We start from the raw sequence: 71,364 nt of genomic DNA, 5'->3' as shown, positions 1-71,364 counted from the left end.
CGTGTGGCACATGGACCCAGCCCGTCGTGTTTGGAGGCATGTTCAGAGCTCATCATCAGGGTGTATCCATCAGGCTGGGAAACCAAGGGACTCCCTTTAATAGGAGTGTGTTGTTATAGTGGACGCTCGCATGCTAAGCCCCATGGTGCAGCTATGAATGGCACCGGGATTTCACACAAAGACATGATGTCATGATGCAGGGTGCGGAGTCTATTGAGTACATGCATCGAGGCGTGAGGCCAGATTAGACCTCCAACTGGACCTTAATCAGGATACTAACACGCTAACCAACATATCGTATGGCGATCGGCGCATGTGATCCTACTTGGAGGTACTTTGACAGACAGGAAGTAGCTGGAATCTTTAGTATTGACTTTATGATGCAGTTTAAGACATCTGCTTTCGACTAACAATATGCATTTTATTATTTAATCATTGGCTAAGGTTTGGTTTGACTTGGCCTCCTCGTTGCCTCTCGCACAATCAACATCTCCTACCACTCCCTGAGGAAAAACACTTTCAGGTGGAACTCCTAAATGGGTTTTGCCTTTTTTTCTTGATTCAGAAACAATTCTGAAAGAATGGAAAGTGCAGTTTTTTCATCAGATATCTGTCATCGCTTTAAGGTCCAGAAAACAATCTACAAGACATGCTGTGCCAAAATGATGTCAGGCAAAAAGATAGAAAAAAAAACTTAGATTGAACAGGTGAGAGACGGTCTAAATCTTGGACAACTGGACCGCTCTTTGCAGGGAAAAAGTACAGTAAAAACTGTTTTAAACCATGAAGTTGTGTAGATGTTCCTCCAGGCTAAAGCTGTTGGAGAAAACAGGACATGACATGTTTGTATCAGGAGTGATCATGATTATTTCTGGAAGATACATCATGTTCTGCACACAGCACCAGTCCATGTCAGTAACTAGACTTCCCTCAGTCTTGACCTCAAATTCATTAAAATTAATTACTCTAAAGTAAATAATAATGATAACATCATTAAAGTTTGTTCTGAATCTTCTGTACAGCCTTAAATATTTCTAATACTGGTCTTTTCTTACCTCAAGTTCTGAATTAACTCTTTTACTTGGAATAAGGATAAAAAAAATGCACCATTAGAAACAAGTTTTATTATGGTCTCAATGGTTTCCATTCATCAACGACATTTTGAGGATCAAATACAAAAAGGAGGCATTCAGCGCCGTTTTAAAGAGACGTATCAGCGATGCCCTTCACAGATACACCATGACCTGAGGCGGGGTGCTTGTGTCTCATGACACGGCACAAATCCAAGACCTGAATGGCACGAGGCTTACCCTCAAAGACACACACTTGTTCCTAAATACTTGTGTATTCAGTGTGCAAACATACGCCAACATTTATTTGTGTCAGTTCTATGCTGTCTGTGAACTTTGACCTCGTTGTTTTGCTTCTTTGTGATTTTTTTCAGGAGTCATCTGCTTGAAGGTCCTTTGTTGTTGTCTTTTTTTAAGTAAAGGTTTTAGACGAAATACCAATAATTACCTTTGCAGTGACAGTTTTTTGCATAAAATGCACTTTTTTTTCCGACTTTGAGCACGAGTCACTTTTGCACCAAACCAACTTACTCAGCAAACTAACTGGTTCATTTGCGAGTGCTTTAGAATTTTAACATCTGCTTTTACTGTTTGCATGTTTTGTTTAAACTTTACAAACACTCACACACTTGCCCTTCAACATGTGTCACATCTGGTCCCAGGCCACAGCATTGTGTTTTCTGAAGGCTGAGTGCTGGTCACCATTGTGTTTGGGAGGTCAGTTTTGTTGAATTTGGACCGGGCCGCTGTCCTTCATGTGCCTAAATGCTCAGATAGACGATAACCTCCCGAGGCAGGGTGATTTAGAACCTGGCAGTGCAAAACCGATCCTGTTAAACACATTTTACTGCAGGAAAACAGGGACACAAAACACACATTCATTTATTACATCTGAAACAGTAAAATGCATCATTTAAAAACATTTGCAAATGGTGCCAAACTGTTTTAAAATGTGCTCCTCAGTAAAGATTTTCTACCGGTAATTGTGTGCCTTTTTGGTGAAGAGGTACAACAGATTAAATGTTGGTTATATTATATAAGAGGGCTGTGTGTTTAAATGGTGAGAGGGCTTGGACTTCCTACCTGGATTTGTTCCGAAGGTTTCCTTTTCCATGTCCGGCTACAGAAGCAGCACACACCACCCCCTGTGTCTGAGAGAGGATCTGTCTGTGTCGCACAGACAGGACTCCTTCTGTTTGACTACTTTATTTACCCACACTACATAAACATTTTTATGATCAGTTTTCTATGGAGCACACACACACACACACACACACACACCATTGCGCAAACATTACAGAGCTTCTTCTTCTATCCGTGAAGTTGTACATACTCTGATTTTTGTGTCTGCATAAAATAATTAATATCTTAGTTAGTTGAATTGCATCAGAAAATATATGAACAAACAAATTAAATGCAGATTTTAAAAGTTTCATCCACTACTTGGAAAATTTTATTTAATCAAAACCTTTCTAGGGTGCATCTCTATTTATATTTATAACAGTACCCAATAAAGTCACAATAAATAAAATGAAACAAAAAGCCAAACAACAGCAGAAAAAAACATATTCACAATTATAGAGATAGGCCAATTATGTGTATAAAAATAATGATTATTAAAGTAGACAAAGGATCTAAGAAAACACAAAAAATGTCAGTTTGTTAATATATTCCTAAAAACTTACTAAGTTATTTTGAATAATAATCTTGTATTAATACAAGAAAAAATGTATATGTATAATATGGTCAAAGTATCAAAGATTATATTTAACTTCTGAATATAATGCGAATTAGGGTTAGGCTTAGGTAATTTCAATTCAAACTGAAACAAGGTATAAATAAAAAGCTGGAGAAATGCCCATTAGTTTGTGTGGAGCAAGAAGGGTTTAAAGGGACAATGTGTAATTTTATTGTTAATCTCTGGAAATATCCATCAAAATATTGTTGAAAATGGATGAACTGATGCCCAGTTGTAGAAAAATAGTGGCGGCTTTGTAACAGATAACCATAACAATCTGGTCTAAATTACATGGAAGCGGGTGTAAGTCTCTGGGCGACGCCATATTAGATGCCATGTTTCTGTCTATGGGAGCCCTTGAGGACAAAACACATTTACTAATTTGTAACAAATGGTTACAAAACTTTCACCATTAATAACTGATGTTGTTTTACACATTTACCTCTTCACTCATTGCCAGTGATGAAAGGGAGTCTAATGTGTTTGTCATTTTGTTGAAGTTTGCACTTCACGGGCCTTTTTGACCCTAATGAGCATCCGTTGGTAAAGTCTTACTCCAACACAAAAATACTGCTTGCTTGCAACAATTTAAGTATTTACTGCCCCCTATCGCCAGGAAAAATACACACTGTCACTTTAAAAGTGCAGCCAGCCACAAGGGGGCGCTGGTTTTGTTCCTGCTTTCTCAGGCAGGAAGGGATATATTTCTAGGGACCAACAACAAGCACAGAACAAATTTTGGTTTTTTCATAAGTTAGCTCTATTTGTGAAATAGGTTTCTATTTTTGTCAATGATGAGAACTTCCCTAGAGTCAAATATTCTCTAACACTAATCACATTTTATGATTCGTGTAAATTACTGACGCTTGCCTCAGCAAACCGGCTGCCCCCGGAGCTTCTGTCCAAATGAGAAAGCGGGAGACGGGGTGAGAGACGAGGCCTGAATTGTTCTCACCAGTGAAGAAGGAAGTGGAAGGGCCGCTTCCTTTCTCTGCAACGCCATGCATCATGGGAGCAGGAGATTCGATGCACACACAATGGAGAACGGGTGGGAGGAGGGTGGACAGGAGGCAGTAACAGAGGAAGGATGTAAGTACCATGTGGCTGAATTTAAGGACTCGGAAGAGAGTCGTTGTGGTTTGGGATGAGTGTTCTGGAGTTCACATGACACTGGAGACTCCTAGAAATGTGTGTTTTTGAAGGCTTTTCCTGGGGCAGAACTTTCCCACAACCCGACTCATTCAAATAAACAACTTTTTACAGTAAATCTGCATTCATGTGGTCACGACGTATAACACAATAAAATTATGTTTAAACATATATCTATTAAATTAATTAAAAATATGATTTATTTTATTAGGTCCCAAGAGTCCTAGAATAATTTCATTTTAATTGGGGAGACTACTTATGATACCAGAATAAGACATTTTATTTAATTAGACAATAATAATTAGGGGCAGCATTGGTTTTGGGCATTGCTGAAGGCAGGAAGAGCTGCCTGAAAGGCTGGAGGTGCTTGTCAAAGGAGGTAACACCCTCTGCCTTTATCAGAGGAACACGAGGGCAGACACAGAATGATTTCATGCCTCCTGACCCGCAAAGTCAACCAGCCGCTCGACACAATGTTATCTACAGATACGGTTAGGGCACACGTTCAACCGCCAACCCGCCAAACACCCAGAGCCATTTCTCACATATCTTCACAGGGTTTTTAATGCTGCTTCCTTAAGCCTCTTTAACAATAACCAGGGCATATAGGAAGTCATAAAATACTGTAAAGCGTTGGACAAACAGCACCAATGCCAGAATCAGCCCTCAAGTTTCTTAAATTAAAGCAAAACTACTTCAAATGAATCAACTAAAAACAGATTTTTATTCTGATTGAGGTGTTGAGGGTATACAACCCCACCATGTCTAAAAGAGATGTATGTTCTGGGTGAGGACAGACATCTCTTTGCCTGCGTTTGTTGGTCTGCTCAGTCTCCACCACTGGGATGCTGTGCAGCTCCACTCTGGTACTGCTGGGTGGAAACTGTGACATTAAGAATCCATGTTTCTCTTAGCTCTCTCTATATCTTGATAGCCTTGTCCTGGGCAGGGCGGGGAGGAACTGGTCACGTCTGCAACATGACTTTTGTTTGCTTTTGTTCAACATTTAACAATCCAATGAAAACTCCTGGAATCAAAGCAGTGATAAATGATTCCAAGCCTTACCAAATGTAGACATTTGGAGTCATGAGACGCCTTTTCAGCATGAGTCACTAAAACATATAAACGGTGTAAAATCAGCTTAATATGGTGCAGTTTAGCATTTCATCTAGTTCTGACTATAATGATATTAGTTGTGTTTTTTATTATTTAAAATGAATGAAAAGTTGAAAAAAGCCTTGCATGAACAGGCGATCTCACACGCGTTCATTTTTTTGCTGTTGCTTTGTTTGGTGAAACATTGAATAAAGAAATGTTACATGTTTCACCAACTTTAGATGTAAGTAAGTAAATTTTATTTATATAGCACTTATTCAATTCAATTCAAGTTTATTTATATAGCGCCAAATCACGACAAGAGTCGTCTCAAGGCACTTCACATAATAAACATTCCAATTCACAGTTCACTAAGCCAATCAGAAATAAATGTTTCCTATATAAGGAACCCAGCAAATTGCATCAAGTCACTGACGAGTGTCAGTGACTATACAGCAATCCTCATACTAAGCAAGCATGCAGCGACAGTGGAGAGGAAAACTCCCTTTTAACAGGAAGAAACCTCCAGAGAATCCTGGCTCAGTATAAGCAGCCATCCTCCACGACTCACTGGGGATCGAGAAGACAGAGCAGACACACACACACACACACACACACACAATAATGTGTCTATAGTTCTATTGTGATGTCTTAGTAAATATTCTGTTTGGTGAGATCAACTTTATTGTATTTATCCTAGTGGATCTCTAATTAAATGGGTAAACTAGCAGTAACACGTCCAAACGTCAAGGAAAGCAAAAAGTTATTATCAGGAGAAGGAGAATGCCTAAGTGGTTAGCAGCAGTGTGCTAGACGATGGCCCCCTCCATGAGGCCACCACAGCTCAGCAGAATCACAAAGTGCTTCACATACATCAAAACGAAATAAAACAAAGTCATAAAATCATAAACAGATTAAAATCATAAAATCTAAATGCTCTCAAAACAGAATCAGATTAACATCAGAAAAAATAAAGTCATAAAATTATAAAATGTAAGATATATTTAAACAACAATAAAAATATTGGATTTCCTGACAGTGCCTCTTTCATCACTTTGAGGTTTTCTTGTGTTTTATTTTTTACAGAAATGTAAGTAGAGAAAAAAGACATCCAGTCTTAGAAATAACAGAACTTCTACATTATTTTTGTTGGCTTTAGGGATATGATCTGAATTTTTATCCCCACAAAATGAAAATGTATTAATTTTGCTTAAAGGTTGAATATGGAACAGTTTAATATAAAGATATTACCTATACGGCACATTTGGAGGTGTGGAAAATGAAGGTATGGTATTTCCTGTAAAGGTTATACTTTAATTAAAAAATAATCAAATATTTGTTTTGATGGGCATGACACTGGCATGTTCACATCTACCAGCCAATAAAGGGCACCGTTGCGGGTTGCCAGTCTGCTCGACACAGCGAGGCTTAAACTGTGGGAGACGGTGCACTCGACCAGCTGTTTCTGAGCCCAGAAGATGTTGTAACAGTAAATGCTGTTGTAAAATAAACATATTAGTAAAAATTAGTCCTTACCCTGTACGGTTCATCACTGAACATGGTGCTGATGTTCGTGTTCCATTCAACCCTTAATGTTAACTAATGGAAATGAACTGAAAAATTTTTGAACTGAGCAAAGAACCCTGTGGGACTCCATGAATTACGTTGTTTTATAAGAATGACTCACTGCCTACTTGATTAATAAAAATGTGTTTTTCTTTCTTTGCAAACTTCAGAAGAAAACATTTTGATAGCAGTTAGAGATTGTTTGGCAACACAGAATGTCAAAGTCTGTGTCACCATTCCCGAACAAATCCAATCCAATGTATTTATAAAGGACCAATAAAAGACAATGTGTACCAAAGTGCTGTACAATAAAAACAAACATAAAACGAAAGAAAGAATACAGTTTGCAGCAATCCTGTAAAAGTCGCAGTAAAAAATACCAAACAACTCAATGGAAGGTTAAATAAAAAAGGTGAGTCTTCAGGCAAGTTTTAAACACAGTAAGATAGTCTGTCTGTTTTACTTCTATAGGCAGAGCGTTCCAAAACCTGGGACCAATCACCTAAAAGGATTTGTCTCTTCTGCTCTTGCGTTTTGTCAGGGGAACCACGAGTAAGCCACGATCAGCTGACCGAAAAGACCGCACAGGCACATGAGAAGTCAAGTCAGACAACTGTTGTGGGGCAAAAACCATTTTGGCATTTAAAACATGTAACAACATTTTCAAATGTATTATGTATGTTACGTCCTCTATTGGTGGATATGGAGAAGGACGGGGAGTAACACAGAGGCATGTGCTTCAGTTGTGGAAATTGTAAACACAGATTTATTACAAGGATTTTAAAATGACAAAAAGCTCCAAATCTAAAAGTACTTAAACACATTGTTAAAATGGCCAAGGGTTCACGTTTAAAACAGACATCAAATGCTCCCAAACATTCACAAAACAAAGTCCACTGACTTAAACACAAGTTTGGGAGCCAAGAGGTAACCAGCACTCTGGTCCCTCGTCTGTTAAAAACCTCTAAAAGCTCTTAAGCTTCACTAAGCTTAAAGAACTAAAACCCATTTATAAGCCATTAAAACACAAACAAATGGAGCACATGAGAGAACTGGCACAGATCCAGTCTCTCCCTTCCTCCTGGCAGCTCTCCCTTTTATGCTGCTCAGGAGGTGATCAGCCCAAGTGAGTGCAGCTGTGCAGGTAGGAGGTGGAGGAAGCACTGATTGTCCTCTGCAGTGTCAGATTTCTGAGGCAAACGGCAACAGCCGTAACACTGTACCTGACCGGAAGCCAATGAAGGCCCGAAAGAACAGGCAAATATGTTCATACTTTTGGGTACCAGTTAAAAGTCGTGCCGTGGCATTCTGAACCAGTTGCAGACATGAAATCAAAGATGCCCACATACAGGGTGTTACAGTAGTCCAGCCTAGTCATCACAAATGCATTGATAAGAATTTCTAAATACTGTCACGATAACAGGGTTTTAATCATTGCTAGCTGTCCCAAGTGAAAAAAGCTAGCATACAAAGAGTACAGCTAATAATTTCTGCCACCTGCCATGTGTTCCCTTCTGTAAAGTTGTCCACAGATCACCAGCAACAAGTTAAAAATAGCTCTACTGCTCTATAAAAAGCAGGAATTGTTACCTCACTCCCACATCATGTTTCACTTGCCTGGAATTATGTCAAATCAAAGTCAGTAAAATGATCTCCTGGTCAAGTTCTTCTTGCATGCAGGAATGGCTCTTTGACTGTTTCAAGTAAATTAATTTAGTGTTTTCCAGCAGTGAGGGTTTCTCCATTTGCTACTCATACCAGCGTTGTAAGTTACTCATAAACATGCATTTTTATTTCAAATTCATTTTTTGCAATGCTGGGAACCTTTAGGGGAGGATATTAGATGAGGTGAAAAAGACACAAATCAGTAGTTCCCTTTCTAAAATTCATTCCAATATGCAGTACAATGTCTGTGCAATTAAAACTTGGTTGCACTTTTTGCATGTCTATGAAAAAATTAATTAATCAATTAATTTATATATATATATATATATATATATATATATATATATATATATGCCTGAAGGGACTGGAATTAGAGAATATCCTTTATTTATCATAACAACCTTTGAATGATTCAAGAGATTTAAGACTCAAGAATTAATATCCTGAAAAAGGCTAAATTTACTCTGAAGATCGATGCATCTATGTCATATTTGGGGCAGCGGTAGATCAGGAGGTTGAGCAGGCTGTCCAGTAATCGAAAGGTTGTAGGTTCAATTCCAGCTCCAGAGAGAGAATTCTGCTGTTGTGTCCTTGGGAAAGACAGTCAACCCACCTCGCCTGCTGGTGGTAGTCTTTGGGACCTGTGGCACCTGTGCATGGCAGCCTCACCTCCGTCAGTGCGCCCCAGGGCAGCTGTGGTTACATTGTAGCTAATCACCACCAGTGTGTGAATGTGTGTGTGTAAATGGATGAATAATCCGCTGTAGTGTAAAGCACTTTGGAGTCCTCTGACTCTGAAAGGTGCAATACAAGTGCGGGTCATTTATCGTTATCGTTTATCATTTCATAAAAATACCATCGCTGAGCCACAGCTCACTGCAGAAGACTCTGGATAAATGTTTCCTGGTGTGATGAGTCTGAATTTCTGCATTCAACATTCAGATGGTTAGGTCAGAATTTGGTGTCACCTATATGAAAGCACGAATCCATCCTGCAATGTATCCACACGCAATCCTGCTGCTGTAGTCGGAGAGGGATGTTCTTGCCCCACTTTGGACCCCTTGGTATCACCCAAGCATGGCAAAAATCCCACAGCCTACCTGAGTATTGCTGCTTTCCATGTTCATCCCTTAAGTACACACATTGGACACATCTTCTAATGGCTACATCCAGCAGGATAATGCACCATGTCACAAAGATCCTCTCAAACTGGTCTTAAACATGACCATGAGGTCAATGGACTCCCAAAGACCTCCACAGTCACCAGATCTTGGTCCAGTCCAGAACCTTTGAGATGTGGTGGAACAGTAGAGTCCTGACATCATGGACGTTACCATGTCAATATGGACCAGAACTTCAGAATAATATTTCCAACCCATTGTTGAACTTCTATCTTGAAGAATTGAAGCAGTTCTGGTGCTGATGCTGAGGCACATGGTCTGGTTTAGAAGATGACCCCAGAGCTTGTTACAAGATCCTTCTCATCCTGTTTGCTTTTCTATATTTATCTGTAAAAGCATGAGTCTGCTTCCTGGTCAAAAATGCAGTTTTGCAGGAGAATGAATCCACTCAGATTGATGCTTTTACAGTGACATTGTGAAGACAAACAAACAAGTCAGCCAACAAGATAAATAAAGATAGATCCCATTAATTAAGCCAAACTGACTCATCAAATCCAAACACACTTCAGATTATTAGGTTTAATAACGGAAAAATATAAGTTAGTGGATGAACAATGTCCAACTTCTGAGCCAAAGCCATGAACTCTGTCCGTTGTGCCCCTTCCTCCACGATTATGTCCATCTGAACACACACTGGCCTTCAGCAAGGAGGAATTAAACATAAAACATCAGATTAATGTATCATCACCGTGAGAGCAGACGGTGGAACTAAAGCAGAGGAACCGGATCAGGACAGAAGAAGACGCTCTGTTCCAGTTTGTTTGTGACTCTTTGTTAGGATCCCAGACACAAACAAACGAACAAAGCAGGTACAGTCTCATCTCAAACCTTATGACTGCTTTTCTGTTTCATTTCAGAATCTGAAAACACAAATACACGGCTGATCTTAAAAGCTGAGCTTCGATGTGCTCTACAGCTCAGAGATCTGTCCTCGGATGAACATCCAGGCACCAGACGCGTAAACCTTAAGGAGCGCTCGATAAACAGGAGCACTCTGGAAATTTACTCCGAGCGGAATTGCCATTGATCTCAGAAAACAATTCCACTTCCCTTCCTTCTGCAGGAGAATGCTTCCCAGCAAAAAATAGAGCAGCTGGGATGTGAGATGAAAAGGGGGAGTTGGGGGAGGAAGAGGAGGAGATGGAGGAGGAGGAAGAGAGAGAAGGGAGGTCCATGGGGGGAAACACACTCTTGTGATGCTATTCTCCTCTTGTGGACAAATAACTCAGCTGGGACACTCAGATGGCATCCATCAGCTCCTGGAGGTTCCCAAATCGGAGATAGTCTCACTGGAACACCACGCTCTTCCCATCTGGATCCGACTTCCTGATCAGAGTCACCTCCCAGACGAGGAGATAACAGGTACGCTTGATTCTGATGTTTGTATGGAGGTTGAGGAGTTGGGGGCCTGTTAGATGTTAACACCTCCGTCCTCCCCAGCAGGTTTGGGAAGACTCACACTTTCATTCATCTGCTTTTGTTTTTTCTCTTTTATCACTGATAAACTGCTGCAATGGAAACAGGAACAAGTGGACCTCCAAGTGACAAATACGAGGTCTTACCGCAGCAATAAAACTCTGATTTAACATTTTTAAATGACGTGTTCCCTCCACACGGTACTGAAAGTATTTAACTCTTCACAGGAATATCAGGAGCACATTTCTAACCCTAACCCCTAAATAAAATCACTTTAATGACTTTCAGATAATCTGAAGCAAGATTATTTGCTTACTGCATGAACACTGTAACCATAACTGTTGTTTATTTAAAAATGGTTTGTGTTTAAACTGTTTTTCTCTCTTAAAGTAAAATAATTTCAGATTTAATTATTTAAACCACTGGATTATAAGCTTTAATGCTTCAAATCCACAAAATAGCAATTTTCATGACATGCAACCCCAGATTTTTCTGATTAGAGAAACAAAAAGCTTAAAAAATAAATGATTGAGAGACTAAAGAAAACCCATTTCATTTGAAATTCACTTATATCCATTTGTGACCATTTTGTTTAGATTTTTGTAACAATTGTGCTAAAAATGGTAAATGGCCTGTATTTGATATAGCACCTTAGTCCTGGAACCCCCCAAGGTGCTCTACAACTGAATCAGTCATTCACCCATTCACACGCTGACGGGGATGAGCTAAGATGTAGCCTCTGCTGCCCTGGGGTGCACTGATGGAGACAAGGCTATCGAGCACTGGTGCCACTGGTCCCTCTGACCGCCACCAGCAGGCAAGGGGGGTTAAGTGTCTTGCCCAAGGACACAACGACAGCAAAAAATTGAGCGGGGCTCGAACCTGCAATCTTGTCACATGGAATACAGCTTCAGGGGTCTCATTTATCCTGAGATGGACTGGCTCTCTGTCCAGGGTGTACCCCGCCTACTTGCCCGTTGACTGCTGGAGATAGGCACCAGTCACACACGCTAACCAGTCAGCCAAACAGAGATCTCCCCTGTACAAGTAGCCAGGGCGCATGATCAATCTGGTCACAGTGACAGGACACACACACTGTCACAGACGCATGACATTCTGTCTCAATCTGTCCTCCTGCTGATATTCTGCATTCCGTGTTCTGCGCTTCAGGCTGTGTGTGTGAGTGTGCGCGCGTGTGTGTGAGTGTGCGTGCATGTGTGTGTATTTGCACGTGTGTGTGCGGGTGAGGGGTCTTGTTCTGTGTGAAAACGAAGCAGTACAAGTGATAATGCTGCAGGATTTCATAACTGTATCCTTCTCAGCAGCAGCACTGCTGGTGCTCTCCATGTCCAAAATGTGCGTAAGCCACGTCCTCAGTCAACTTCAAGTTGCGCACATTTTTCCGCTACGTTTTCTTTCATAAATCCCAGTTTGCGTGGAAAGTTGCTTACACAGTTTTCCGACCCCGTTTTGTCGTAAGCAAGCTTGATAAATGAGGTCCCAGGTGTTTTTATTTTTCTACTTCAGGAAATCCTCTCATGAACCCCAATGTAGACCTTGGTGACCCACTGTTGGGACCCGACCCCAGCCTTGGAAACCACGGATTGAAACGGAATCTTTTTGAAGGGTTTAATTTACTAAAACAGTGTTTATAAAACTGTATTTATCTTAAAGTTCATTTTGTTCAGTCTTTTATTAAATACAACAAAACATTTTAAGAGGAAGTCAGTTTTTACTTTAAACTCAGGTGCACCATCTAATGAAAACACTTTTTACAAGCCTGCATTCAAGAAATTACAAAATTTAAAGCCTAAAGTATAGATAAATTGTAAAATTTACATTTATGAAACTGCAACATATTTTGAACTGTATTAAATTGTTTGTTTATAGCTTTTTTTCTGGACGTTTCTGGTGGAGTTTACATTCATAAATGAGTTCAGACTCTGATGCTCTGGCGTTGTTACAGCAACCACCATCAACACTGTAAAAAAAAGTCACCATGTCAACGCAATAAAATAATAAGCCAAACAAAACTAGGAGATTTATGTCCATTACCAGGGAGTATCGTTCATCTCTGGCTATCAGGAGTCTCTTTAATTAAAAGCTTGAAAGCAGATTTGTTTTAAATACCAAACATCTTCTGGTTCATCCCTGCAGAAAGAGCTGGCTGTGATTTTGTCTGGCATTCCCCTTCATGAAACACCTTGCAGCTGCCTGCTCTAAACGTTCCAGTGTATTGCCATTTGCAGCTAAACAATAACAAAGGCTGATGACAGGACCGTGGGTCTGTGCACGGCGGCGGGCAGACGAACAGCCATGTAAGGTAGCAGGCAGCACGGCGGCTTCTGCTGGGGTGACTGATGCATGGCGGCCCAGATCCACGCTGATCCGTGGGGTCGCAACAGGTGACTCACATTAGTGGGAGGCGTTCTTCTCTTCATCCTAATTTCCAGGTCACACAGTCCCAGAATTGCTGGCGTGTCATACCAACGCAGCTAAACTTAAACAGGCTCGTTGTTAATTATAATCCCTTTGTGCGGGATATTTACATCATCCAGGAAGCAACCAGCTGCTGCACTTGGAAGACTGGGTGAACTTTTACACGTGAGCTGTCGTCAACAAGCTTTTTCTTTCACAAATAGATGATGCAGCTCTTCTCTCTTTGATTCATATTGTTAAAAATATAAATATAATGCACATTTAAATTAAAATTCCTGGTCAGTTATTTTTTGGGAGGGTCCATTGGTGCCCTTGGCCCCTTCTTGGTGGCACCGCTGCATTGTTAGGCGCCGTGTGGATCCTTTTTCCTCTGTTGATGATAGTCAAAACATGTCCTGAAAATGGGAAGCCGGCCAAGGGAATGTATACCAATCCATCTGATTGCCTGTGTGTTTATGTAGCGGAGCGTGTTCCGGTCTGCAGAACAAATCCGGAGTCAAAAACCAACTGAGTGGTGCTCAGATCTTTAAATCAGACCACACCCTGTTGTCATGTGAAGAAGATATTTTCTGTAAGATCAAAAAAACAGCAACAACAGAGACGCATGTTTATGTGACATTTGGGCTTTCCCACAACTTCCAGATTCCTGAATCTGAGTTGCTGAAAACCAGAGGAGCGTCCGACAGACTGGAGGACTCACTGTGTTCCAGTTGTTTGTTGAGTCACATGAGAAACCATAAGGAATGGTGATTCAGTAGAGAAGCTGTTTGTTCTCTCATCACTCTGTGGTAAGCTACTGTAACATTTAATCAAACCAAAATGACTCTTCCTTATAACTTCTGTCAAGTGAGAGATATTAATAAGACTTTAAAGGGCTGTTGCAACATTTTAACATTTAGTAGCTGAAGGTGTTGAATATTAACAAATGAGGCTAAAAATGTCACATTTGTTCATTACTTTTAAAACCAGCTTATTTATTCCATTTCACGTCCAACAAACGTGATGGTCCACAGGGAAACACGACGGCTCAGCAATAGTCGCCATGAATCACAGAGAATACCTGTTTAGAGCTGACCTCACCGGGAAAAAAAGATGCTTTTAAGAGCAACATAAGTTCAGTGAAACTCGACTGTGACCTCTGGTTCTGACACTCTGCTCCTTTCTATTTTGCGGAAATCGTATAGTTTGAGATTGCTTCCTGTGAGCGGCTAAGGGACAAAGATAAAGACAATGCCTGACAACGGATCCACAGTAAATATAAAAGCTCTTAATCTAAAAAAAAAAGGAAAACTTCACATCAAAGCAGAAAGAGACACATTTCTTTTTCCAGGATCTTCTCTGGGTGTTTCATCTGATCAGAGGATTGTTGTCTTATTGTGTAACTTCCTGCTATTCTGATTGGAGCCTCACTCCCTTCCTTCAGCGCTGAGCTGATTCACTTCCAGTAAACACCATCAGTGTTATCTGTGCTAAACCCTCAGTCGGTACTGTAGGTGGGACCGCGCACCGCTCACCAACCAGCAGCTTTCACGATTGTTCTGAGGAAAACTGCTGCAACCACTTGACGCGCCAGCCTCACACAGAAAGCGATTGATAGATCGTTTTCCATAATGTATACATTTTCTGTGACTTCACCAAGTAAGGAAGTCATTTCAAACGTGTGACGTATTGGAAACTCTCCCAACTATTACACTGAGCCCCTCTTTCTCATAACTCATCCATCATTGCAAAGCTTCAGCGTACAAGTCAGCAGTCACCCCTTTGATGGGTTTTCCTGACCTCTCGATGATGGGGGGGGGGGGGGGGGGTTGTAGCACCCATAAAGCTGTCTGGCGAACGGCCTTATAGAGTCATCCTCAGCTGAGACTCGTCAGCGTGTCACTGCCGTGTTTGGGTCGCGACCAGACTCTCGCTGATGGTTGAATCAAGATATGAACCCGAACACGCGAATCTGATCAACACCTCCCAAGAGGTTGGAATCTCTCATCATCAGAGCTGCTGTTGTGATGTCCTGCTCAAAAAGGACAAACGTTTGTTTTTTTATGAGACAAATTTACTGAATCACTTCACATAACTCCTACGACTCTTCTCTGTATCCGGTCCTCCTGGGAACGTTGCAGTCGTGACACAGGATGCAGTTAGTGAACGAGTCACAGGCAGAGGAAGCTATTTTTACAGGATACATGACTTTATACACACACAGCCACGTTTGCCTTGCTTTACTTGTAGGGGGGACCTGTGATTGAGTTACATTCATGTTAGTGTCTGCTTTATGCCTAACCATTACTGGTCTGCTCCTATCCTAAACTCTAGCTAAAGTTCAATCACACCGTACCCCCAAAAGTATTGAGGTTTTCTCATTGTGAGGACTGGCCAAATGCCCCACAATTTCAAAATGTCCCCAAGATACAAGTGAAACGTGGGGAAATTCTCCCCAAAATGTTGTAAAAACAAAGCACACACCTATACACACATGCAAAATCTACACATGTCAATAACAGGTTGTTTTGTTTTTCCCTTGCTCTCTCTGTCCATCCCAGCGCCCTCATTCCCCTCCCAGTCTCCGTATCCCAGGTGTGTGTTCAGACTTTGAGCAGCGATGGGGGACTGGAGTCTTCTTGGGAATATCCTTGAAGAGGTCCAGGAACACTCCACCTCAGTTGGGAAGGTTTGGCTCACCATCCTCTTCATCTTTCGCATCCTGGTGCTGGGCACGGCGGCGGAGTCCTCCTGGGGCGACGAGCAGAGCGACTTCCAGTGCGACACCAAGCAGCCTGGCTGCACCAACGTCTGCTACGACAGCGCCTTCCCCATCGCCCACATCCGCTACTGGGTGCTGCAGATTGTGTTTGTGTCCACGCCGTCCCTCATCTACATGGGCCACGCCATGCACACGGTGCGCAGGGAGGAGAAAAGGAGGAAGAGGGAGCAGGAGGAGAAGAAGGTGGGCAGGGAAGATGAAGAAGATCTAGAAGAGGAGAAGGAGTACATCCAACAGAAGGAGAGTGGAAAAGATGTGTCATCTGATGGGATTGGACGTGTCCGTCTAAAAGGAGCCCTGCTGCACACTTACATCCTGAGCATCTTGATCCGAACAGTGATGGAGGTGACCTTTATTGTGGTGCAGTACATGATGTACGGGGTGTTCCTCAAGGCGCTGTACCTCTGCAACGTGTGGCCCTGCCCCAACCCCGTAAACTGCTACATGTCCCGGCCCACAGAGAAAAACGTCTTCATCGTCTTTATGCTGGTGGTGGCCGGTGTGTCTCTTCTGCTCTCTGTGTTGGAGCTCTACCATCTGGCCTGGAAGAGCATCAGGAGGTGCGTACGCAAAAAGATGATCCAAAAAAAACATCAAAGAGCAATGACGGCAGCTTTGGAGCCACCCCGGCCCTCCTGCACCCCACCTCCAGACTTCAACCACTGTCTCACGTCCCCGAGCTCCAAAAACCCCATCACCTCCATAACCACTCATCCTTTCAACACCAGGATGGCGCTGCAGCAGAACTCGGTCAACCTGGCCACTGAGCGGCACCACAGCTGCGACAACCTTGAGGACGAGGAGGACTTCCTGACGATGAGATACGAGCAGGCACCTGCAGAGCTGCCCAACAACTGCTCCCCGATCTTGCTGCTGCACTCAGGCTACATGAAGGACAAACGGCGCCTGAGCAAGATCAGTGGGACCAGCAGCCGGGCACGACATGATGACCTGGCAGTCTAGTAGTGGAGGAAGCGCTGGACCTTCAGAATCAAAGTCTGAGGGAATAAACGCACTAAGACAGGATTTATTTTTCTGGTGGCTTTTAAAACACACTAAGGCCTGACACAACCAGCAAAGATGGATTAATGTCCAGACTGGAAAAAAAAGGACTTCAAAAACTTCTGGATTGGTGGATAATACATCCTAGAGCTTGAAATACAAAAAAAAATAACTGCAAAAAGAGATGAATAAGAACAGGGTAACAGGCTTGGTACCTGGCTGTTGCACATTTTATGCATCCAAGAACAAAGAGAAAGGATAAGAGGGGCATGATGGGAGCTTTGGAAGTACTGTTTCTTCTTTTAGAAGCAAATAAATCACATACATTTCAATTACTCGTTTGACTACACAGCAGATTTCAACTCAATTACACCAATTTCCGAACTGCAAATATGATTTTTATGCACAAAAACAAAAGGATATCATGTCTGAAACTGTGAAAACTTCCTTTTATTTGAGGAAACAACATTAAAAGTGCCTTGACAAGTCTTTAATTTAAATAAAGGTTTTTGAAATTGTCTTATTTGTTAACTCTTGATCTGCAGCAGTGATTGCACTACTTAGAGATGTAACTTGAGAATAATAACTTAAATGTTGCAGTCACATATCTGAGGTGTGTGCAGACCTAATGAAAGAATGTAACCTTTGTTGTTGTTTTTGTATTATCAAACCGTTTGGGAGGTTTTGAAGCTTAAAATTAAAATGTCCTGCTGAATGCTGTAGTGAAGAGATTTAGCCACTAGGTGGCAACATTGCACTTGAGTTGTTCCATTTTCCTACTGAGGTTTTTGAGTAAATGATACTCCAGATGTATATGAATGTATGTTATTTCACTGTTTATTTCATGTTATAAGTAGAATAACTTAGCTAATAGATAAATGATTTTTACAAGCACTGTTAGAGGGCTGAGTCAGGGCAAACAGGACTTGTGCTCAGTCGGATGTGCAATGTGTTTGGCTCACATTGATTTTCAAGCATTTACTGTAGTTGCTAACCTAAACATAGCAATAAACCATCTATTATACATTGTATCATGTGTTATTAAGATTTCTGAGCCACTTCTAAACCATGTGGTAAATTCTCAAACTCTGTAATCAACAAAGGGGCACAAGCACCAGCTGTGCACTTCTCGCTGTTGCCACAAAGGACCTGGAGGAACCAGATTGTGGATGATGAGGAATATTTACACAGTGTCTGGCAGAACGCTGAGCACAGATTTCCAGCCGCATCCTTTCCATAATTTAACACTGAAATTGGAATTTTAAAAAGTATTCCAATGTTTCTGCAAATCTTTGTTAAAGGATTTAAAGTAATATGAGGATTATGAGTCTCTCTACATAGATTGTGTAAATTTCTGTGTTCATATTCTATAGCTCATAGTCTCTGAGGTATTTGTTGCAGATTCATATTTTATTTTATTTCATTATTTTGACATGTGTAACACATTTGTATCTCATCTCTCTTTGTGTTAGCTGTATATATATACCGTAAATCCTGCAGGCCCGGAGCTTGTCACCTGCTGACAGCAGGCTGCTGTCTTTTCTGAGGGCTGCATCTTGCTGCTCATTATCACGTGACAGCGACTAGTTGATGACAGGCATAAAAAGTCACTATAGTGAAGTCAACTAGTTCATACAACCCCTGCTACTGCTCCCCAGAGTGTTCTGCAGCATAATAAATCAGCACGCTCTCTTTGAACTTGATATCAAATTTTTGCCTCCTCTTCGTCTCTGCACGGTTAAAGTTACCCTCGCGGTCTATCACTGGCAAATCAAAAGTGAGAAGATGACACAACTGCCCCCCGTACTTGCTTGTTTCCACATTCCACCCGGCCACAATAATAGACCGGCCATTATTCACCTCTGCCGACTCCAACACCGGCCAAAATATGAGACCTGGCCGTTAATTGAATACAGGCCAATATTAGAGGATTTACGGTATGTATATATATATATATATATATATATATATATATATATATATATATATATATATATATATATATATATATATATACACACATACATACATACATACATACATATAAAGGAACAAGACTGGGTTCTAGAATGGCTATTTGGCACCCCCTAGTGGTGATATGTGGTTAGCCATCTGAAAACAGACGGCCAAAAACAAATCAATATATATATATACATTGTGGTTTGATGAAAGGCTTATTTAGAAGCTTCATATCCAAAAGGTGGTTGATAGGTGTTAAAGAGTTCTGAATGTCATGAAGTGTCTGCTGGGGAGTGAGTGGGGAGCTGAGCGAAAAGCTTTGAAGAAGAAGAAGAAAATATCATTTCTATAGCGCCTCTCAAGATAAAAATCATGAGGCGCTTCACAAAAACAAAAAATAAAAATAATAAAAAATGTAAAAATACAAAAAAGCATTTAGAAAATGTTTTAAATTTATTTAAAATGAGCAAAAATAAGCAATTGCGATTTAAAAGAAAAAATGTTAAGAAGGAGAGAGAGTGAATAGGAAAGAGGGAAATCAGTGGATCCTGAGGAAGGTGGAATAGGAGGGGAGAGCAGAATAAAGAGAGAGGGGTTTAAGAAGGTCATACAAATGCCAGCTTGAACAAGTGAGTCTTCAGCTGCTTTTTGAAGGAGACCACTGAGTCCACTGATCTCAGACTCAGGGGGAGAGAGTTCCAGAGTCTGGGGGCCACAGCGGCAAATGATCTGTCACCTTTGGTCTTTAGCCTGGTGCTGCACAACCAGTAGGCTTTGATCACTGGACCTCAGGGACCTGCTGGGGGTGTAGGGACTAAGAAGATCACCAATGTAAGATGGTGCTTGTCCATGTAAGGCCCTATAGACCAGAACCAGGATCTTGAAATGAACCCTGAAGTTGACTGGCAGCCAGTGAAGCTGGAGGAGAAGCGGGGTGATGTGGGTGTGTTTGGAGGACTTGGTCAGAAGCCGAGCACAGGCATTCTGAACCACCTGTAGACGGTTCAGGGAGGTTCTGCTCAGACACGTGAAAAGAGAGTTACAGTAGTCTAAGCGTGAGGAGATGAAGGTGTGGAGAACTGTCTCAAGTTCAGAGCGAGACAGAATGGGACTCAGCTTAGCAATGTTCCTGAGATGGAAGAAGGAAGAGTGAACAAGAGAACTGACATGAGAATCCAGGGTGAGAGCTGGGTCAAAGGTCACGCCAAGATTCCTGACAGAAGGTTTGGTGTGAGAAGCAAGCTGACCAAGAGAGTCTCTGACTTTCGGAACCAGCTTGTCAGGGGCACAGATGAGGATCTCAGTCTTATCTTCATTCAGCTGAAGAAAGCTCCCAGCCATCCAGGTTTTGATAGAGTCTAAGCAGGTGTGTAACAGCTGCAGCTTAGACATCTCATGGGGCTTAAAGGAGATGTACAGTTGGATGTCATCTGCATAAAGATGGTAGGAGATTCCTTTGAAGGAGCTCAGGATGTGCTGAAGAGGAAGCAGATAGAGGAGAAAGAGCAGAGGCCCCAGCACAGAACCTTGTGGGACACCATGGGTAAGAGAGGTGGTGGAGGACCTAAACTTGGAGACGGCTACAGAAAAGGAGCGCTCAGAGAGATAATATGAGAACCACTCCAGAGCAGATCCTGATAGACCTACCCAGTCTCTGAGCCTCTCCAGTAGCAGGTGATGGTCAACAGTGTCAAAGGCTGCAGTCAGGTCCAACAGGACCAGAACAGAACAGTCCCCTGCATTACTGTGAGTCAGAAGGTCATTAGAGACCCTAAGAAGAGCTGTTTCAGTAGAATGAGCTCTACGAAAACCTGACTGGAAGCTATCATAGATGTTTTGTTCATCAAGAGCAGCTGTGAGTTGTTTAGCCACAACCTTTTCCAACATCTTGTAGATCAGGGATTCCCAAAGAGTGGTGCGCGCACCCCCAGGGGTGCGCGAGCTGCCGCTAGGGGGTGCGCGAGGTGAAAAGTGTAATGGCTGCGGAGCTCAGAGAAGTCTGTCATGTGTCACCATTATTGTAGAAACTCATTTGTGGGTGGGCCAAAGAAAAAGTAAGTGGGCACAATAAATGTAATTGAAAACAAGTATATTTTTGCGCGCGCGCGTGTCCTCCACATGTGCCCTAGCTTCATAATAACAATGCGCCGTGCTTCAGCACTCTGGCCTGCGCACGCCGATATGTTTCGTATTTGATCATTTTTAACGGTGTTGGAGAAATCTGAAGGTGGCAAGTCATTCTGGCAGATTGTAATTAACACCCTGTCTCATGCAGGTGTTCTGACGTTGTAAACCTCACACACAGAACATTGTGGATGTAACAAAATAACAAGAAATGATTCCCATTCAAGCTATTGACAGCGCGCTGAAGATCTGAAGTTCAGAGTGCGTCAGTCAGAGGTCAGACGCGTTCCAGCGGAACCACGGCTCACAGGTGCACATGTGAGCACATCTGGGCTGGGCAGAAGTTTAAATAGCGCCAATAACAAGATGCGGTGACGTGAGCGGCTGTGCCGCGCGCGCGTGCGCGCGCACACACACACAGATTCAATAAGCGCGCACGCTGCTTTAACTCCAGTGCGCCGTCAGACTGAAGGCAGAAATGAACGCTGCCTCCACCACGATAAAAACTTTTAAGAGGTTATTTTTCATTCAAGGTCAAATTAAGATATTAGCTTCTGGGATGAGTCGGGTTCGCTACAGCCAGTGACTCCTCATGAACCTGACCACAAGTCCTGTTACTGCAGCATTTGTTATTCCAGTCAGCGTGGCAGCGGATCGCAGATTCAGCCACACCATAAAACAGCAATAAGTCGGTCTGAGGTAAAAGTGAACATCATGGCTATATCTTGTCCCCTATAAACATTTGATTACGCACAAGTAGGTGATCAGCTCAGGTTTACGCAGAGCAGAAGGAAGGAGAGCGCTCTGGCCGCACAGGTTAAACGTTCCTACTTTAAGAAAACCGTTAAATTGCATTGTTTATGTGCTACCTGGGCACTCTAAATATTTATTTAAAATGAAATCAAAGGAAATTGTAATGGTATCGAATGTTTATTAATTACTATTTAAAAAATGAAAGTGATGGGGAATTTTTTTTAACCCTGTCTGTTTAGCTTGACATCTGATATATATATATATATATATATATATATAGAGAGAGAGAGAGAGAGAGAGAGAGAGAGAGAGAGAGAGAGAGAGAGAGAGAGAGAGAGAGAGAGAGAGAGAGAGAGAGAGAGAGCCATGCCCCGATGTGGGGGCGGGGGGGGGGGGGCGTCGACATGGTCGGGACATAGAAGGGGGTGCGCGGCTAAATAAGTTTGGGAACCACTGTTGTAGATGAACGGAAGTTTAGAGATGGGTCTGAAGCTGCTATGGAGAGAGGGGTCGAGACTCCGTTTTTTAAGAAGCGGGTGGATTACAGCATTTTTAAAGTAAGCTGGGACCTGACCAGAAACCAGAGAAGCATTAATTATAGAGAGCACGCTGGGACCGATGGACTGAAAAGCACTTTTAAACAAAGATGTGGGTAAGATGTCGAGGGGGCATGCAGAGGTCTTCATAGAGTTAACTAGTTTGGTTAACTCGGGCAAAGAAACAGGAGCAAAGCTATCTAGGATGATGGGCCTGGTTGGAGTCGGGAGAGGCAGCGATAAGGCTGAAGGAGAGATGCTAGATCTAACCTTATTTACCACAAAGAAAGACAGAAAGTTTTCACAGTCTGCAACAGAGTGGATGGAGGCTGTAGAAGAGGCAGGAGAGACGATGCTGCTGATGGTATTAAACAGCACCTTGGGGTTCCCTTTGCTCTGGGACACTCCGAGCCCCTCCCGAATGACCGAGCTTCTCACCCTATCTCTAAGGGAGAGCCCAGCCACTCTTCGGAGAAAACTCATTTTGGCCGCTTGTGTCCGCGATCATGTTCTTTCGGTCACTACCCAAAGCTCATGACCATAGGTGAGGGTAGGAACGTAGATCAACCAGTAAATTGAGAGCTTCGCCTTCTGACTCAGCTCTCTCTTCACCATGACAGACCGGTACAACGCCTGCATCACTGCAGATGCAACACCAATCCGCCTATCAATCTCACTCTCCAGTTTTCCCTCACTCATGAACAAGACCCCAAGACACTTAAACTCCTCCACTTGGGGAAAGACCTCATCCCTGACCCGGAGAAGGCATTCTACCCTTTTCCGAATCAAGATCATGGTCTCAGATTTAGAGGAGCTGATTCTCATCCCAGCTGCTTCACACTCGGCTGCGAATCGCTCCAGCGAAAGCTGAAGATCACGTTCTGATGAAGCCAACAGGACCACATCATCTGCAAAAAGCAGAGACCTGATCCTCAGGCCACCAAAACGGATGCCCTCCACACCTTGGCTGTGCCTAGAAATTCTGTCCATGAAGGTTATGAACAGAATCGGTGACAAAGGGCAGCCTTGGCGGAGTCCAACTCTCACTGGGAAGGAGCCCGACTTACTGCTGGCAATGCGGACCAAGCTCTGACACCGGTCATACAGGGACCTAACAGCCTGTACCAGAGAGCCTGGTACCCCATACTCCCGGAGTAGCCCCCACAAGGCTCCCCAAGGGACGTGGTCAAACACCTTCTACAAATCCACTAAACACGTGTAGACTGGTTGGGCAAATTCCCACGCACCCTCCAGGATCCCCTTAAGGGTATAGAGCTGGTCCAGTGTTTCACGGCCAGGATGAAAACCACATTGCTCCTCCTGAATCTGAGGTTCAACAATCCGACGGACCCTTCTCTCCAGAACCCTTGAATAGACCTTACCAGGAAGGCTCAGGAGTGTGATCCCCCTGTAGTTGGAACACACCCTGCGGTCCCCATTTTTAAATAAGGGGACCACCACCCCGGTCTGCTAGTCCAGTGGGACTGCCCCCGATGTCCACGCGATATTGCAGGGCCGCGTCAGCCAACACAGCCCCACAACATCCAGAGCCTTAAGGAACTCCGGGCGGATCTCATCCACCCCTGGAGCCTTGCCACAGAGGAGCTTTTTAACCACCTCAGTGACCTCAGCACCAGAGATTTGAGAGGCCAACTCAAAGTCCCCAGACTCTGCTTCCTTACTGGAAGACGTGTTGGTGGGATTGAGGAGGTCTTCGAAGTATTCTGCCCACCGATCCACAACGTCCTGAGTAGAGGTCAGCAGCACACCGTCCCTAATATAGATAGTGTTGGAAGCGCACTGCTTTCCACCCCTGAGGCGCCGGATGGTGGACCAGTATCTCCTCGAAGCCATACGGAAGTCTTGCTCCATGGTCTCACCGAGCTCCTCCCATGCCCGGGTTTTTGCCTTGGCAACCACCCGAGCCGCGTTCCGCTTGGACTGCCGGTACACGTCAGCTGCCACTGGAGTCCCACAGGCCAAAAAGACCTGATAGGACTCTTTCTTCAGCTTGACAGCATCCTTAACCGCCGGTGTCCACCAGCTGGTTCGGGGGTTGCCACCATGACAGGCACCGATGATCCTGCGACCACAGCTCCGGTCAGCCGCCTCAACAATGGAGGCACGGAACAGGGTCCATTCATACTCAATGTCCCCCGCCTCCCCCGGAACATTTTGGAAATTCTGTCGGAGGTGGGAATTGAAGCTCCTTCTGACAGGAGACTCTGTCAGACGTTCCCAGCAGACCCTCGCGATACGTTTGGGCCTGCTTGGTCTGACCGGCATCCTCCCCCACCATCTGAGCCAACTCACCACCAGGTAGTGGTCAGTTGACAGCTCCGCCCCTCTCTTCACCCAAGTGTCCAAGACATGCAGCCGCAGGTCAGACGAAACAACAGCAAAGTCGATCAGCGAGCTGCGGTCTAAGGTATCCTGGTGCCAAGAGCACATATGGAAACCTTTATGTCTAGGAGAGATGAGGAGGGGAGTAATAAAATTAGTGTGTGGGCTAAATAATAAACAGAGTGCTGTGTCACTATAAAACAAGGGATTTATTACAAAAGGAATGGAATATTTACAAAGAATTAAAAAGCAATACTATATACAAAACCAAAGGAGCAATATTTAATAAGGAGAAACTAAAAACGCCAACCCAGAAGGGGATGGGGGTAAACAACCGAGAATATACTATTTACACAAAAGGGGAGATCCAAAGCCTAAGTCAAATGTGGTCCAAAGTCAAATTGCCAAATTGTCAAATCCTAAATCCAAATCCAAATCCAAAAACCGAGAGCACCGAAGACTAATTATGACGAGTTTTACCAAAGAGCGAACGAGGAGAAGAGAATAGAATAAACTGTTTCCTGTCTACTCTACCCTTGGACCTTCTCCTGAATGAGGGTAAGAGGGCAGCTTTTACCAGCTGCTCAGGTGATTTTCAAATTACCCACAGCTGGGCACCGGGAGACAGTCGAGCCAGAAGCCATTGAGGCCATCTTGTGGCCGAAAAGGGGCACTGCACGTAACATGTCTGAACATGGTGTTCATTATGGACAATCCATGACTGGCACAGAAGTCCAATAACAAAACACCACTCAAATTCAGATCAGGGGGGCCGTTCCTCCCAACCACACATCTCCAGATCTCACTGTCGTTGCCCACGTGAGCGTTAAAGTCCCCCAGCAGAACGAGGGAGTCACCGGAAGGAGCACTTTCCAGCACCCCCTCCAAGGTCTCCAAAAAGGGTGGGTAGTCTGAACTGCTGTTTGGTGCATAAGTACAGACCACAGTCAGAAACCATCCCCCCACACATAGGCAGAGGGAGGCTACCCTCTCATTCACTGAGGTAAACCCCAACGTACAGGCACCAAGATGGGGGGCAACTAGTATGCCCACCCCTGCTCGGCGCCTCTCAGTGGGAGCAACTCCAGAGTGGTAGAAAGTCCAACCCCTCTCAAGGAAACTGGTTCCAGAGCCATGCATTGAGGTGAGTCCGACTATATCTAGTCGGAACCTCTCAACCTCACACACCAATTCAGGCTCCAGAGAGGTGACATTCCATGTGCCAAGAGCCAGCTTCTGTAGCCGAGGATCAGATCGCCATGGTCCCCGCCCTCGACTATCACCCGTCACACACTGCACCCGACCCCGTTGGCTCCCCCACGAGTGGCGAGCCCATGGGAAGGGGGACCTATGTGTCCTCTTCGGGCTGTGCCTGGCCGGGCTCCATGGGTGAAAGCCTGCGCCACCAGGCGCTCGCCAATGTGCCCCACCTCCAGACCTGGCTCCAGAGGGGGGCCCCGGTGACCCATGTCCGTGCGAGGGAACACGGTTTCCATTTATATAATTCATCATAAGAGGTCTCTGGGCTGCTCTTTGTCTGATCCCTCACCTAGGACCTGTTTGCCGTGGGTGACCCTACCAGAGGCAGAAAGCCTCAGATAACTTAGCTCCTAGGATCATTGAGACACTCAAACCCCTCCACCACAGTAAGGTGGCAGCCCAGGGAGAGGATTAACACAAGGATTAACATAATACTGTGCTGGTTGTAGGGATGCACCGATACTGGTATCGGGATACGATACTGGTATCGGTATCAGTAAAAGTTAACCGATACCAGGAACCGATACCAATGCAGTTGCTTGAAAATGGCTTCACTGTAACTTGTCATTTCTGTTCACCTAATATTTTAGTTTTGTGATGATTTTTATTCATATATTTTACTTTTTATTTACCTCGCAGTATTTTCCTGTTGAAAGCAAAGAAGAAAATAAAATCTGTATTCCAAATCATTGCATTTTTTGTGTGGTAGAAGTATAGGTATCTGTAATCGGTATCTGCGAGTATTCTGATCCAATTATCGGTATCGTATCGGTTTGGAAAAAAGTGGTATTGTTGCATCCCTTAGCTGGTTGTGGATTGTTGTTTGCCATTGTTAGATTCTTTTTGTACATTTTGTTGTGATATTGTGTTTCCCTAGTTTGGCTTCTGGTATTAGCCTTATTATTTCTTTTATTTACTTCGTTATTTCTTTAGTGTTTTGGTATTTGGTGGCATTTACTTTCAAGAGGTCCACACTCCACTCCAGTAGGTGGCAGTAATGCACCTAAGCATTACTTGCTCATAACCCCCGTAAAACATAAAGAAGAAGAAAGTGAGAGCGGAGAACTAGCAAGTAAAAAAAAACTGCCCAATTCCGCTGTGGGCAGCCTGAACCTCGGACGCAAAAGGTGGCGTCGTGGCCGCTATACTCAACTGTTTTTTCACAGAAGTCCAGCTCTTCCGAACATGTGAGTAGACCATCGACATTAATATAGGAGTAGACATATGCTCTGTCTCAAGCTGACCGGGTGAGCCACTTTATGCAACTTTTAGCCACTTTTGTAGGTTTTGCTGAGTTTTATTGGTTTTGGTGATTTTTTTCTAAATGTGTTTTGCATGTGCACGTTTCTTTGACATTCGCGCAAAAAAAGCGCTTGAATTAGAATAAACTTCCTCCACAACAATCCGTTTATCTTGCACTGCGTCCCGCGGTCCCGCGCGTCCCTGCATGGAAAGCTGCCTGCCACAGGCTTTGAACTCCACTCCAACTACCCCTGGCCCGGCTACTCTTGAACTCGGCTCGCCAACACGCGGTCACGTGGTGCATGCAGGATCTGCGCTGCCTATGAGCGGCTTCTGACAGAACTGAACGCTAAAGCGACTCTTTTCTCATTTCTACAGTGATTTCTTTTTGTGATTATTGACCAGTAATGTGTACTGATTAAGGCACTGACTATGTATTTTATCAAAGCATTTAAGTGTTGGAGCAGCACGAGCAGCATTTATCAGTTTTACATTTTAGAGGGCAGCCAGACTGCAAACATATTGTAGAATACATTGTAGTAAAGATCGTCTTTAGCAAAAATAAGTATAATTGTGTATTTAAAAAAGTGTTTGTAAAATACACTGATCAATGTAAGGATTTTATAATATGAGCTTTCTGTTCTCTGCATCCTAGCATAGACCCTATACTTTATGTCCTAATAGACGTAAAGATGTCAATGGTTCAGATCTCTGCTCCTGCTTACCTTCAAATCTACACCCTCAACAATGCATGAGTCAGTGTTTCCAGGATTTAGTCCTATAATCTTCAGTCTGTTTCTTCTCCCTGCCTGCTGTCAGATGAGCTGATCGAAGTTAATTTAAAACAAGTTTTTAAAGACTTGGAGGTAAACGTGTGGCTTTAGATGCTTTAACTCACTATCCAAAATGAACTGCTTTCTGTAGCAGACGTAATTGTTCTACTTTTCATTAATTTTTCATGTGAACGGAGCACAAGCATCTACAACCAGTGATTGTGCTTCCAGCATAACTAGTGTAGTAACTATGGTTAAAACCTTATTAGATGACAAAATAAGTGTGAGTCAGTTGTGCAAAACCAAACATTTTCATATATTTATTTATTAAAATCCAGAGATAACAATAACAGAAAACTGTGTGATAAGTTTAGTCTACATTAACATTTTCAGTCAGGAATTAACATGTTTTACTCTGAAATACACGAGAACCCATAAAAGAACTTCTGCTCAGTGAGCTCAGCAGGCTCCAGACTTCTTCAGGACACAGGACCCCTCTCTCTGACATCACAACCCACCAAAGAAGACTGCAACACCTTCAGCTGGAACCAGGCATCCGCTGGTTTCTTCATGGAGCTCCGAGATGTGATGGATATTCTAGAGAGAGAAGCAAGTCTTGTAGGAAGCTGCAGTCTTGCTGTGTAAAGTCAAATAAGCAGCAGATTCATCAGACTGAGATTAAGATTTACAGCTAAACATATCTGTGTGCTGTCTAATGAAGGGCATGTTGGAAATAAAGCCAAAAAAAAAAAGATTGATGGATCTTGCACCAAAACAGGCACACTCCCACCAACCCCTGTCAATTGTTCACTTTGTTACAATTGCAGCCGTTTGCTAAAATCAATGAAATTCATTTTTCTCCTCATTAATGTACACACAGCATCCCATATTGACGGAAAAACACAAAATTGTATGCAGAGTTATTAAAGAAAAGCAGTTGCCTTGAAGTCACTCCTTTGTTATTTTAGCTGCGTGCCGCTAGAGACCGGTTTACCGTGATTTTATGTTTATTGTTTGTTTTTTTACTGTTTTCTAGATGTCGCCAAGGAAGCGAGTGGTCTGTCCCTTGTGCTCCTGTCTGTTTGCAGCCTTGTCCAATCACCTGCGTGTAACCCATGGCGTAAGGAATTTGGAAGAGAGGACTATTCTCCTTAAACTGGCGGGGGGGCGTGTCTTTGTGAGCAACGAACCATGCCCAATTGATGCCTGTCCTCTGGAAAGGGCGTGTCTGGACCGACACCTGAAAACGGGCCACCCCGAGCTGCCCTATTTGGTCAGAATGGAGATCCTGTCCAATGTTAAAAGGCGCGTTGCGCTCAGGCAGCTGCGGCTCCTCCGGCGGTCGGAACCGCAACCACCCATGAACTCTACGCTGGATCAGGACGAGGATCCGGGCGAGGACCCCAGCAGCGTTATCTATGATGCCGTGGCCGCCACAGCTGCGCCCGCAGAGGTCAGGCCGGGCTGCTCTAGCTGTGAGCAGCTAGCACGTGAGCTCAGGGCCCTCACCCTGGAGCTCAGCTCGCTGCGCTTCAAATACTGGAAGATGTATCGCCTACACAAACGGCTCGGGTCCAGGGTGGCGCGTCTATCCCGAAGAACAGATGACGACGGAGACGAGGAGAACGAGAGGGAGGAGCGGCAGCAGCAGGACAGGAGCACCTCTCCCACAGTCGTAGGGTTTTAAAATTAATTACCATTTTTCAATATTAAGTGTCATTGAACTGGATGATTAAAAATAATTATATTTTTGTGTGTTTCGGTCTAGTCTCCTTCCACCCAGTCTACTTCGAGGAGTGGGTCAAAACAGGGTGCTGTCAGGGTCGAGTCCTCTTTGACCTCCACCAGCACACACGCTGGTAAGAAAAGAACCAAACTCATTTAGAAGATTTGAGGAAAAAAGAATTTGCAATCAAAAATGTTTTTATCCATTTAGGGACCCCCTCCACCTCCTCCCATTACACCGGACTCCCAGTCGTTACCGATGTTTGTTCCCTGTCAGTGGAAGCCCAGAGGTAGGAAGCTCTACCTTTGTAAGGTTTAATTCTACAGGTTCACTGCAACATAATTAATATAAATCATGTTATTTATGCTGGTCAGGGGGAAACGACCTCAGCCTGTTATTCCCCAGGTTACGTCAAAAAGACCAAGAAAAAATGTCTTCTGTCAGAAAGCCTCAGCTGGAGATCTGAGCTGGAGATGCTCCTCTGTGCCTGAAGAAGATGATGATGATGAGGTAGTTACCTTGGAGAATACAAGTACCCCTAAGCCACAAACGCCTGCTCCAAGCATTAATGAAATCAAGAAAGAGGAGGAGGCGGCGAGCGAGTTGGATACCGCCGCAGGTCCGAGCACACGGGTGGTCAACAGCTCCACCCAAACAGCAGCTTCCAAAGTAAAACTAGAAACAGAGAGTCAAAGCCAACCTGGAGGGAGGGAGAAAGGGTGCAGTAACAATGGTGCCATGTTAGACAACACAGACACCCCCGTCCTCCAGCAGGAGAACGGGGAATCCAGTCAGAGTGGGAATCAAGGAGAGCAGTCTTTGTCCAACGGAGTGACACACATGGAAAATGATGAAATCGCTGAACCTTCATATGCTCCCCTTTTCGCTGACATCTCTGTGGTGCAGAAGCAGCAGGATCAGCTGCTGGAGCTCATGCAGGACACGGCTCAAGAGAGGGACCGTGTAAAAGAGGAGGTGCAAATACTTAACACCCGGCTGCAGGAGCGGGTCAGCGTAAAGAGTGAGTGCTCTCATCAAGCCTGCCAAACAGAAGTCCAGAAGGACTACAGAAGTCTCTTTGAGAAGGCCAAGAAGAAGGTTCACGATTTGGTGAAGGACAAAGAGTTTTTATCAAACGCTGCTGACATCAGTACCGGCGCTAATGCTGCTCCAGGTGAAGAACCAGATGTCCAAGAGATTTCTCTGCAGGTTGGCGGTCTAGTTCGTGAACTGGATCAGAGAGAAAAGAAGATGGATGAACTTCGCTCCAAGGTTAGGGTCCCAGCTTTGATTGGGGCTGAATTTAGTTATTGAACTACTCTTGAGTGCAGATGTCCTAAATTCTGTTACTGCTTTCTAAAGCTGGTCTGCTTTTCTGCCCTCTTGGGTGTTTTTTTTTCTCTGGCTTCACCAACAGCTGGTCAGTCTGGAGGAGGAGAAGTCGGCTTTAGCGGCCCAGTGTGAAGAGTTCAGGTCAAGTCTGCAGCAAGAACGGGAAACCGCACAATCAGAGGAGGCTGGAGGCTCAGCAGGCTCTGGCTCAACGTCAGAGGACCACGAAAGGTTGGACTGCTGGCAGATCACTTATTTCATGTAGGTTTTAAAGTATGTTTTTTTATTTGTTTAGACTTAAACATGCTTCTTTATTTCCTCGTTCCTATAGTTTGATCAGGCTTCGAAAGAACGTTGGGATTCGTCTCGTCTCCTACATCCCAGATCTGGATTTGGAGCAAGTGAATTATGATTGTACCATCATCGATGAGATCCTGGAGCAGTATGTTAACCGTAGTTGGGATTTGGATGCTGCTTTTCCTCCGTTCACCCTTTGCTGAAGGGCCGAAGGAGACTCCAAACAGAATGGACATCTTCATAGTTCCAAAGCTTCCAACCTCTGGACTTGTAAAACTTCCAGCTTGGTTCTATAGCTGAAGAGAACTTCACAGGTGTTCTGTAGTTTCATAAGAACGTCAGGTCCATCTGGTTTGAGTTTTCAGCTTGTACTTCAGTCTTAGTTTGTGTTTTTGTCTGAGTTCATTTAACTGCAGCAAGTGGATATTTTCAACTAATTGTCAAACCAAAACTTTGATGGCTGACGTGTGTGAAATAATCCATCTTGCAGCCCTAAACTTACACATTTTCAGTTCAAACTGTTGAAATGTTAATTTTGTGTGAAGCTCAGGGAGACTGTTTCTGTTGCATCTGGGATGTTTTACTCTAAGCCGTTTGTGCTATTTAAAAAAAAAACATTATTGTTAAATCACATTTAGTTTGTCATAGTTCTCACACTCGGTTATACATTCTTTTACTACTTTTTTGTTTTCTTATGCTTACAATTTTCACATAGCATCACATTATCTGTCTGCTTGAACAGTTCAGGTGGTGAAAGCAGATTTGGTTAAAAGTGGTTAAAAGTGATGGTTCTGCTCACACGTACGAAAAAATTAAATAAAAATAAATGTGTGTATTTTCTCGTACCTATTTTGTCAGCTGTTTTAACTAATGTTGACCTCAGCAACTTTTACATCAACAACTCAACAAAACAAGATGACTTCAGCTGAATATTTTAGATATTTTTTACGTAATTGTTTCTATTAAAAAATAAGCTGTCATATATGAAATGCCTTAAAATAACTTTTCCATACACATTTAATGGAAAATATATGTAGCAAGAAAATCAATGCCTCATGTTTGACTTAAATGTGAGAGTACACTCAAGCTGCTGCATAAATATACATATATGGACCAACTACTTCAATTGGAATTTTCAATGCAAAAGATTATTGCAAAATTCTTCTAAACAAAACATTTAAAAATGTGTTTAAAAAATCATACTATTACGTCACAATAATTCACCTTTTTAAGAATTTCACCATTAGTACATTATCCCCTTTTTTTCTTACATCAATAAAAAGATTTTGGTGGTTACCAATATGTTTATAAAATAATATGAACTATAATGATGTACATTAAGGAAAGCGATCAATTATATCATTTAAAATTATTAGTTTGAGAAAAATTAGGACTTTGCCAAAACAATTGAGCTGCTTTTATTCATCTCCGCCAGGCGGCGCTAATGTGCTTCAATGAACCGCTTCCCCCGCAAGTCTTCGAAGAAAAAGAAAACGCGTGAGGGTTGGTGATGCATTCTGGATATTGAAGTCCTTCATTTGTACGTTTTACCTTACCTGCGCTGTAAAACGTCACGTATGCGCCTACAGTTCCCACAGCTGACACGTCCTCCTGCCGGGGCGAAGAGTTGCTGCATGAAGCGAAGCCGGCCCGGAATTTCTTTCTAGAAGTAGCCCGTCCTTTTATCTTTTGGCTTCTAAAAATAAAGTAAGTAACGGAACGGCTGACCGTTTTCTTTTGATAATGTCAGCCATTTTTATCTTAGAGACGGATTTCCGTGGCTTGTCAGCAGGTTATACCGGGAAAGTTGTAATAATTTATTCAAACGGTTTTAGTAACACACTTTCAGCTAGCTAAGCAGTCATGTTGAAACAGTATCTGTTGGCTAATTCTGGTTACTGAGTGTAAACACAGGTTATCTTACAGCATTCAGGACCCTATGGTGAAAGCAGGCTAAATAAATATTTAATAGAGGAGCGTTACGCCCCCTAGAGAACACTTTCTTCATGTAACTTCTATTTATCGGCAACCTTTATTATAAAACCTTTATAACTTCATAAAAGTTTCACGCAAGCTTTAGTTATAATGGTGACTGCATAGGTAACACTGGATTTGGCTGAACGTTTAAAGTCAGGTAAGCTTCCTCTGGTAGGATTTAAACCACATTTTCATTTCTTTTCTAAGAGATATTATTTAAACTAAAATGGTATTTGTTCAAATGTTGCTAAAATTGTGGTTTTATTGGATTGAAGGAAATTAAACTACTGCTTCTACCTCTTTTTCCTATTTTATAAGATAATTTAATTTATTGTGACGTTTTCTTGATTCTGTCCAGCAGTAATTTTACATGGAGCATGCCTAAAACCTGTCGCTGTAGATGCACAAGTAGGCGGGAAAAGTCAATGAATTGAAAGAATCAAAACACCGTCATTAAATCTATGGGGACTTAGTTTGCATTTAGTTTAATCGTGTTTTTAAGTGGTATTTAACAATATTTTTAATGTAAATCAGGACACATTTCTTTGTTGTTTTTGAATGATTTTGTTAACAGCCCAGCCATGAGCAAGTTCCTGACTAAAGCAGGACTTTTGGGTTCGGCGTCAGTGGCCCTCGGCTCCATGTTGTGGTCACAACAGAAGACCGAATCAGAACCAGTTGCTTCAAATTCCCCATCGTCAGATCCAAACCTCAGTACTGCCTATGAGCTCAAACTGGTCCAGGTCTTGTTCCGGCACGGTGCTCGAACGCCTCTGAAGTCAATACCTGATGTGCTGGAGGTGAAACTTCTGCACTTTCTTACCTTGTGTCTGTATTCAGTCATTTATCTAAAGCTTTGTGTGTGTGTGTGTGTGTGTGTGTGTGTGTGTGTGTGTGTGTGTGTGTGTGTGTGTGTGTGTGTGTGTGTGTGTGTGTGTGTGTGTGTGTGTGTGTGTGTGTGTGTGTGTGTGTGTGTGTGTGTGTGTGTGTGTGTGTGTGTGTGTGTGTGTGTGTGTGTGTGTGTGTGTGTGTGTGTCATCAAAGGCCCAATGGGTTCCATCGCTCCTGGAGCCTCCACCTCACACGCACATGAACTATGTGGTGACAGATCTTCAGGGTGGACCCAGGCCCCCTTCTGTTGTGGAGGACGGCTATCGGAAGAACATCCTGAGTGTGAGTAGTAGGTGTGCTTTGTGTTGCTGAATAGTGATTCAGTCTTTCACTTCTGACCCTGGTGTTCATTCACTGATGTCAAATAAGATAAATGCTCTCAAATGTGTCATGAGTCAAAACGAGTTTTTCTTTGAGATTAGGAATTTCAAATGTTGCAACAGAGTCGACTTCACCTTCTAATTTTGTTATTTGTAGAAACCTAAAAAGTGACGATGACTTATTAAAGTTTGATTTGATAAAATAGTTTCTCAATCGGTTGGTCCTGCACCAACAGAAATCTGTATCCAGATGGTAGCGACCTGAATCTGCCAAGAGGAGCCTGGCCTTTTTCACTGACCAGGCCTTATGCACATCAATCAGATTATTATGGGATGTGCCAGCAGTTTTGCTGCGCACAACCTGTTCTGCTAGAAGTCCGAACCAGCAGTTGAAGCTAAGTCTGACACAATAAAAGGATAAAACATTCTCATAAAAGTGCCTTTGCTGATGAGTCTGAGTGGGTCCAGGTGGGGGTCAAGGTGTGATCCAGAACACCCCCAGGTACAGGTTCTCAGTTTTATTCTCTTATTTAACGCCAAATCACGACAAGAGTCACCTCGAGGCAATTCACATGATAAACATTCCAATACAGGTCAGTTCATTAAGCCATTCAGTAAAAAGTTTTCTATATAAGGAACCGAGCAGATCAAGAGTCTTTACAGCAATCCTCATACTAAGCAAGCATGTAGTGACATTGGAGAGGAAAACTCCCTTTTAACAGGAAGAAACCTCCAGAGAATCCTGGCTCAGTATAAGCATCCATCCACCACGACTCACAGGGGATTGAGAAGACAAAGTGCGCACACACACACCTACACCTCCGCACACACATACACTCCCCCAAACACATACACAACCAAGTAGTGTTTCTATGGCTACATTGTGATTTCTTGGTAAATATTCTATTTAGTAAGAGATTAACTTTATTGTATTTATCCTAGTGAATCTATAATTAAACGTGTAAACTAGTAGTAGCATATTCAATGTCAAAGAAAGTAAAATGTTATCAGGAGAGGGAGAATGATTATATGGTTAGCATCCATGAGGGCACCACAGCTCAGCAGAACATCATTGTAGCTTCTTCTGGGGAGAAAAACACTTAGAGAAAAAAATAAAGTTAACAGCTGAAATAGCAGGAAATAATGCAGTTAAAGAGCAGATTGTAGAAGAAAGTAGTAGAGTGAAAAGTGGTCAGTATGTCCTCCAGCAGTCTAAGCCTATAGCAGCATAACTACAGAGAAAACTCTGGATAACCTAGCCTTTTAGATGGAGGCATGTTGGAGGTAGTGCAAGGGAGAGTCGTCTTTACCGACTGTACACTCCACCTCCCTCTACTCCCCCACTTGTCCAGATCTAGGCTAACATCAGATTTTAACCATAGGCCCTATCAAATAAAAATGTTTTAAGCCTAGTCTTAAAAGTACACAAGGTGTCTGCCTCACAGACTAAAGCTGGGAGTTGGTTCCACAAAAAAGGAGCCTGATAGGTAAAAGATCTGCCTCCTATCTTATTTTAAAATATTTTAGAAACTACCAGTAACCCTGCAGTCTGCAGTTTCACCCTCCTGCGGAGAGGAGCACAAGCTGATTAACTTTGCTGTTTTATTCTAAAATTAATGATCATCTTGTTGGTTTCAGAAACATTAACCTTTAAAAAGTAAAATTCAGTGGAACCTTTGTCCAGGATCACACTGTTCTCTGATCACTGGTAAAATTTTCTGGTAAAAATGAATCTGCTCTGAAGTAAGTGAGGATAGATCATGTGTAGTCATAATAATAACAATGTGTCCTTCACTCATTCATTCACTAACGTTGGCGGAGCCAGACCACGTGTTGGTCTGCAGTTAGAAGAGCGCCACTCTCATCGTTTCATCCAAGGAGTCTTCATCACATGGTGGCCATGAGAATCAGACCACCATCTCTGTGACAAAAGGAACAACACGTTCCCTCTCAGAACTCTGTTCCTGTGAGATGTCCTCTCTGTCACTAATTATCTGCCTCTCCGCAGCCTTCGTCTTCCTGGACCAAACAGGAAGCTGGGAAATTATTAATCTAATGATTAAAAACAGCCTCATTCCTGAAAATAACAGGCGTCATCAAAGGTTTCGCTCAGCACCTCCTGATGCACAGAAAATGGATTTACTTTTTTATTTACACGTTTAACAATCATCCTCTTATCTTGTTTAAATCCAGCTAACTGTTCTCTTTTCTGGAGGTAGAATAACTACTCTGTTTATTTACTACTGTGTGTGAGATGAGCGATGAGTGGAGCCAGACGGGAAACAAGCTGAAGGAATAAATGTTGAATTGCTTCTTGGTTAAAATTTGGTGGAGAAAAAATGGTTGAGAATTTGGTTTGATTTCATCCAAACTGGACAAGAATAGATGAGCAGACGTTTGAAACGATTTAGGATTTAAAATGACATCTGGTATCGTTTGTTTTGACTAGCTGAAAGAAAAACAAAACAGGCAAGGTTACAAGTCCCATGACTTCCTGTTGCATGTGTTAGCCGCCTCCTGTTGGGTAAAAGTAAATAACCTTTTATAATATATCTTCAATAACTCAGTCAGTGTTTTCTCCTCTTGTTTTTAAAGATGTTCTGGGATTATTTTAAGAATAAATCCGTCTACCTCTGCTGTATCTGAGATAGATTGATTTTTTTACACCAGGGTGGCTCGTTCCCCGGTCAGCTGACCACGATGGGCATGCAGCAGCTGTACGAGCTGGGTGAACGGCTGAGGAAGAGATACGTTGAGGAGAAACCCTTCCTGAGCAACACCTACATCCCTACTGAGGTCTAGTAAGTGACTGAAAATTGGGCTTATGAGGAAACGTGTTTCTATTTTAAACTCCCTCCATGACCTGCTTTCACTGCTCCAGTGTGCGCTCCAGTAACATAGTAAGGACCATCGAATCAGCCAAGTGCCTGCTAGCCGGGCTCTTCCAGCAAAAACAAACAGGTGGAATAAATAATCTGCACGAGTGTTATTTAACTTAATCTCCAGCTCCTCCTGATCTGTTCCGGCCTCTTCTCTACTTCCAGCAACCGTGTCCATCCTCACAACAGACGCAGAATCTGAGATTCTCTACCCTAACTTCCATGGATGCAAGCTGCTCAAAATTCTCAGCGGGTATGTCAGCTCTCCTCCACCTGCCACAGAGTCGCGTCACTTCTCAGACCGCCCCGTGCACTCTCAGCCAGAAAATGGAATCTAGAATCATGTGCAGTGCAAAATTACAAGCAGAGTGGAGATGCCTTTGACAGGTTGTCACTGTGTGTCTGTGTCTCGCCGCTGACACGGTGTGTGTTCTTTGCAGCCACCGCTGGGCCGAGTTGTCCACTCTGCCAGGCATTGCTGCAGACCTGCAACGCATCCAGAGTGCACTGGGGATCGCTGCTCACCGGCACGTCGACTTCGTCTTCATTAGGGATGACATGGTTGCCAGAGAGGTGACACTGGGATTCTGTGATCCCTGTGACTTTTTCCAGCTTGCAACCCAAGCATCAGAATAGATACGACTCTTATAAAAATCCAACAGCTGCTGGTTATAGTCAGGATAAAAAAAAGTTTCTGCAGATTTTAACAAGCTAGGATGATGAGATGAAACGTTTGTGAGTTTGGGAAATGTTAGTTTAATGAGCAAATTTTTACTATAAAGCCAAATAAAAACATTTTTGCACTAAAAAGAAGGTTTTACATCCAAATCTAAGATACTTTGATTTCCTGTCTAAACTCACGGGCCAATTTATTGGGTACACTTTTCAAACTTCCCGTTAACACAGATTACTAATCAGCCAATCAAATGGTGGCAACTCAGTGCATTTAGGCATGTAGACATGGTCAAGATGATCCGCTGCAGTTCCAACCGAGCTTCAAAATGGAGAAGAAAGGTGATTCATGTGACTTTGAGTGTGGCATGGTTGTTGGTGCCAGACAGGCTGGTCTGAGTATTTCTGAAATTACTGATCCTCTGGGATTGTTCCATACAACCACCTCTATGGTTTATAGAGAATGGTCCGAAAAAGGGAAAACATCTAGTGAGCGGCAGTTCTGTGGGTGAAATGCCTTGTTGATGCCAGAGGAGAATGGCCAGAGTGGTTCAAGCTGATAGAAAGGCAACAGTAACTCAAATAACACCTCTCACAACACGTGGAACCTTGAGGTAGATGGACTACAGCAGCAGAAGACCACACCAGGTGCCACTCCTTTCAGCTAAGAACAGAAAACAGGCTACAATTAACACAGGGTCACCAAGACTGATCAATAGAAGATTGGAAAAATGTTGCCTGGTCTGATGAGTCTCCATTTCTGATGCAACATTCAGATGATGGGGTCAGAATTTGGCATCAGCAACATGAAAGCATGGATCCATCCTGCCTTGTATTAATGGTTCAGGCTGGTGGTGGTGGTGTGATGGTGTGGGGGAGATTTTATTGGCACACTTTGGGCCCCTTAGTAGTAATTGATCATCACTGCGACGCCACAGCCTACCTGAGTATTGTTGCTGACCATGGCCATCCCTTTATGACCACAGTGTACCCATCTTCTGATGGCTACTTCCAGCAGGATAATGCACCATGTCATAAAGCTAAAATAATCTCAGACTGGTTTCTTGAACATGACAATGAGTTCACTGTACTCAAGTGGCCTCCACATTCACCAGATCTCAATCCAATAGAACACCTTTGGGATGTGGTGGAACGGGAGATTTACATCATGGATCTGCAGCCGACAAATCTGCAGCAGCCGTGTGATGCTATCATGTCAATATGGACCTCAGAGGCATGTTTCCAGTACCTTGTTGATTCTATGTTACGAAGGATTAAGGAAGCTCTGAAGGCAAACGGGGGGTCCAACCCATTACTAGCAATGTGCTCTCAATAAAGTAGTCAGTCATGATAAAAGAAAATATTCCCTTTTCAGTTTCAGAGTTTTACTTAAAAGACAAAATAACAGTGATACAATTTTGACCAAGCTCTCAAAATGAATCATATCTAACCTCAGGTTCCATCATGCCATTATTTATTAAACACAAATGAAAAAGCCGTGTAAAAAAACACGTTTATCTCAAATAATACATTTTTTGAACTAGAAATGCACATTGAAGACACTTCCTTTGTCTTAATTGTAAAACGGTTTAACATTTTTCTGTCTTGATCAACAAATAAAAATGTTAACAAATTTCTTACAACATTTAAATATTTTATGACGAGTGATCAACCTGTTTCTCTAAATCTACAGACACATGGTCTACCCTGTCCTCCGGCGCTGACCTCCTGGAGGAATAAAGTTGAACAGAGAGCTGTGGACGTGATGTGCCACATCTACCAACCCAGCAAAAGGTTTAAACACACCTTGTCAGGTAAAATGATGCCTTTCTGTCAGGATCTAAACTAATTCTTTGCCATGTCTACGACAGGGAGAACTTGCAGCTGTGTGTGGGACCCCTCCTGCATCAACTGTTGGACAACATGGAGAAGAAACTGCAGGGCAGCTCCTCAGCATCAACCAGGTTGGACACCTCGTGAAGGACACTCGTCTCTCTCACGCAAATCTATCAGCTTCTCAGTGATTCACTGATAACTCTTCTCTCTAACAGGAAGTTATTTCTGTACTCCGTGCATGACACCACTCTGATCCCCTGCCTCATGGCTCTGGGGCTTTTTGACATGAGATGGCCACCGTACGCAGCTGACCTGACTCTGGAGTTGCACCAGAATCGACAAACCAGCGAGCCTTTTGTTAAAGTTACATATTTAGGACAAGTAAGGATTGACACACTGCTTAAATGTTCACACACACACACACACACACACACACTTTTCTCTTTCTTATGTAGGTTTCTTCTTGTTCCACAGGACCAACTCATCCCAGGTTGCAGTGGAGTCTACTGCCCCCTGCAGGAGTTCAAACAAGCCCTGTCAGGATACACACTGACCTCTGACCCCTATCGGTCGCTCTGTAACAGCACAGGTTTACCCGAACCCTGAAAACCCGTTGACCTCTCTCACACACACACACACACACACACACACACACACACACACACACACACACACACACACACACACACCTATAAACCACATCATATTTTTTAACTTTTAAAACATTTTTCTGGTCTCGCTCCATCCAGCTAGTATTATTACAGAAACATTAACATGTTATTTTAAATTAATGTAATCTTTAATCACAACACACATAAAAAAGTTTTGCTAGTGTTTACTGTTTACTTCTGTGCACAGGTGTGTTTACCTGCATATTTCTATGCTTTATTAGGGTTAAAGTTATTTTATCTGCATTTTGCCAACAAATAATTATTTTTAAGCAGGCAAAGTAAAGTGGCAACACATTAAGATTTAACTAATCACCCAAAATAAAAACAATGCATGACTTTCACCTGTAAAGAGACATTTACAGTAACGGAACGTATGACTGGTTGCCCCAGATAATGTTTATTTAAATGAAAGGACGCTTCACCAGTTGGAGACGCTTATTTATGAATGTAATGTTTTTTTTTTAAGATTGACCAAATAAGCCTTTTTATAAGCATATATGTATATTTAGGATAAGTTGTGGTTTTAAAGAATGAAGCTTAATATAAAAAAATCCCAGTTTGAACTTTTAAAAAGTTTTCCTGTGAAACTTGTTGCACTTATACACAATTTTTTTAAACATTCTTCCCGAATGTTTTGAGCCTTTTGAGTGAATTTAATGTTAGAGGACTTTATGCCTAATCGGGTGGAAATGTAAATGCTGTTTAAAAATGTATGAAGTTTGAATAGATGAGCTATAAATGCAGATTTTATTCACCATTTAGCCTCTTTTTTTTCCCCCTCCATCACATTTGTTGTGTGAAGCGCTCTGAGTAAACTCTAATTTCCCTCAGGGATTAATAAATTCTTTTGGAATTGAATTGAACTTGCGACTGAAAACAAGTCAATGAGCTCCTTTGACTAGTCGACATGTTGGACTAGGTGTGAACATTCCAGACCAACATGAACAGAAACAAGCGCACACACACGCCATAGACAACATGTATATACCAAAACAATATCTTTTATTTGTAGTCCATCACCACAGCCCTGGTAGGCTATTCTGCACCAAAGCCAATGGAGAAACACATGACAAGCTTATACAATAGAGAAAAGAGGAAGCCAACTGGATGGAAAGCAGTACATGTTTACATTTCAGCGTGTCTCACTCTGGACACACCTGCCGTACTAAACTGGTACCAGATCTACCTAGCTCTAAGTCTACATTACCTGCTCTTGCACTCCAGCCACTCCTGTCCCATTCTGTCGACCGTCAAGGAGGGTGGGGGTGAGGGGGATTATTGCTGTGGGAATGATTATTACCCAGAGTCAACGAGTCAAAACAAAACAGGAACACAACAAGAACACACATAGCACGTCTGGGTATTAGCAATATTTTTCACGCTGGCGAAAGTTGAATCCTAAAGGTTTCGGAACACTATGTCTGAACGTCGTCCACGACTTGAAATGGACTGGAGATGATGGTGCCGTAGAGCTGCCAGGATCTTCACATTGCTCTCAAATGTAAAAATAGAATAAAAAAAAAAGAACAGAAAAGAAGACGCTTTCTGCAGGTGGTCCATGTTTGTGCTTTTTTTAATAATACTATTATCTTAATGAGGTCATAGTTTGGTTTGTTATACACTGGAGTTACAAAGGAAATTAAAATAGACTAAAATTTGAATAGCCCACCAATGGTAAACCGTACAGTATTTTCAGGGGGCGTTCCTCCCCCTATGAAAGTTGGGCAAGAGGACTTGAGAGGTCACTGATAGAATGCCTATACATACAGACACATACACACCACACACAAACATCCAATCTGTCCAGCACACACACACGCGCACACACACTCTCACGTATATACTGTACAGAAACAGTCAAAACAATGGCGCGAGAGACAAAATGGATTTCCACTAAAGTCTTCACAAAGCACAAATTATTCTTCCTCCTTTCTCTGGTTCCATACCACTTTGTGACAAATTTGTTTTTTTTTTTGTTTGTTTGTTTTTTTGAAAAAAAGTAGACATATACTGTAGCATCTCCACGCTGACTTACTTAGGTTGGTTCCTCTTTGTTGTCAAAGTCATCTTTATAGTCAGATATTAAAAAAAACACATCAAGAGTTCTGTGAAATCGATGCACAACAATCCCATACATTCTGCAGTTCTCGAGTTGAAACTAAATGTTCGTGTGGCAAAGTACTCCATCTTAGTCTCTGCTGGAAACTTGACTTGGCTGGCAGGTTGGCTCCACTGTTGCATTTTCTGGACACACACTTGTGTTTTGTTTTGATTTATTTAGTCTGTCAGTTGTCTGAATACTTGCTACACTCCATGATCTTTAAACCATCCTCGTGTATTGTCCAAGAACATTCTAGTTACAAGGTTTGTGTTGGGTTAGAACATTCCTGGACCCGGACTGAACCCCATGTCCATGTCACGCGGCCTCATTTGGCCTCCCATCATCATCGTCTGCTGTGGAGGGCCCCCCATGCCCTGAAGTGACATCATCATATTAGGTGAGCCACCAGGGCCTGGGTGAGCCATTTGTCTCACCTGCATCATTCCTCCTGGACCTACAGGGGACATCATCCGGTGCTGTGGGCCCATCATGCCTTGGCTCATGAAACCTGGCGGCCGCATTGGATTGTGACCAGGGTTGCCCATTGGCATGTCTTGAGGGCCCATTCCCCCACCAGGTCCCCCCGACATTCCCCCCATCCCCTGCATAGGCATCCCCATCCTCGGTGGACCATCACTCATCATTCCCTGTATGGGAAATCCAGAGGGGTGAGGCGGTTTTCCCCCAGGGTTGTCTCCTCCACCTCGGGGGAAATACGACAAAGTCTGGCTGGGCTTCTCTGATGGGATTATCCTGGACAGGTCAAACTCAGGAATGCCCGAGGCTCCTGGTCGCATTACCTCATGAAGGTCTGCATCACTGAATCCTCCTTGCATGTTGTTGAACTCTGGTCCACCCGGGGTATTAGGCTTGCACATGCCACCATCACCCCCTCCCCCATGAGGCATGTTCCCCATTCGCCCTCCCATAGGTCCTCCCTCACCCTGGAAGCCCATTGGATGACCAGGAAAACCTTGAGGACCAGGTCCATTGTGCGGAGAAAAAGGTCCTTGCTGAGAAGGGGACTGGGTGAGGGGGTATCCCTGGTTTCGGTGAGGGTAACCCATGCGTCCTTGAGGCATCATTTGGGGGTTTGGCATACCAGGATCTTGGGGATTTGGTTGCATCATCATGCCGTGAGATATCATGCCTGGTCCCATATTAGGAGCATTGGGAGAGGGCATCTGTGGGGGCATGCCATGGGAAAGAGGCTGGGATCCCATCGGATTCATACCCAAAGGGCTGAGCGCAGGCATGGGTCCAGCACTCCCAGGTCCCATCATGCGTGGATTTCCTTGGTGATTCATTGCCATACCTGTAAGCCAAAAAGAGAGAAAGTTCAAGTGAAGGCACCTGTAAAAATGTGAATACATCTCAGGGTCAGTGTCATCAAACCAATAAACAAACAAAAGAACCTTCAGATGTTTTACCATTATTGTTCACTGAAGGCAGGTTGGGGGAGCGAGCTGGAGGCGAGTCATCATCTGAGCTGGCAACAGTCTTTATGGCATCATGGTAAAGGGGGGTTGAGCTGGGCATTGCAAACTTGGACATGCGTGACATCATGATAGACAGCGGGTTCTGGGATAGAGTTGGTTCAGGAGGTATAGTGTACGGACTGCCAGAGGGGACGTTGCCTGGGAGGGACATGGCGCCGGATGGTGCTCCTGATGAGGGAGGGGCTGAGGGAGGGCCATTAACGCCTACAAAAAAATATAACTAGATTACAAAAACATAGCTATAGACAAATTTACACCATTGTTTTTATATGTGGTATTAAAGCACCAGTTTCTACATGCATACTTGGTTCATTTTAAAATTAGGTGCGTCCAAACGGTCCGTGTAGACCACACACTGCCAAGTCAAATGGGAGATTATATCTTCTTTATTAACAGCCAGAAGAGGGAGCCACTGGACCACAATCAACTCATTCAACATACATGTTGAATGAGTGACTCACCACACAACAGCTTTTGTTTCACATTTTAAAGGGTTTTCAAGTTATACAAGATAAACAATTTGTTAAACAAACTAATTCGAATGTCCAAATATCAACACAATTAAACAAAATGAATCACCACATTTTTAATAAATGAGCCCAAAAATTTGTGACGTTTTCATTTTGAAGCTAAAAAGCAGAGGTAAAAACGTAAAAAATCAAAGATATACATACTCTGCTCCATCCCCATCATGTTTGGTGAAGTGAGGCTGAGTGGAGGCTTGCCACCCTGAGGGGGCACTCCAGGACTCTGCATGGGTGGTTTTGGTGAAGAGACCCATGACGGAGAGGGGTTTGGAAGAGATGGAGACCTCATATGAACAGGAGAGGCACCTGCTGATCCCATCATGGAGTGGGGTGATTTCATTGGTGCTGAAGTTGGAGGAGCTGGAGGAGCACTGGGGCCTGTGGGACCAGTCAGCATGCCAGCCAGCTGGGACGGTGTTTGAGGAGATTTAAGGTTTCCAGAAGGAGAGCCCATGATGGGGGACTGCACTTGCCTCAAAGGAGGGGATTTAAGTGGGTTAACACTGGGAGAGTGCCCTCCAGTTTGTACATTCAGATCTGTTGGTTTACGGCTCCTTTGACCTTGTGCAGGACCACCTCCTGAGGAGAGGTGGTTAATACGACCGTTACCTCCTGACGGTGTAGCTCTGTGCTCTGGACCAAATGCTGGATCGGCATGTGGACCTCTCATTCCCCCAGGAAAGGGTCGACCAGACCCCATTGGAAAGTCTGATGGTGCCTGCTCAGGAAAGGTGGGAACCTGCATGGGCCTGCCTTGTGGCCCCATGTTCTCCATTGGAGGTCCTCCACTACCTCTCATTCTCATCATTTCATCTGGACTCATGTTCATTGGTGGATCTCGTAATTTGGAAGGATGCATATGAGGTCCTGGCCCAGGCCCAGGCCCCATACCAAACTCAGGCCCCATTTCCCGTCCTCCCATCCCTTGGAGCCTTGAGGACGGACTCATGGGGCCTTCACCAGGCATTCTGGGGAACATACCCATGCCATTACCAGGTTCCATTCCACCTCTTTGGTGTCCCATCATCCTTTGAACATCCATCATCATTCCTGGGGGAATGCCCTTCTCTCCACTCATTCCTTGGTGGAACATTGCCTCTTGGACTGACTGAGGATTCGGGAAACGCTCACCACGAGGCCCGGGACCAGCAAACATTCCACCAGGCCCTCCAGGGAACCCCCGTGCTTCTCCCATTCGGGGAGGCATGTCATCAGGCCAGCCCATTCCAGGTCGTGGGGGACCCTCCATCTCAGGATTCATCATACCAGAGAAGCCTGGCATCCTCTGCATATGTGGGGGCATGCCCCTGGGACCAGGTCCCATTCCCATTCGCTCTGGATAATGCTCTGGTGGACCTCCTGGTCCTACCCACATCTCTCCAGGGCCCATTTGATAAGGAGGCGGAGGCCCTCGCATCATGCCACGAGGACCATGGGGGTGCATCATCATGTCAGGAGGAAGTGGTCGATGTTGCATTTCTTGTTTTTTTCTTTTCTCCTCATAAAACTCTTGCTGTAACTTCAACCAAGCCACCTGTTCTGGGGTCATCTGATCTCCTTCTCCACAGCTGCCTGGACCCATATGACCCATTTCATCTGGCTGAAATGCTGGCATGTCCCTTGGCCCATGGGGTGGCCCAAAGGGTGGACCTGGAGGACGAGGTCCTCCAGGTCCACCAGCTGGTCCAAGGCTCTGAGATTGTGCCATCATAGCTTGTAAAGGGCCCTGCTCCGATCGCCGAGGTCCACCATCAGGGCCTCCATCATGGGGTCCACTATGAGTTTGAGGGGGCCCTGCTGGTGGGGCATCACGATCATCAGGGAAGAGCATGCGCTGAATATCTCGCAAAGTTTGCAGGGAACGCTGGCGATGTTCTAATTGTTCTTGTGACAGGCCCTCCGTGTTGGCCTCCATGTTCAACAACTCCTGAGCAAGCTGCTGCTGTTGCTGCTGCTGTTGGGGGGTCAGACCGACTCCAACCGAGCCTCCACCTTGTCCTCCTTCAACTGATGATGGAGGGTTGAGGCCTGCTTCAGGCTGGTTGACGGGGGCTGAGTCAACCGAGGCTGTTGGATTGCTGGGGCTGCTGCCTGGAATATTTTTGGATTCTATGCCTCCTGAGGACGGCCCTTCCTGTGTAAGAACACAGGATTGGTTCCCTTGATTTGAAGGCTGCGGTGGTGTTGGCTCTGCCATTCCAGGTAAGGATGGTTTGGATCCAGGCTGGTGGCTTTGATCTTGGCCATGGGACGGAGGCAGCTGCGGAGGCTTGGAGTCATTTTGTAGGATGCCAGATGGATTGTTCTTTAATAGAGAAGAAGCGGGATTAAGTCTAAAATAACAATAGAACGACAGATTCAACTAACTCGCACGCATGTTTACCAAGAGGTGAGCTTTTTCTTTGCTGTTGGAGATGTTTTTCATGTGGAAGGTAATGATGTTTTCTGTGTGGCCAGTTAGAACTGCATCAGCTGCCCTGAAGCCAAGAGGACAGAGAGTCAGAGATCAGTCACCAGACTTCTGTGTGTTTAGATGAGTTAGGAAAACACATTTTGGAATGATGAGAATTTACTCCATCTGATTCCATGTAGAGGAACAGCCCAAGTTCTAAAAACCTTTATAATTATCACTACTACTACTTACTTGTTTGCCATTTCTGTGGTGAAGACATAAACAAGTTTTGAGCCCTGTTTCTGGCCACTGGCAGGTTCTGTTGTGGAGCTTTGGCCCCCCAGCGTACTGTGGGAGGGTGTGGAGGATCGACTGAGTCCAGCATTGGAGGTAGAATGTGCGACAGAGTCCTGGGGCTTTACATCACCAGAGTTACAATCTAAAAGAAATTAGGAGGCAGCAGAAAATGAAATTCTTCTCTGACCATCGGAGTTTAGGTGATCGGTAAAAGGCTTGGATGCACATTTACACACTTACTGAAAAAACTTCTGTCATCTTCATCACTCTCACCCCCCGAGCACCAGTCAGCGCCACTGTATGGCTGCCTCCTCTCTGCCACACACATCCTTTTCACCCTACTACTATCTGCACACACACACACACACACACACACACACACACACACACACACACACACACACACACACACACACACACACACACACACACAGATCAATGGGGTTGATGTGAGAAACTGATGCACTTTGCACAACCTAAACATTTGAAGTCTCCTCCTCTGAGTGGATTTTTTAATTTCTACAACTTCACTTCAGAAAAAAATGTTTGATTCTGTGTAAATAAAAACAGACCGCCTTGTTTTGCAAATCATTAAAAAGAAACATTTACTTGCACCAAATGTAGGTGCCTACTTCTGTGGACAAACGCCACATGGAGGGAAGTTGTTCCTACCTTTGTCTTCACTAGTTGGGGTGCCGCTCTCTGGCTGTTCAAACGACTCCACCGAGGTGCTTCTCTCCCTTTTGCCTTTCACCTTGGAGCTTGAGCTGGACGTCAGGCCCTGGCCATTCTTCAGCCCCATTCCCCCTGCAACATTTTGAGCCGCTTTGGCACCCATATTTTTGGGGTCACAGGGAGAGGGCTGTGATTGGCTCCCTGTGCTCCCTGGTTTACCCTGATTGGGCATTTTAGAGTCCATCTGGGCGGCAGTAGAGGGGGACATGACAGGAGGTGATCGTACCATGGCCTCCGTCTTGGGTTTAGGGCTGAAATACAAAGTTTGCATTTATTAAACATAATTCAAATCAAAACATTCTGCCACATGGCAAATCTGTCACCCTGAATGAATTCATAGGATGTTTAAAGGAAGTGAGGAAGATTTGACATTAGCTTATAATCTATAAACTTCAAAAACAAGCCAAGAGAAGTAATCCACCATGTGGAATCACTGAGATCTTAAACAGCTTCAGCTCAATGTCCAAACACCACAAAAAGGTGGTGGAAAGAAAACCAGAATGAAAACAGGATTGTTTTTTCCCTATTTTAATAACCAAGAAACATACTGTAATAATAAATAACAGTTGGCATAAATGACCACGGACACACAGGCCACGAGTGACGACTGCTGCTTAATAGTTAAGGGAGCAGTTTGGGTTCAGGCGAGCAGGATGCATCCAACTGGCAGCAAACTTCCTCACCACACCCTAATCTCTTTCTCAGTCTCCCCTCTCCCAAAAACAACACATGTAGTGCACTTGTACAAGTAGCACAGTGCAAAAGACGGTGACTCCAAAAGGTAAAGCTCTAGAGTAGTAAACTGTAACTACGTACACAGTCACACAACTAGCAGCAAGAAAAACAGAGCTAGATTTTTGGCAGTCCTGACAGTCGTTTCCAGAGACTCCACATCCATGAGTCAGCAGGCAGAACATCCAAGGCCGGTGTACTCTCTGACCCCAGAACACTGCTCAGTAATAAATTAGCAAGTGATTAAGTGAAAATGCTAATTTCTCCAGATCGGATTACGTGAATTCACCAGATTGTGGCATTTTCTTCCCAATGACAGTACTATGAGCTGTTGCTACACAACTCCACCTGTGCAAATGTATGTCCTCAGGTTCTAATGGGCTTCATTATGCATGATCAGAAATCCATCCCTCTTCCCTTGGTTATTATCAGTTTATCACTACGCCATCTCCCCGCCAACAGCCCAGAACCAAGCAACAGTGAGTGCACTTCTCACACTTTCCAGCTGCTCATCAAATGAAGCCCCATCAACAATATCAAATCTCAGCTATTTAGACAGGTTTTGATTTTCTTACACAGACAAATTCAGCAATGACTACATAACAATACATCAAGTATATCAAGGTTTTTCCTGCAGTTTTATGATGATATTCCTGCTGGAAGTGCCCCAGGCTGCCCCTGAAAGGGCTGCTGCTCACTACTGCAACTATTTGTGCTTAAAAATCACCATAAATGTTGTACAAGTAACTCTGTAATGCAGAGTTGACAGCAATGTAAAGATTTACTTAAAAATGCATTAACCCTCTGGGGTCCAGGGTGTAATTTGCCGTTTTTGACTAATTTTGAGTTTTCCTTTGTATTACAAAAAAAAACATACCGTATTTTCCGGACTATAAGCCGCTATTTTTTCCCACGCTTTGAACCATGCAGCTTATAATGAGGTGCGGCTTTAGTCAACCAGAAAGGATGGATGGTGGAAAGTCTAATGAAGGAATGGTTAAAGGAGTGCTACGGAAAGCGCCAAGGAGGATTTTTTTCACAGTAAAACGGTGCTGCTCGTTTTCCCAGCTTCACCCCGGGATGATGACAGCAACACGGAGAGCGACACTGACATCGCCACAGAAAAGGTACGTGACGAAGCTCTGACGAAGAGGACTTCAGTGATTTCAGTGCGCAGGAGGACGATGAATAAACCAGTCAATAACTTTTCTGTTTTGTTTGATACTGATCAGTTTAGTTACGTTCAGTTAAACTACGTTTTCAATTCAGTAGATATCTGCAGCTTTTAGCCCGGTGCAGCTTATATTGAGGTGCGCTCTATAGTCTGGAAATTACGGTAACTATTGCCTTACATGGGATTAATCTTTTCAGCACTACCTGGACTGTATGAATTTACAGGTCCTTCTCGAAAAATTAGCATATTGTGATAAAGTTCATTATTTTCTGTAATGTACTCATAAACATTAGACTTTCATATGTATTATAGTCATTACACACAACTGAAGTAGTTCAAGCCTTTTATTATTTCTAATATTCATGATTTTGGCATACAGCTCAGGAAAACCCAAAATTCCTATCTCTAAAAATTAGCATATCATGAAAAGGTTCTCTAAACGAGCTATTAACCTAATCATCTGAATCAACTTATTCACTCTAAACACCTGCAAAAGATTCCTGAGGCTTTTAAAAACTCCCAGCCTGGTCCATCAAAACCACAATCATGGGTAAGATTGCCGACCTGACTGCTGTCCAGAAGGCCATCATCGACACCCTCAAGCAAGAGGGTAAGACACAGAAAGACATTTCTGAACGAATAGGCTGTTCCCAGAGTGCTGTCTCAAGGCACCTCAGTGGGAAGTCTGTGGGAAGGAAAAAGTGTGGCAGAAAACGCTGCACAACGAGAAGAGGTGACCGGGCTCTGAGGAAGATTGTGGAGAAGGACCGATTCCAGACCTTGGGGGACCTGCAGAAGCAGTGGACTGAGTCTGGAGTAGAAACATCCAGAGCCACCGTGTACAGACGTGTGCAGGAAATGGGCTACAGGTGCCTCATTCCCCAGGTCAAGCCACTTTTGAACCTGAAACAGCGGCAGAAGCGCCTGACCTGGGCTACAGAGAAGCAGCACTGGACTGTTGCTCAGTGGTCCAAAGTACTTTTTTCGGATGAAAGCAAATTTTGCATGTCATTCAGAAATCAAGGTGCCAGAGTCTGGAGGAAGACTGGGCAGAGGGAAATGCCAAAATGCCTGAAGTCCAGTGTCAAGTACCCACAGTCAGGGATGGTCTGGGGTGCCATGTCAGCTGCTGGTGTTGGTCCGCTGTGTTTTATCAAGGGCAGGGTCAATGCAGATAGCTGTCAGGAGATTTTGGAGCACTTCATGCTTCCATCTGCTAAAATACTTTATGGAGATGAAGATTTCATTTTTCAGCATGACCTGGCACCTGCTCACAGTGCCAAAACCACTGGTAAATGGTTTACTGACCATGGTATTACTGTTCTCAACTGGCCTGCCAACTCTCCTGACCTGAACCCCATAGAGAATCTGTGGGATATTGTGAAGAGAAAGTTGAGAGATGCAAGACCCAACACTCTGTATGAGTTTAAGGCCACTATCAAAGCATCCTGGGCCTCCATAACACCTCAGCAGTGCCACAGGCTAATTGCCTCCATGCCACACCGCGTTGAAGCAGTCATTTCTGCAAAAGGATTCCTGACCAAGTACTGAGTGCATAACAGAACATAATTATTTGAAGGTTGACTTTTTTGTATTAAAAACACTTTTCTTTTATTGGTCGGATGAAATATGCTAATTTTTTTAGATAGAAATTTTGGGCTTTCATGAGCTGTATGCCAAAATCATTAACATTAGAAACAATAAAAGGCTTGAACTGCTTCAGTTGTGTGTAATGGATCTAATATATATGAAAGTCTAATGTTTATCAGCACATTACAGACAATAATGAACTACATCACAATATGCTAATTTTTTTAGACATACCTGTATACCTCTTTTTTATGTTTGGACATAAAGGGATTTGCATATTGGACCTCAAATACATGAAATCTGAGTTGGAAAAATGTTTTTTTTTTTTACTGTGAAACCCACAAACATGTATGATGGATGATTTTTACAATTTAGAATGGCAAACTAGACTGTAAATGTATAAAATATATTTATATGAAAATGAAAGAAAATGTTCATTTGTCTTTGTACAATTATTTACACAGGTCAAAAAGATGCCAAAAACTATATAATTATGCCAAAATAAGTTACAATAGAGCCCAAATCCTGCCACTTTGCCCACGTTGCGATATTCAAAATATTTACTATTCACATAAGAACCGGATTCTTTTGTTTTCCAAGATAACTCAAAGTTTATTTGTGCCACCCCAAGAAGCAGTTCCTGCCCACTAAGCAGAGGAGCACATCAGGCCTGGCTTCTCCATATAAGAAATAAACAACAGAAAAGATCATTTGGACTAAAGAAGGAATAGCTGGACTGTGTCACCAAGGCTAGAACCTGCTTGTTCCTGACAAACTTTTTAGTCCCTCTCCTGTCTTACAAGCATCACAGAGGGGGCGGGGCTTTGCCTCACTTCTGAAGACGGAGAAATAACACCAGTGCGGTACGGCACTGCCCATTCCACTCTTTCTATCTTTGAGCAGCTTCTTCTGTGCCTACCAAGATCTCATCTTCCTTGCTATGACCCAGCTTCTCTTTTTCAGTTAAGACGAAGGACTGATCTGCCACATTATCATCAAAACCCTCAATGTAGCATCAGACTCCAGCCGCGGGTCTCACGCTCCTGTCTTCCTGCTAAGAAACAGCTGAGCTGCTGGACATTCATGATTCATCCTCATTTATACCTAAAATACACTCAACTACATATGAATAATAATATTTTTGTCACAAATTGCTCCAATGTCTAAAGTTTTTCGTCAATGTCCGTCTGTGTGTTTCTTTAGTTTCGTATGACTCTGCTTTTACTTGGCCTATTAACAAAATTTAAAAACTGGAGTGTGGTTTGTAATCTCCGTTTTACAGCTGTCTTGCAGAGTCTTGCTGCTACGGCGTTTCAAATCAGACCTGTTCAACAGACGCAGATCCGCGCCCATAGACCCCAGAGGGTTAACATAAAGTCTCGTCTTGGAGAATAGAACTAGTGAAACAAGTCTAGGACCCACAGATGGCCTGTTGATGAGGTCAAAACCAATCTGTTTTTCCAAACTGAAGCTGTTCATCTATGATAGCTGACACGTTAGCTGTTGATGGCCTTTCCTCAATTCAGAGGGTCTGAACTATTCCTTTAAGCTAAAGAAGCAGCTAAACACAACTGGTTTTCTGCCCCAGAAAGCTAAACAGGTGCTTCTTCATCATCACCGTGATGTACAGAATAACAGAGCTAGCGTGCATGCATGTGTGTGTGTGTGTGTGTGTGTGTGTGTGTGTGTGTGTGTGTGTGTGTGTGTGTGTGTGTGTGTGTGTGTAAGTCCTCTCACCTTTGTGTGTTGGTGGACGGGGAGTTCTTTAGCCTATTGGAGTGCATTGATGGGGCTCCCAGGACAACAGAACAGGGAGGAGTGATGAGCTGGTGAGGGCTGCCCGTGTGTGTGAGCGGAGCTTTAGCACGCACGTTCCTGGAGCCGCCAACAGGATTTCCGATGTTCGACAGGTTCCCTCGACTGTCCTTGGCCTCCTCCCTCTCTTTCTTCCCTCGCTCCTTCTTGCTGAAATGTGTCGCTGCTGTACCTGCCGCCGCTGGCCTCTCCTCTTGCACCTCCAACATCTCTCTATGTCCTTGTCTGTGTGTGTGTGTGTGTGTGTGTGTGTGTGTGTGTGTGTGTGTGTGTGTGTGTGTGTGTGTGTAAGAAAAAGTGTGTTAAAACAAAAACAACAGTCCAGAAGGCTTTCCTTGTTCTTTGTGTATTTATGAAATTCTCCCAAGGGGGCTTTCAACGGCCCTCAGGCACACTGTTGAGAGAAGAGAAGAGAAGAGAAGAGAAGGAACGTAAGAAACTAGAAACTTTAAGTGTAAATGAATCATTTTAGTTCATAAAAGAATGAGCATAAATGTTATTTGGTGACAGGTGGAGTCTTTTTGGCACCAGGATAAATTCCACCAGGCCCGATTTAAATTCATGTCACATTAAAAGGCAAAGTAAAGGTGTTAATTAATACTTGGTTTAATTGGTTTAGCGCTTGGACAAACTTGACCCAATGTTATTATCGCACCACCTTCATATTCCCTTTGTTTTAACGAGTCTGATTGTGTCGGGGTTTTTTCGCCACGTCAAACCTTTGCTGCAACATGATCTGTACTGATGCTTTTTCATACGCCTTTACTTGCACGAGCGACTATTTTAAACAGCCATCAGCAGACAGTGAAGCGATTGCACAACATTTAGTTTAGGAGGAAAAAGAAAATCTTTTGTTAAATAAAAAATAACTATAAAATAGCTACTTTATTCTGATGGAGAGTTAGTTACTGCAACACAAATTCTTTTTCAGGTTTTTTTAATGAAAAGACAATCCTCCAAATTAATTTTAATTAAGTCTGACACACATTTTTTTATGCATTTACACTGTGGTCTCTAGTAGAGATGAATGCCTTGTAAGTCGTACTCTGGGGGGGAAAATGTTAAGACTGTTTCAAGACAGAGAATTCAGCCAGAATTTCCTGATATTTGGACATCTCCTCTCTGATTGGCTAACAGCAATGTGGCTCTACCACTGACTCAGTTTGCTTTGCAACACTGATGTTTTGATGCTAAACCACTAACAGCCTTCCCCGTTGCGATTCAAGATGGGTGAGTCCATTAATGTTAAGTGACAGTGTGACGTAGATCTGTCAGGCTTTTCAGATCCTAGTTTCACCGTCTGTTTTCATCAGAAAAGGTGAAAGGCAGGAGAAAGGTGTAGGAGACTGTTATGTTCAGCCTGCATGAAAAACTCAGAGTGACTGATCATTTTCAAAAATAATAAGTAAAAGATGGGTTTCTCAATGAAGGACCTCTTTAAGTATTTGCCCCACAGAGGTGTACATCATGTAGCAGGTTCCTGCTGTTTATTAAGGCAAATTATCAGTTAATTGAAAAATGCATTAAAACACAACAAGAGATCTAGATAAAAATGGCAAATCTAGACCTAAAGAGCTCATCTAACAGTTTTATTCTTTCAGCAAACACATTTTAGATACCTATTATTAAAGGTTTTAAGAAAATATTGAAATTTATCAAAATGCAAATAAATGTAATGATTTACAAACACAAACTGCATGTCCAAACACCTATCTGGGACAGATTAAGGCAGAATGTAGGAACTATTTTACAAAATCAAAAACAACATTTGACCGAAAGAACGAGATTGCAAATACAAGCGGCCAAAATGAGTTTCCTCCGTAGGGTGGCTGAGCTCAGCCTTAGAGATAAGGTGAGGAGCTCGGACATTCGGGAGGGACTCGGAGTAGAACCGCTGCTCCTCCGGATCGAAAGGAGTCAGTTGAGGTGGTTTGGGCATCTGGTCAGGATGCCTCCTGGACTGGGGAGGTGTTTTGGGCATGTCCTGCTGGCAGGAGGCCCCCGGGTCGACCCAGGACACGTTGGAGAGGTTACATCTCCAATCTGGTCCGGGAACGCCTTGGGGTCCTGCCAGAGGAACCGGTGGAGGTGGCTGGGGAGAGGATGGTCTGGAGCTCCCTAGTTGGGATGCTGCCCCCGCAGCCGTAAGAGATGAAACATACACGATCACCAGAACATTTAAAAACAAAAACGTGATAAAGGCCAACACCATGAAATGCAGTGATTGCTTTGAACATAAAGTAAAAACAAAGTTGTCAGCGGTGACATCGTTATTCTCATCTGTGCTTCTTTCTGCCCTCTTGAGACTATTCTGTATTTTTAAAGCAAATTATTTAATTGAGCCTAATTGCATTTACTTTCAAACTCTGTAATGATTAAGAAAATCTTGTAATAAAAAGCCATTTTTCTGTATACAAAACAGCTTTCAACTTGTGACCTGCATCATAATTCATGTAAACTGTTTAAACTGCTTCACAAATAAAAAACAGAGCCCAAATCCTGCCACTTTACCCACGCTGAACTGTTAATAGTGTAAGAATCCCCCAGACAAAATAAAACTTCAAATTCAAGGACTCATTCTTTTAATCTAACAATCATTTCATATTTTACAGTGTATGCATATTACAGATTAGCTCCAAATATATGAGTTTCCACGGACAGACAGAAGCGTGTTTAGGTTTTGATCCCTACAGGATAAAAATGTCTTTATGATAAAAGTTAAAGCTGTTAAAGCTCTGAGAAAAACGCTGACACCTTGGAAACATCTGTAAAACGTATGTGTATCTGAACATTAAAATGACTCGATTAACCTAACTCAAACAGCAAAAAGAGGAGAGATATACGCCGAGTGACGGGTTCACTCAGGAGTGTCTGCAGTGCCTAAAATGTTCACTTGTTCACTAATGGTGAACTATTTGTTCAGTCGTGGATCAGACTCAGCTTGTGTGTGTGTGTCCCCATAGATGGTCTGGGTGCCTTACTCGCGTACTTTTAATTTCCCAAACACTGCATTAATAATTAAGCTTTAACATTTTTTAAATTGATTCATAATCACAATACATCAAAAATTCCATTAAACCGCAATCAGGTGTCAAGAAAAGAAGCTCTTCATCACAAAGTTAACTCTTTTAATGTTGTTATTTGCTTCTGATCTACAAAAACAACAACCAAACATCAGCTAGCCAACACAAAAAAAAAATTCTACTTAGAACACCACGTGACGAGCTGCGATCCAAACCAACCGCTGGAGAATGAGGACCACAATCCTGTTCATGAGAGCAGTCGGATTACATTGTCATCCAGCAAATATTTAGGAGCTCTTCCAAAACACTCAACATTTTAACTGGCTCCAGGAGTTCCCCTGGAGAGAGAGACAGAGCAGAGGGTTCGAGAGCACGCAGACAGACACAAAAACTCCTGCCTGCCAGCAACAAGCGTCTCTCGCTGGTCTACAGGAGACTTAATTTACAGCTGACGGGGCCACGGGTCACTATGGCACTCAGACAGAAGCCGGCTTCACTTAAGGAACACCGGAGACTCGTGTTTTCAAATTAGAATGACAACCTTTTATTGTTTTTATACACAATAACAGGCTGACTAATTACAAGAAACACCTGATTCAACAATATATTAATAGTGTAAACTCTTTCAGTGTAATCAGAAAACAAGACTGGACACTAAATGTTGTAACTTTTACAAAGAAAACATCTCATGAGACCAATTTACGTTTAAGTTTAGAGATGTTTACAGCACAAAGTTAAAAGCTTTACTTTCAGGTTGAATATATTTATTATTGTTAATCGTCTGATCCATTTCTACTACATACCATAAAATATACCACATGCTCAGCTTTTAAAATATGGGTTCATGTGTTTTTGTAGCACCACAGAAGCGTTAATAGCCACAGTCAAAGAACACAGGGCCTTAAATTTTGTCTTCAAAAGAGTGGAAACCCCCTTCATCTGCTTCACATAGGAGAAATTACTACACACTGAGCTCATTAATTACAGGAGGTGATGATTCCTATTCTTACTTTAAACTGTTTTTGCCACTTTACACTGCTGCCATTCCTTAATTTATTCCCCCTGTCCTCATCTGGAAGTGATTTCTTTGAGGGTGTGTTTACATACAGAGAAATATCATGACATTAACCTGATTAAGAGCTTATCGATATATAAACATTTCTGATTACCTGAATAAGGTCGTATAATAATTCAGCTAATCTCTGTGGAGTATTCCGATTACTGCAGCTTTATGTAGACATCAACACACCTTGATTAAAATGTTTTGTCCTACTGGAGTTTTCCTGACACTCTGCAACATAGACTGTCAACATTCTGAGCTTGGTGTGTTGGTTTAGCATCCAGAAAACAGCAGAGAACATCTCTACTAGCAGAAGCTAAGCATTAGCATTAGCAACTCCACTACTCAGCAGAACTCCTTCATGCTTGTGTCATTTGTAGAGATAAAACATTGACATTGCAAAGCAAACAGAGTCAATGGTAGAGTCACGTTGCAGTTAGCTAATCCGGGGCGAGATATCAGGAAATAAGACTTCCTGAGCCTGAATACTGGGCACTGGGGTCCCAGAGTATGACTTACAAGGCATTCATTCCTACTAGAGACTAGGGTTGTCACGGTAACCGGTGTAGCAGTAAACCCCGGGAAAAAAGTTGACAATAATAATAACCGTCTTGTTTTTTAAAATATATATTATCTCGGTGGATTACCGTGGCTGCGGTGTAGGCGCGGTGACCCTTACCAGCCACCGTATCATCTGCAGAAGTTGCCGGCAGCACATGCGCACTTTGTTGTTTACAGCCAAAACTTTCTTGAAGCTAAGCTGAAATAATGGCCAAAGGAGGAGACGGCAGCACTCAGGACATTTATTATCCCTCAAAGAAGACAAAGTCGATAGTACGGGCATGTTTTGGATATTTGAAGAATTCCGAGGGACAGTTGATAGAAGATGGCTATCCTATTCGCAGCACGAGCAGAAAAAGTGTCTGTGAAAGGCAGCAACGCTTCAAATCTCATGACACATCTGCGTGACCATCACCCACAACTCTACAGTCAACACAAGGCAAGTTAACGTTAGCGTTTTAGCTAAAATGCGCGATCCGAGGATTTGGGTTGAGGGAGAATGCAACGAGTCGCTATATAAAGCAGCTGCAGCGCCGCTACCTGCATGTAAACCGTGTAACGGACACCCCCATGTTGAAATGACGCTATGCATTACGGGGCAGATAAGAGTTGGTCTCTCTCCGAGAATAATTATGAATTTAACAATGATTACTGCCTGATGACATTTTCCCTAATGCAAAGCTCACTGGTAAGGACACAAACCGAGGACAATATTTTCCTGATATAGGGTTTATTACTCAAGCAAGGGTAAAAAAAAGTATCTGATTAGTATCTGATGATACTGAGTATCATCTGAGCTAATATTTTTAAAATGATGACATCAAACAGACATAAAATAAGAAGTTATGGGCAAATATTGGTATTTTAATGACTAAAGGGGGAAAATGTGAACAAATAAACAACATTATTACAAAATAACAAATTTTAGGCAAAAGTTAGACACAAACTGAGGACAATATTTTCCTGATATACAGGGTTTATTTAGTTGTCTGAAAATGTAACACGTTTAAAAAAATACCGCAATACCGAAAACCGTGATAATTTTGGTCACAATAACCGTGAGGTTACATTTTCACACCGTGACAACCCTACTAGAGACCACTGCAGATGTATTGATTAAACAATCCACACATTTCAAAACCTCAGACCTAGGTGGATATTAACGAATGCTTCGTTGTCAGCATTTGTTTATGGACGTAAATAACCAGAGTTTTAGGTCTCACATTACTGTCTGCAACAAAAATGCAACCCGAGTTTATACTCACTAACTTGTTTTTACAAATTCAATTACTGCACTTCGTAGAAGACCACAGGCAAAAGACAAGATTAAGGATGGTTATTGCCTGCTACCTAGTAGAGGCATGCCTATGAATGTGCTTCAGTGCGCTTAGTTTTTTTTTTTTTTTTGCTTAAAACGTGGCGGTGTGTGGACCCAACATTTTCCCCAAATGGGTGGGAAATTATATTTGGTTTTACAAAAACTCGGCTACATGTGTACATAATTTGTAGTCTTAACTTCTGTTTAGTGCCATCACTTTTGCCACTTTTGATACCCTGAGGTAGAGACAGGAACAAACATGAGCAACAGATATTTCAACATTTATTTTACCCGGGAAAAGGTTTGAGAACACATTCTCATTTACAAACACGACCTGGCCGAGATGTTAGCCGAAGAAGGACCTAACCAGCATGGCCTGAGTAAGACGGGTTTTTACAAGGATGCTATTCCTGAATTTGGACACAACCACACACTCAAAACAACTCAGAGCAGAGCTGGATGACAGAAGGAATGATTTAAAGGTTTTATATGGTGGAGAAGGGAAACATAACATGTAATGTGATTACGGTCATTGACCAGATTACGTTGTGTAACATGTAAACAAGAATATAAACTGGATTTCCATACACAGCTCATGTAAGTCACAATGCTGTCCTATTTAGAATTAGGTCAGTAGAATATTGTGCACGTAAACACAACAATTGTGGCTCCCTTTCCCCTCATTCCCATGGAACTGTAGCTCACCAAGTTTATTCCTTAAACAAAAATGTATTATTCATTATTTATGCTCTTTAAGCTCTTTAAATGTTTTAAACAATTAGTAATTTTCTTTGATTCCTTTTAATATTTCTATTACATTTTGTTATTTTTTGTACCTTTACCTACTTTAACTCAAGAGCTACTTACTTTCCTGAGTTGATTGATATTATTTGGATATAAATGGTCACGTGTCCAGAAACAACCTGTGGACTACAGCTCTGTCCCTTCACATGTTCTCTTATCAGCATTCGTGGTGCACGTGGGACACCGCTTGTAAGAAACCCAAACCTACTCTGCTTTCAGCAAGGCTTCAGATCTAGATGCTTTCACTGTTTGATGACTTCATGTTACCAACATAAATCCCTGAGGAAGAATTGACACGTCCACAATGCTCTGGTCAGGTTGCACTCCTGCAATTCACACCCCTGCAAGTGGGAAACGCAGTAATTTCTAATAAGTTAAAGACCAAGTTTATGGAAAAACCATTTTTTTCTTGCTATTTTTTAAGTATGATCGGTCACTCTGATTTTAAACATGCAGGCTAGACATGGAAATAGTCGTCTACCCCCATTTCCTGGCATAGAAAATAGATGGGGTAACACTAAGATAAGAAAAAGCCAGTCAAATCTGCGCCACATTACAAATTTGCATTCATGAACTCACCCATCTTGGCTCTTGATGAGGAATGTTTTTATTGGCTTAGCATCCTAGAGAGCAGTGTGAGTCGGTCTCAACTAGTAGAAGCTAACTGTTAGCATTAGCAACTCCACAACATGGCAGAACTTCTACAGGCATATGTTATTTGTGGCGATAAAACATCAACGTTGCAGAAAAAATGGAATCAGTGGTAGTGTCCCATTACTGTTAGCCAATCAGAGGCGAGATGTATGAATATCAAGAAATAAAACTCCAAATCCTGCCATCTTCAGCTCACCTCTGCTTTGGCTCACTTCTACTTCCTGAGACAGGAGCGCCAGAGACTTTATCCCTCTCATGACGATTTTGTGAAATTATTTGCACAAAATTGAAACACAAAAGAAAAAAATATCCACCCTTGGCTATAAAATTTGTAAAATAAAATAAAATAAAATATCTTCAAGTTTTCTTCAGCTTTTTTTTGTTTGATTCATAATTACAGCAAAAGCTTCCAGCTCTTTCTGCCGGGTCACATGGGGGACCTGTCCCTTTTCTGAATCTGAACTCTACCACTGACGAACCCATAACCTCAGTGAGAGAGCTTCTGCTACCTTCTCTGTCCTCGGTTACAGAAGACACTAGGGCTGCTCGATTATGGCCAAAATAATAATCATGATTATGGTGACTGAAATTGAGATCACGATTATTTAGGACGATTTTTCTATTTATTCTGATTTTATTTGTTTTTATTCAGTCATAAAATAGCTCAGGGCACAATCAGGACAAAAATAAATAAGAAACAAGATGATCACTAAAATAACTCCTGATTCCCAGTATAAAAAGACCAATATACTTATAGCTCATAGTCTATGACCCAAGGGCTATAGACCTTGGTTTAACTCATTTAAGTCTAACCAGTACAGACCCAAATACCAATATCTTGCAAATACTGACAGTAAGAATTATACAGTGGCATTTATAACAAATAAATGCTAATAAATTGATGTTCACAAAATGTTGCATAACATTTATTGAGTCGTGTCAAGGTGCTGTAGGAGAGTGCACTAGCACCGTGTCCTCAGAGAGATTAGTTATTAGTTATCAGCGTGAGGAACTTATTTCTACCTTATTTATAAACTATTTATTTACAAGTCGTCCATCAGTTAATGTAATAATTGTCCCAACCACAGCTGCACCCCCCACCCCCCAACCCGGTCTCACAGCAATCAGGGGCAAGCTGCACGTGTGTTTAGCGTGCCGCACGCGCACATTTAGCCGTTTTTAGCGGCTCAGGAGTCCGCAGGTACGGTGTGTGTGTCACTCACTCTGGTTAATCCAACAGTGAGCCATATAACTGTTTCTTTAGCGACCGACACATCACTACATCATTCCCTTTCCTAATGTCCTGAAGAACGGTCCGGAGAGCAGGCGGAGTGTTTAGCTAACCTGCAGGAAACGTCGACGACAGTTATCCAGAAAGTAGCTAAGGGTTACCAGAGATGTTTCTGAGATGTTCGCTAGGTACTTTTAGGATTTAAAAAGTCAAGAAGGGGGTCTGAAAAGCTGTTGGAAATAGCGTCAAAGTCGCTAAGTTGGCAACACTGTGGGAGGAGCGCTTCATTTGCAACTCAGGGCAGCGCAAGTGGGAGGAGCAAATAATCGGCTTGTTTAGTTTTTTATAATCGTTCAAAACTCAGATCGTAATCGTGATTAAAATTCGATTAATTGAGCAGCCCTAGAAGACACTACTTTAGTTTTGTCAATGAAATTCTGCACACAGTTCTTCCCAACTGAGATTGTCACTCAGTCAGGAACAGAAGGGTTTCCTCTGCGTGATTGGTGCTTTGAGAGCAGATGTAGTTAGGTCTATTTTTAAAAAAGTTTAGGCTTGAAGGGGATTTTTCAAGTCATTTTATCAGAATTCCTGCATTTTTCTCCAATTCTGTGTTCATTGGCTGATACATTCCAACCTTTACAGGAAATAAGCTTAAAAAGATGCAACTGTTAGATGCTAGAATCTTCTAAAAAATGTTTGTGAGGGCATCATTTAAGCTGTAATCAAATTCAGCCCAAACTACCCATGTGCTTCCATCTTAACTGTACACAAACATACGTGTGAAGTGAGGATTTGTATGCACAAAAATCTCACAAACTGTCACTCCCCCTGTTTCCTGCAACTGTACCCTAATGCAACAGTAATTGGAGAGCTTGCTGACTTGACTGTCATAAAGATTACACCAACACACATGCTCACACACAAACACACACACCAGGTGTGCACACTCCAAAGATACAGGAAAGCGTGCTAGGAGAAACTGCAAAGATCTCTCCCCCCTTCGCCAGAAAAACACACTAAACTGTCGATCGTGGCAGCACACGGAGCTGAAGTTCATTCTAATTAATTGGAAAACAAGATAACGAGGTTCTAAGAAATGAGCATTTTGCTCATAAATATGGAGTTCCCCGCAAAAAGAGGAGAGAAGATGGTCTGATTTGGGTTTGCCGGTGTGGGTGGCTCTACAGGGGAGTGATTTATGTCATGCTTATGTAACAGTCATCATACTTTGCTTGGAGAGTAGACCCTTCTAATCTACCTCACCCAATCTCCTCCTCTGAAGGGGGGAGTGAAGGGTTCTACAACAATGTATTATCCTACAGTATACTCCACCATAGCCACGCATCAAGAAGAAAGGGGTCTTGACCTTGCTGCCAAGCTTCTTCATAACATAACAATGCTACAAAGACTTTTTAAAAAGGGGGAAACACACACACACACACACACACACCATTGCTTCCCTCATCTCAGCCCTGCTGTAGGCTGCAAAAAGAGCCCTGCTGATGTTTGAGCCTTATTTATGCAAATCCCATTTTGCAGTTCAGTCACAATGGAGTATTGCTCTCTTGCTCTTCTACCCGCTCTCCGTCTGCTCGGCCTCCATCTCAAGAACTGCTTCAGCTCATTATTTGTTTAGGGCAATATCAGAAGCAGTATTTCTGCCTCTCCTCAGTTTTCTGCCAGAACAAACTAAACGAGCGGCCATCAGCAACGAACCGTGAAGCGGTGGGTAACTCGGCGACAGAGGCAGACGCTCTCGTCACCCATGATCACAACCACCGTTCACACTTCTTTACAAATCAAAAGACCATGTATTAGGCTAAAGCTTCACAGAGAAAAAAATCCACAGATTCTTTATTACATTTGAAAATATGGCTCATATTCTGATAGTATGTAAATATGATTGTAAATGAAAATTACTGATTTTTTTAAAGGCAAACAAACAAATTATAAAAACGGAGTTTCTCTGAGATACTCATTTGTCTTTAAAAAAATTATTACTTTTTGTACCTTTTTTTCTTAACGGATCTAAATAAAACACCTAAAACATTTATAGTAAATAAATGGATTGAACAGATTTTTTAAAAAGATTCAGATCCACAAAAGCTGACACTCAAAACCAGTTACGATCTGGAATAGGATCCGATCTAAAGAAATTAAAATAACTAAAATAACAGTATAGCAAATGTGCTTATGCTTTAACCTTCTTGCCGACTAAACTCGCACCAGGAAATTTCCTCTTGATTTAAGGACAATTAAATCAAGAATTTAGTTTTCTGTGACGTGATTTCCACATGAGCTGCTGCTGAGGACGCACCTGCTGAAGCGACGCCTTTACAACACAAGCTTACCGCACCACTCCCCTGCGTAGCTCTCGGTTCTCACAGAATGTGAGGAATGTCTAAGTGTCGTTAAAAACAAAGCCATGACGCCACGGGTGTAACATTCGACATAATACATCTACTGTGACAGGAACAAGGACACATGCTTGAGTGATGTTTACAGAACTATGACTACGCTCCGGTTTCTATTGAGAGAAGCCAGACAAATATTCACTGTCAGCTTGCTAACTTTTCCTCTTTCCCCACAGAACGGTTTAAGGAGTGTCATCCTCTTCCTTTTATCTTTTGTTCTCCAGAATTCAAACTTTACTGGCAGACTCCGCTCTCTGCGCCGCATTTCTTCACTCATCTTCAGTTCACTTTGTCTTCTCGTCTGGTCAGCAGACAGTGCCCCTCCATCCCCTGAGAGGTGACATGTGTGTTCTGTCACATCCTGTCACATCATAGCATGGTGACAGAAGCCTCACCGTGTCTATCGCAGTGATGGAGGTGGCGACATAAACAGGATGGGAATGGGGTGTGACAACGATTTACCAGCACAAAAGGGGGGGGGGGGGGAGAGTCATTACACAAGTCGCTCTCTTCAGAGTGTGCTGGTGGGTGTCTGAGTCCCAGACGTGGACACACACGCATACACAGCTGAGTCACTAGTGACACATCCGCTAGCGTAGCCTGGGCACGGTGCCATGAGTGGCAGCCAGCTCGAGCAGCAGGACTGGCACTCTGCATCCTGGTCAGCTCTGAACTCTGCCTAACGCGCGAACACATACCCCTCACTTCCATCTCTGTGCATCAGTCTCCGCGTCTATGGAAGTGTCTTCACATACAATTATGCACGTCTGTTACAGAATTTAAACAAGTTTACTAGATAAAGATGGCAAAGACAAAGTGTCTAAAATATCCTGGTAAACATAACAGCGAACTTCTTATCTAGGAGTCTTGGTTTTTAAATTATTAACAGCAGCATCCAACATAAGATTTAGGAAAAAAACAAATGCCTCATTCATTGTTTTGTTCCTGTATACACAATGGATGATAGCTTAATCATCATTGTTATTATTAGCTTATTTAGTTTCTATATTTATCTTCTGGTTTCTATTTCTCAAATTATCAACTTAATGTGGGAGACAGTTTATTGATGCAGAAATTTCATATTTCCTTTAGCTTACTGTACCTTCATGAGCTTTGTCTTACAATTAACAGATGTTACAAATATCTAACTTTAAAGGGTCCAAACTCTCCTGGCTATTGTGCATCACAGATCGGTACAAAGTGCTGAATCCTCCGATTTCTGTCACCTGCCAGTCAATCGTAGAAACCACAGCTGGGCTTCTAACAAATGTGCTTTTCTGTTGTTTCTGTTGTGACCAGCAGTTAGCTTAGCCTGTGTCACAAATCCGTCCAGTTTGTCCAACAAAAGAGCATGTTAACCGTAGCCTGTTACAGATTTAAAACTCTCATTCACTTGTTTTGTAAATAAATCTGCTGTGGTAAAAACCACAAGGTGACTTACACACTGACTACGTTTACATGCAGCCAATATCCGGGTTATGATCGGGTTAAGGTCGGTATTCGGGTTTCTGAGTTGATCAGAATAACCCGTTTACAAGCATGAATAGAATGAGCTACCCCTAACTTGCATAACCAGATTTAAATACGGACGTTGGGGTAGCGTCAGGACGTATGGACTACGTCAAGACGCAATATGCGTCATTTCCGGTTCTTCTTGTTCTGGTATCCGTGAAAACAACAACATGTTTCCCAGTTCGGAAGAGATAGCGACCGCGTTTGTTTGCGCTTTAGTGCTGGTACTGACCCACCAGCAGCTCTTACCGCGACTCGCCATGTTGCTCCCAACTTGTTGTTTACTTCCGGTGTTCTGGCACATACAAGACGTCTCGCTACTCAAAAGACCAAGATTCCTTGCGAACAGAGCATGCGCAGAACACACGCTTTGATGGGGATATCCCGGTATGTGTTTACACGACCAAACATTCGGGTTAGAAAAGGGTTACGCCAGGTGTAGTAACCGGGTTTTTAAAAACCCGGTTATGAGCATATCCGGGGTTTTGGCGGTGTTTACATGGCCGTGCGGAACCGGGTTATTGTGAATATTCGGGTTTTAAAAGGGTTACTGGCTGCATGTAAACGCACTCACTAATATTCCCGATCTGCAAACATCTCGTTGTGGATTGGCTAACAAAAACGTAACTCTACCACTTCCTCCTTTCACTCTTAATGGGTAAAAAAAGTGCTACGTTTTATTTCCACAGATAACAAAAGTCCGAAGGAGTTTTGCTGTGTGGTGGAGTTGCTAGTGCTAACAGTTAGCTTCTACTAGCAGAGACACGCTCTGCACTCTCCTGGATGCTAAATCAACAGACTGCTGCGCCCACGAGACAAAGTGGGCAAGACCTTGGATGCAAATTTTCTGTTAAGTAGAAAAGACTGGCCTTTTCTGTCCCAATCATTTTCCCGCCTCTTTCCTTTCTGCAGCTAATGCAGGCTATAAGATTCGAAGAAAATGTTCATGTCCAGCATGCAAGTGAAACTCGGGGTGGCCGACTGTATTTCAAAAATAAGCATTACATACATCTCAGTGAACAAGACCTTTAACGCTGACTTCTCATCCACACAAGCACATTTCCAAAACAACGACACCAATTTAAGTTGGCTAGAACCAAACTATACAGAGAATCTTCTGGCTGGACTATACATAAATAATTGTCTAACAAAAAAAGTATTTTCCCTCAACATTACTACTCGGGCTTGGCTCAGGTGTATTCTCAGCTCTTCCTGTACATCCGAGTGTTTATGTTGCAACATTTAACACACTTTGTTAGCTGTTAACTCCAACAGATGTATCTTATATTATAGGACATTTCAGACTTAAGAGTGCCTTATTTTAGGTAAAGGATGCAAAGAATTTCAAAGCAGTAAAGTCTCTTTGGTGGTTGTCAGACAAGGACATGGATAAGAATGACAGAAATCACTACATTATTGTTTTTAACAATAAAAATACAAATATAAAAACAGCTTTTACATACCATCAGTACAATATAATCTAATTTTCTAGCAGATCACAAATATAATCTGATTTTATGAAGAAGAAGAAAAAAACAACAAGATCATCAAAACAAGTTGGTGTTTGAGGCGGAAGGAAATAGTAAGCCTTAAAAAGTTTAAAAGTTTTAGACACTGCTTATTAACAGGTGATGCATCGAGCCGCCAATTATTGCCTCTTTGGGTTCATTGGGGTCAAGTAATTATTCTGAGGTCCATTTCAGACAGGAGAAATGTTTTCAGATCACGTTTGGGTTGGTTTTTTCTTTTGGGTAATGGCAAATTTTCCACTAGTTAAAAATTTTAAACCCAAGACCTACATAGAAAAAATAATCTAATTAAAGCTTGAACGCTACGGTGTTAATACTCCCCAATGAAATCAACAGTGAGTGCAAAGCTACTGACAGAGACGAGGTAAGTGCAAACATATGGACACTTTTTCCAACAGAGGTATTCTCCATTTGTAGCTTGAGTAAGAAATCAGGCAGAAACTGCACCCTGTGCAGACCCCTTATTTCCTTATTTCCTTTAACAGTGGACTCTGGTCTGTAAGTCCCTCCCTCTGCCCACAGAGTTGCTCCCACACTCGGGCCACATTCCTCCCTTGCTCATGCTGAGAGGACGTCTCCCTCTGACTACGAGCATTGTGGGAAATCCCAACGGCCGGGCCTTTCAGAGGCCGTGCAGACCATCGAGGAAAATGTACAAGACATTTGGTTGTTGCTGGTCGTATGAAGAACCTTACAGGAAAATACCAGCAATGTAAAAGCAGATGCATGAAACCAAGTCATTTTATTGTTTCTGTGCAAAAATAAAACAAAGAAGAAATTTGTTCAGACATCCCTACTATCCTGGCTAATTAACAAAGCAAAACTCTGTTTAACTCAAAGCTATCCCAAGCAGGCAGTTAGCTTGTTTTCATGAACTAGTTCAGTTTACACTGTTGTGTCATTCCCATGGATTTTTAAACACACTGGCTAAGACCCACCCAATTAAATATACAGTCATGAAGCAACACACACACACACACACACACACATACACACACCAAAATGCAGCAGTACTTACTTTGTTGTCCTAATAATGTCTGAGAAGCACTGAAGTTTATAGCAAGTGCTGTTCCCATGAGTCAGAGTTTGTGTGTGCGTGTGTGTGTGTGTGTGTGTGTGTGTGTGTGTGTGTGTGTGTGTGTGTGTGTGTGTGTGTGTGTGTGTGTGTGTGTGTGTGTGTGTGTGTGTGTGTGTGTTCCTTTATTGTGGAACACAGATGTTATAAAACACATGTATGTCATATAAACTAGATAAGAGGTCATTCTGCACGTTCGTTTTTGTGTAATTTAATCCAAAAACACCTTTGCCGAACTTAACGTCTGTCTCAGATCCTTTTTGTACTTATTGTTTTGAACAATTGTGGTTGTGCAACTCTAACTGTTGCACTCAAAATTTTCCACAATGATTAAAACAAGGGGAGTGGTTACTAAGACTTATTTGTGTGTGACACTTTTTAAAATTGTCAGCAGAAAGATTTAAAATGTTTGCCAACACTTACAATAACCTAAAAGTGACCAGAAATCCACCTTAAGTGCACGTGAAGTGGTTAAAATAAATCCAAATAGAAAAATAAGTTTTTTTATATCAGAAAGCTTCATTTTATTAATATTAACTCCATTAAAGAGATTTAATAGTCATCAAAAAAACTACAAGAAAAATGAAACTGCTAGAGTTACACCTTGAACTTGAAGGTAGCTTAACCAACGATAAATACATCATTATAATTATATAAATACCATCTCTGCATTTAATCTATGTAGCAAAATACTCGCAACATTCATTTTTACCCAATTAATTAATATTCCTTTTGAAATCAATAAGCTAAGGCTTTATTATCACAAAGATTAACATCATCACAACAGTTATTTAATAACCATATAACCGCAATAGTTTGGTATCATTGTAATTAAAACTTTTTTGTTTTCTAATAAAGACAGCTTGTTTTTAACCAACATCCTCTGATTCTTAACGGGGTTTATGAGTATGATTAGATTTTTATCATGCTTATAATAAAAGGTGGCATAAACAGAAAAAACAAGCTGTTAATCACAGTAATTAACACCTAAATTTTTAGATTTGTAATAAATCTGCCACCGGCTTCAAAATGAAGCTGTTAATTTGCTTGTGAGCATTGTTTTAACATTCAGATTTTCAAAGATTTTTTGTGTTTTAGTTAAAACTACAAAAGCCAACGTTACTCCAACAGTGACACTAAAGAAAACAATTAGAGCGCCTACTAAAAAGGTTTTATTTCCCTATTATTACCAATTACACAGTCAACTGACTGATTAATGTCCTGAAAATTAGAATAGCTAACAGGAATGGTAACCTGTTAAAATGTCCGGTGTTGGCCAATGCATCACAAAACTCTACAATGTTCAATTATATTTCCATAAATGGGGGGAGGGGGGGCAGTTTGTTTAATTTGCTAAAGAGCACTGGTGGTATTTCAGCTCTAGTTGTGCAAAGACATTCAACTCCGCTTCCAGTTGCTTATTTTTCATAACACTTTCCCACAAATCACTGATTGAATCAAAGCTGTCACGAACCAGGAGCCCAAACAAAGAACACAGCATTTACCTCCCAACAACTTCCTTTCATCTACAATAACAGTGATAAAACACGTAGAAACACTTTGCACACAAAACAGATTAAAGAATGAACCTATGCTCTCTGAATGGAGTGACCCTCTCAAGGTTTTATGACACAATTACAGTGAATTATACCAGGACTAGCATCAGATCATCCAAATAGATCGAAACCAATAAAAATCTGTGTCTAGCATCTATTTTCACATTTCTTGTTAGTTTAGAGTCACATTAATCAAACCTGATTGGTGATAAGATTTTTGCAGCTCACTGGTGAGAATCTCTGCCTGTTTTTTTTCTGTACCAACAGATGAGATGATTGAAAGTCACAGCAGTCCACAGGTTCCTGCAGAGAGCACCTTTAATCCAGAGGACCACCCCTTCTCTGGATGCTCCCTGTTTGCATCAAGACTGTCAATCACAACAAAGACCCATGAAAGCAGATGAACTGATACATCCTGACTCAGCCAGAAACATCTCTGAGGATCCTGTATGGGCAACAATCGCCACACACATCCAAACATATGAAAACGTCAATTCCCGCATGTAAAAATTATGACAGAAAACTCAGCAGCTCCTTAAAGGATGATGATTATTATTCCTATCAATCTCTTTGATCAACAACTTGAATTGTTAAAGAACTTTTATTCTAATTTTTCTTCAAAATTGAGGAGGCAACTGACATCCGATCCTAAGTCCCAGCTCAGAACTAATGCAGGGGGCATGTTTTAGTGTACCTGCCCTGGACCGGCCCATTCGTCAATGGCTTACAATCATATCTAAATCCATTTTGTCAATGTTACACATGAGTGCTAAATGTTAGGACCCTCAAGATGAGGAGCCGATGCCGCTAAAGATGACAGCAAGAAGTGTGAAAATAAGTAATGGAATTATCGGCTAGTAATGTCTGTTCTTAAGAAGAAAAAATAAAATTAAAGTTCAATCTCGTGGGTTGAAACTATTTCATACAGACTAAATAACTGACCTGTGGCTTTGTCCGGCTCAGCTTCACCTCCCAAAACCAAACAAACCAAGAGCATAAAACTACCAGTTTTACGGGACATTTCCACCATCTCGCTTCACAGAAAAGCAGGTAGATCTTCCATACCTTATTAGTTTTCTGTGCTTTATT

At 42.6% G+C, this 71,364-nt stretch overlaps 4 protein-coding genes across 5 annotated transcripts; 3 read left to right on the top strand and 1 right to left on the bottom strand.

Annotated features, from left to right (window-relative positions):
• The first annotated feature begins 10,685 nt into the window (after positions 1–10,685).
• LOC107389904 (gap junction alpha-5 protein) lies at positions 10,686–17,188 on the top strand. 2 transcript variants are annotated; one of them, XM_015966311.3, is made up of 2 exons: positions 10,686–10,826; positions 15,860–17,188. In XM_015966311.3, the coding sequence occupies exon 2, from the start codon at positions 15,919–15,921 to the stop codon at positions 17,041–17,043; it is 1,125 nt and encodes a 374-aa protein (XP_015821797.1). In that variant the 5' UTR covers positions 10,686–10,826; positions 15,860–15,918; the 3' UTR covers positions 17,044–17,188. The 2 variants fall into 2 exon arrangements, with proteins under 2 accessions (XP_015821797.1, XP_015821798.1); XM_015966312.3 differs by lacking the exon at positions 10,686–10,826 and adding an exon at positions 13,986–14,107.
• Positions 17,189–26,535: 9,347 nt separating this feature from the next.
• Positions 26,536–32,272, top strand: LOC107389905 (inner centromere protein A). Its single transcript, XM_015966313.3, has 7 exons — positions 26,536–27,244; positions 29,109–29,747; positions 29,841–29,931; positions 30,009–30,087; positions 30,173–31,070; positions 31,216–31,361; positions 31,462–32,272. Exons 2-7 carry the CDS (start codon positions 29,109–29,111, stop codon positions 31,628–31,630), a joined length of 2,022 nt encoding a protein of 673 aa, XP_015821799.2. The 5' UTR covers positions 26,536–27,244; the 3' UTR covers positions 31,631–32,272.
• Positions 32,273–33,000: 728 nt separating this feature from the next.
• On the top strand, positions 33,001–40,691 carry acp6 (acid phosphatase 6, lysophosphatidic). The gene is made up of 11 exons (XM_015966317.3): positions 33,001–33,134; positions 33,979–34,204; positions 34,449–34,577; positions 37,286–37,416; positions 37,497–37,576; positions 37,660–37,747; positions 37,935–38,067; positions 39,860–39,960; positions 40,038–40,130; positions 40,218–40,383; positions 40,477–40,691. The coding sequence occupies exons 2-11, from the start codon at positions 33,986–33,988 to the stop codon at positions 40,606–40,608; spliced, it is 1,272 nt and encodes a 423-aa protein (XP_015821803.1). The 5' UTR covers positions 33,001–33,134; positions 33,979–33,985; the 3' UTR covers positions 40,609–40,691.
• Positions 40,692–42,674: 1,983 nt separating this feature from the next.
• On the bottom strand, positions 42,675–53,892 carry bcl9 (BCL9 transcription coactivator). Its single transcript, XM_015966314.3, has 8 exons — positions 53,458–53,892; positions 48,162–48,475; positions 47,730–47,837; positions 47,445–47,631; positions 47,184–47,277; positions 44,948–47,105; positions 44,205–44,477; positions 42,675–44,089 (listed from the first exon to the last, which is right to left on the bottom strand). The coding sequence occupies exons 1-8, from the start codon at positions 53,742–53,744 to the stop codon at positions 43,050–43,052; spliced, it is 4,461 nt and encodes a 1,486-aa protein (XP_015821800.1). The 5' UTR covers positions 53,745–53,892; the 3' UTR covers positions 42,675–43,049.
• Positions 53,893–71,364: the final 17,472 nt, after the last annotated feature.

This window comes from Nothobranchius furzeri, chromosome 14 (assembly GCF_043380555.1).
Source record: "Nothobranchius furzeri strain GRZ-AD chromosome 14, NfurGRZ-RIMD1, whole genome shotgun sequence".
NCBI lineage: Eukaryota > Metazoa > Chordata > Actinopteri > Cyprinodontiformes > Nothobranchiidae > Nothobranchius > Nothobranchius furzeri.
The sequence above is the reverse complement of the archived record's forward strand: the minus strand, read 5'-3'. Positions and strand labels throughout refer to the sequence as shown.

Coding starts and splice junctions, on each gene's coding strand:
- acp6 (XM_015966317.3), top strand. CDS start 33,986: ATGAGCAAGTTCCTGACTAAAGCAGGACTTTTGGGTTCGGCGTCAGTG. Junction 37,417..37,496: donor TACATCCCTACTGAGGTCTA/GTAAGTGACTGA, acceptor TCACTGCTCCAG/TGTGCGCTCCAGTAACATAG. Junction 39,961..40,037: donor ATCTACCAACCCAGCAAAAG/GTTTAAACACAC, acceptor TGTCTACGACAG/GGAGAACTTGCAGCTGTGTG.
- LOC107389905 (XM_015966313.3), top strand. CDS start 29,109: ATGTCGCCAAGGAAGCGAGTGGTCTGTCCCTTGTGCTCCTGTCTGTTT. Junction 29,932..30,008: donor CTCCACCAGCACACACGCTG/GTAAGAAAAGAA, acceptor TTATCCATTTAG/GGACCCCCTCCACCTCCTCC. Junction 31,362..31,461: donor ACGTCAGAGGACCACGAAAG/GTTGGACTGCTG, acceptor TCGTTCCTATAG/TTTGATCAGGCTTCGAAAGA.
- bcl9 (XM_015966314.3), bottom strand. CDS start 53,744: ATGTTGGAGGTGCAAGAGGAGAGGCCAGCGGCGGCAGGTACAGCAGCG. Junction 47,106..47,183: donor AAGAAAAAGCTCACCTCTTG/GTAAACATGCGT, acceptor TCTCTATTAAAG/AACAATCCATCTGGCATCCT. Junction 44,478..44,947: donor CATGATGGGGATGGAGCAGA/GTATGTATATCT, acceptor ATTTTTTTGTAG/GCGTTAATGGCCCTCCCTCA.
- LOC107389904 (XM_015966311.3), top strand. CDS start 15,919: ATGGGGGACTGGAGTCTTCTTGGGAATATCCTTGAAGAGGTCCAGGAA.